This window comes from Onychomys torridus, unplaced genomic scaffold (genome assembly GCF_903995425.1).
Source record: "Onychomys torridus unplaced genomic scaffold, mOncTor1.1, whole genome shotgun sequence".
NCBI classification, from domain to species: Eukaryota; Metazoa; Chordata; class Mammalia; order Rodentia; family Cricetidae; genus Onychomys; species Onychomys torridus.
Genome location: NW_023411202.1, coordinates 212,687 through 284,775, shown reverse-complemented (window position 1 = coordinate 284,775; position 72,089 = coordinate 212,687). Strand labels below are relative to the sequence as shown.

The 72,089-nt window shown below is 37.9% G+C and overlaps 1 protein-coding gene across 2 annotated transcripts; it reads right to left on the bottom strand.

The window, feature by feature from the left end:
* Window positions 1-31,358: 31,358 nt before the first annotated feature.
* Window positions 31,359-46,115, bottom strand: LOC118575024 (UDP-N-acetylglucosamine--peptide N-acetylglucosaminyltransferase 110 kDa subunit-like). Of its 2 annotated transcripts, none has more exons than XM_036175747.1 (2): window positions 46,006-46,115; window positions 31,359-36,588 (listed from the first exon to the last, which is right to left on the bottom strand). In XM_036175747.1, exon 2 carries the CDS (start codon window positions 36,400-36,402, stop codon window positions 33,292-33,294), a length of 3,111 nt encoding a protein of 1,036 aa, XP_036031640.1. In that variant the 5' UTR covers window positions 36,403-36,588; window positions 46,006-46,115; the 3' UTR covers window positions 31,359-33,291. The 2 variants fall into 2 exon arrangements, with proteins under 2 accessions (XP_036031640.1, XP_036031641.1); XM_036175748.1 differs by having other exon boundaries at window positions 31,359-36,584.
* Between the last annotated feature and the right edge of the window lie 25,974 nt (window positions 46,116-72,089).

Sequence of the window (72,089 nt, the reverse complement as noted above, 5' to 3'; positions counted from 1 at the left end):
TTGCTGACTCCCCATGAGATGTCTTACCTTTTATGAAGATGGAATAGGCGTGAGTTGGGGGGAAGAGAGGAATGGAGAGGGAGGAGAGAAGAGAGGGGTATTTATGGTTGGCATGTAAAATGAATAAAAAATTTCTTAAAATAGAAAAAAGAATAAAAAGAAATGGAATATAGGTAGTGGTAGCCTCAGGGCAAGGTCCTACCCAGCTAAATTTTCCTCCTTGTGAAAAGGAACTAAAGAAAAGCTTAGAGACAGGTCAGGAACTTTGCACCTTTTTTCCTAGCACCAGGAAGGCAGAGGGATTTCTGAGTTTGAGGTCAGCCTGGTCTGTAGTTAGAGTTTTCCTGCCTGGCCCAGTCAGGACAAATCTCTCTTACCTGCCAGTCCCACAGTCGCTCAGACCCAACCAAGAAAGCAAACAAAAACTTATATTGCTTACAAACTGTATGGCTGTGGCAGGCTGCTTGTTATCTACCTTTTCTATCTTAAATTAACCCATTTCTGTTAGTCTATACTTTGCCACATGGCTTGTGGCTTACCAGTGTCTTTACATGTTGCTTTTCATGGCAGCGGTAGGCAGTGTCTCCCTCCAACCTTCTACTTCCCAGAATTCTGTTCTCTCTTGTCCCACCTATACTTCCTGCCTGGCCACTGGCCAATCAGAACTTTATTTATACAGAGCAATATCCACAGCACTTCCCCTTTTCTTTATTTTTAAAGGAAGGTTTTAACTTTTACATAGTACAATTACATATAACAAAACAATTATCTAGCAAGAATTACAGTCACAATATTAAAGAAGATATCCTATCTATCTTATATTTGTGAGTCTAAGGTTTTATATCTAACTTATCTTGTATCATAACTGAGGAAATTATAACTATCTAGTCTTCAACCACATCAAAGACCTAAGAAGGATATAATATTACCTGAGAACCGGGAGAAGGATGTAAGCATTTTTCAGGAGTCTTGCAAGAGTAGACAGAGACAGCTGGCAGCCTGGACAGTCACCTAATGTTCCTTTGTAAAGTTGGGGCATCTGTTTTCAGCCCACAGGGCTAGAGTCTCTTGGTCACTTCTCTCCGTGTCCTGTAGAATGTCTGGCAGTTTCCTCTGCAAAGCAGGAACCTGAAGGATGATTTTGTCAAACAAAGTTTAGTGGTCACCTTTCTATGGGTCCTGCATGTCCAGTTGATCCAGCATTCCAGGCAAGAACAGTTTCTTGCCCAAATGGCTATTTTTGCCAAGGTGAAGATAAGATATGAAGTGTCTTCAATGCCCATTCTCCTCTCTGAAGTAAATTGATGTTGCCAGGAGCAGACATGTCTCACTGTCCAGAAAGTCTAAATTTTAAAAATATTTTAAATGCCATATTCTGTAGACCTTTGAAGTGTTTGAAGAGTACCTGTCTATCTGAAATATCTCTGTGTATACCTAGAAGACTTAACTAACATGGCTATGAATATGATTATCATAGATGACCAGTTATTAATCTATTTTTAATTATCCATTACAATTTTAAATGAGCTATATAAACATAATACCTTAAACAAGAGTAGAAATATACACACAATATAACAAAATTAACTAAGTTTGTATCAATAGACTAAAATCTAAACCAATGTAAAACATTTTAAACAAGTTGTTGCTCTTTAGAAGTAAGTTCCCTAATCTACCCTTTCATCCTATTATATCTATATCATATCCCCCTTTCTTCTTTAGAAAGAGATCTCATTTATAATCAACCTGCTTTAAAGAAAAATATTGGTTTTTCTCTGTCCCACACCAGAGGGCTCTTCTGATTTGGGACACAAGAATCTCTTAACCATTACTTTTAGCAATATGTCTGGGTTTAGAGAAGGAGTGAGCCAATTCCATCTCCAAAGCCAGCTTGATAATTTTGGGAATGTGGGCGTAGTTTCTCTTACTACTTTCTGCTGGAGGGGGGTGCTGTATCTTATGGGGATACAAAGAAAATTGTAGGATTATAGAGTAGTCCATTAGGGTGAACCTCTGAGCCAGTTGCCTTGAAAGCATTCTGGATGTTGGATCATCTGGGCCATGGTGTCATCAGAGACCTTTCAGGTGGTCTTGGCTGATCAAACCTGATGTATCTTAATCTGGAACAAATCCACAGCCTCTGGCTTTCTGTGGAAACAAAAGCAGAGACTCTTTTCCAAAGCAACATATCCTTATATCCAAATTTTGAAGTCAAGGAACCTTTAAAATTTACATATTTGTTTAACTCAACAGCTTTTATGATCAAATCTTTTTCTGTGGTTAAAAATCCCAAAGACAAGACAAACCAGATTCTCTGTATAATATCTATCTTTGTAAGACTGAAACGCCACTGTGGCTGCTGGCTCTGCCCACCTCAGCTTCCCAACATGGTGGTGGTACAGTTTACTGCCAGCTCTGGGTCTAGAGCCATGTGTACCATCAACTATCAGAAGCAGTTCTATCAAAGCAGTGCATAGCCCAGAAACTTTTTTTCTTTTTTTAAACTAGCAAAGGCTAAATCTACCACGTAGCAGAGTAAAGTGCCCCTTGTAGACTCCTCATTCCCACCACACTGCAGGTCAGACGCACACGCCAGGAACCCGCCATAGTAGCTGAAACCGGCAGGCTGCCGCTAACTTGAGAGAGACAATTAGGAAGCTGTTTTTAGCTCCGTCTTAGAATCTTTTTTCTCAGGTTTCAGGTGGAAACTCCTGCCAACATGTTGGACTCCATTTGTAGTTAGAGTTTTCCTGCCTGGCCCAGTCAGGACAAATCTCTCTTACCCACCAGTCCCACAGTTGCTCAGACCCAACCAAGAAACCACACAAAAACTTATATTGCTTACAAACTGTGTGGCTGTGGCAGGGTGCTTGCTATCTACCTTTTCTATCTTAAATTAACCCATTTCTGTTAGTCTATACTTTGCCACATGGCTTGTGGCTTACCAGTGTCTTTACATGTTGCTTTTCATGGCAGCAGTAGGCGGTGTCTCCCTCCAACCTTCTACTTCCCAGAATTCTCTTCTCTCTTGTTCCACCTATACTTCCTGCCTGGCCACTGGCCAATCAGAACTTTATTTACACAGAGCGATAGCCACAGCACTGGTCTTCAGAGCAAGTTTCAGGACAGCCAAGCTTAGGCAGTGAAGAAAACTATGGAAAATGGAGAGTTGGTGAAGATGTAATTGAATGAGGGGTCATACCCCATCCTCAGCAAGCAGCATAATTTGGCATGTTTGGGCATGTGGCTCTGGCTTTCAAGTTAAGCATAGATGAAAGGGGTTATGCAGTTTTCCTCTACACATAAGAAAAATACTGAGGCTAGGCATATGTCAGTGGGTGTCCCTGAGTGGAGGCCAAGAGAGACAATTAGGTGAAGCTGTGAAGTTGAAACCAGGCTTGCCTTGGAGAACCCAAGATGTTAGAGTCATAGGATAACTGGTGAGGAACACTGATAACTGGGAATGGAACCAACCCAAGAGAAAGAAGTGTGTTGTAGTCAACAAAGCTGAATGGAGTTGCAGATCGGAAAAGGGTTTTCAAATCAGACATGGAGAAGCAGAGTTTGGAGTTTGTACAGATGGTTTTCAGTGAGCCACTGCAATTAAATCCTTTCCTCATAAGAGTTACCATGGTCATGGAGACTTTTCATAGCAATAGAAACCCTAACTAAGACACCAGAAGACTTATATAAAATCCACTCATTTTCTGTTTCACTAAGAAGAAATTTAAAATCAGGTAAGTGGAATGAAAGGAAATTGTTCCTTGAGTAAATTGACCCCAGCAGCTGGGAGAATCTTCTATCTTTCCTCTCCATTTAGAATTACTTGCAGTGGGCATTTTGTATTATAGAAAGGACAATAAATTACCCACTGTTGAAGAAATGAAGGAAGACAGAGTATTTTTACTTCACCAATTTTCTTATCTAAAATCTTATTCAGATTAATTTATTTTGTCCTATGAGTGTAGTATTCCCTATCTATGTTTGGTAAATCTGTTTATATTCATTACCAAGAATGTGGTCTCCAAAATTCCTGCTTCTTTTTTAAAAGTGGAACTCTACCCTTTACCTTTCCTTATTTACATATGTATAGAATGCTATTCAGCACATAGTAATAATTGTGGTCAGATGGAAATACTGACAAATATTCAAATAAATAAACTTATAATTTTAACATAGTGAAAAAAATAGCACTCATGGAACAACACACAGTGGTACACTGTAATACAAGCATGTTTATGAGAAGAAAGCAGCAGAAATCTTATGTGAGTAATGCACTGGTTACCCAATGTTAAGAACCATAGACACAGAGAGAGTTTCCATTACTGTCTTTCTCTCTGTCTCTCTTTTCTGTCATCATTGGCTCATTTTTCTCTTACAAAGGTAGGATAGATTACATGGATAAACATTTAAAAATTTATAGACAAATGAGAAATCAGATAATCAGGGTAGCATATCTTAGTGATTTGTTTATTAACTTTGTCTCTTTTATCTTTCCTTCTCCAACACTGTAACATTTCCTTCAGAGATTTGACATAAGATAAATAGAAATATTACTATGTTAATTTTCTGCCATCCATGGCCAGGCCCCAGGTGGAGCTCCAGGAGTCCAATTGGCAAGAAAGAGGAGAGATTGTATGAGCAAGAATTGTTGAGACCACAATTGGAAAAAGCACATGGACAAATAGCCAAAGTAGTGGAAACACATAAACTATGAACCAATAGCTGAGAAGCCCCCAACAGGATCAGGCTCTCTGGATAAGTGAGACAGTTGATTAGCTTGAAATGTTTGGGAGGCATCCAGGCAGTGGGACCCAGACCTGTCCTTACTGCATGAGCTGGCTGTTTGGAACCTGGAGCCTATGCAGAGACACTTTGCTCAGCTTGGGAGGAGGGGACTGGACCTGCCTGTACTGAATCTATGAGGTTGAGCTGAATCCCCATGGGAGTCCTTGCCCTGGGGGAGATGGGAATGGGGGTAGGCTGGGGTGAGACTGGGGGGACACGAGGAGGGAGGACAGGGGAATCCATGGCTGATATGTAAAATTACAACAATCATTAATTTGTGGTTACATATCCTACCATCTGTTTTCTATATGTAAGTTGCTATAAGATTAAGGAATAACTTCTGTCTTCAATGCATACTTTGGTGAATAACACTTTAAAGGTGAATCATTCAGCCTTTCTGTGACTGCTCCATTCAGTTGTTATCTATCATTGTTTTCCTAATCTAGCTCACAAAGACCAAAGTTTCACATTGATTTAACTACTTACTAAGTGACACTTTGTAACTAAAAACATGTAGAATTCCAAATAATAATCTTTAGTTCATACATTTCTAAGACAAAAGACAAAAACAAACAAACAAAAAAAAACAAAAAAAAACCATCCAAACGATTTATTGCAACTGAATTGGAAAACGAAAGAACTAATTGGGGGCCAAGATTGAGAAAAAAATTCAAAGGGATAGACTATATTAAGTCAGGATATGAACCTCTCCCCCCACCTTCCCCCCAGCCAACCCCCATTCCCATTTCCTCCAGGGCAAATACTCACCTGGGGATTCAGCTCAACCTCATAGATTCAGTACAGGCAGGTCCAGACCCCTCCCCCAGGCTGAGCAAACTATCCCTGTGTAAGTCCCAGGTTCCAAACAGCCAGCTCATGTACTAAGGACAGGTTCAGGTCCCACTGTCTGGGTGCCTCCCAAACAGTTCAAGCTATTCAATTGTCTCACTTACCCAGAGGGCCTGATCCAGTTGGGGGCTCCTCAGCTTTTGGTTCATAGTTCATGTGTTTCCATTAGTTTGGCTATTTGTCCCTGTGCTTTTTCTAATCTAATCTCAACAATTTTCACTCATACAGTCCCTCCTCTTTCTCACCAGTTGGACTCCTGGAGCTCCACCTGGGGCCTGGCCAAGAATCTCTGCATCTACTTCCATCAGTTATTGGATGAGAGTTCTAGCACAACAGTTAGGGTGTTTGGCCAGCCGATCACCAGACTAGGTCATTTGGGGCTTTCTCTCCATCATTGCCAGTAGTCTACAGTGGATGTATCATTGTGGATTTCTGGGGACCTCTCCAGCACTTTGCTTCTTCCTGTTCTCATATGGTCTTCATTTATCATGGTCTGTTATTCCTTGTTCTCCCTTTCTGTTCTTGATCTAGCTGGGATCTCCTGCTCCCCTAAGCTCTTTCCCTCAAACCTTGCCCTTCCTTACTCCCACTCTCGTCCAGGATGTTCATGTAGATCTCATCCATTTCTCTGTCATTGGGTGATCCCTGTGTGTTTCTTATGGTCCTGTTTTCTAGGTAGCCTCCCTGGAGTTGTGTAGCAGTCTAGTCATCTTTGTTTTACGTCTAGTATCCTCCTATGAGTGAGTAAATACCATGTTTGTCTTTCTGAGTCTGGGTTACCTCACTCAGGGTGATTTTTTCTAGATCCATCCATTTGCTTGCAAACCTCATGATGTCATTGTTTTTCTCTGCTGAGTAGTACTCCATTGTGTATATGTACCATATTTTCTTTATCCATTCTTCAGTTGAAGGGCATGTAGGTTGTTTCCAGGTTCTGGCTATTACAAACAATGCTGATATGAACATAGCTGAGCAAATTCCATTGTGGTATGATTGAGCATTCCTTGGGTATATGCCTAAGAGTGCTACCACTGGGTCTTGTGGGAGATGGATTACCAATTTTCTAAGGAAGTACCATATTGATTTCCAAAGTGGCTGTACAAGCTTGCATTCCCATCAGCTGTGGAGCAGAGTTCTCCTTGCTCCACATCCTCTCCAGCATAAGCTGTCTTCAGTGTTTTTGATATTAGCCATTCTGACAGGTGTATGGTGGTATCTCAGAGTCATTTGGATTTGCATTTCCCAGATAATTAGGGATGTTGAGCAATTCCTTAAATGTCTTTCAGCCATTTGAGCTTCCTCTGTTGAGAATTCTCCATTTAGTTCTTTAGCCTATTTCTTAATTAAAAAAAAAAAAAAACAACCTTTTGAGTATTAAGTTGATATAAAACGTAACACCAGAATTCATTTATTTATTTATTTATTTATTTATTCATTTATTTATTTATTTATTTATTTATTTATTTATTTATTTACGTGTTTATTTATTATTTCATTTAAATGAATTAGTTAATTAAACTATTTATTATGGGACCATAAATACTTTATTTTTTAAAAAATTTAAAATTCATTTTACATAACAACCATAGATCTCCCTCTCATCCCTACACTGCTCCCCACTCCACTTATCTTCCCTCCTTCATCCTCTCCTCCAACAGGGTAAGCTCTCCCATGGTGGGACAGCTAAGCCTGGTATATTCAGTTGAGGCAGGACCAAGCCCCTCCCCCCTGCTTCAAGAGTGAGCAATGTGTCCAGCCATAGGCAATGGGATCCAGAAAGCCAATTCATGCACCAGGGATAGATTCTGATCACACTGCCAGGGGCCCCTTAAACAGACACAGCTACGCAACTGTCTCCTATATGTAGAGGGTCTAGTCCAGTCCCATGTAGGTTGCACAGCTGTTGGTCTAAAGTTCTTGAGGAGTTCCTTTGAGTTTGGATCAGTTGTCTCTGTAGATTTCCCCATTGTGATCTTGATCCCAATAACTCATATAATCCTTCTTTAGTCTCTTTGTCTGGACTTCCAACAGCTTAGACTGTTGCTTGGCCTTGAATTCTGATTCTTAATTCTGTTTCCATCAGTTACTGGATGAAGGCTCTATGCTGACAGTTAAGATATTCACCAATGTGATTACCAGGGTAGGCCAGTTCAGGCACCCTCATCCCTATTGTTAGTAGTTTAATCTGGGTCGTCCTTGTGGGTTCCTGGGAATTTCCCTAGCACCAGATTTCATTCTTATAATGTCTTCCTCTATCTATCTAATACATTGGTCTTCCCAGTCCAGCTCTCCCAGTGTGGTCTTACAGATAAGAGTCCCTATGTTAACTTCTTCCTACTTTTCCTTGTTTGAAAAATTCAGGCTTTAAAAGAAAAGAAATCATGAATGACAAGAAATCACAGGTAAATGAAAGTAACTAGAAAAAAATCATACCGAATGTGGTAACTCAGATGCCAAAAGACAGATATGACATGTATTTTCTTATATGTGTATATTTGCAGTTAAGTCAATGATAACTCTCTTAGATAGGGTTTCTATGCCATGAAGAGATGACACCATCATCATAGCAACTCTTAGTAGGAAAATATTTAATAGGGGTGGATTACTTGCAGTTTAGAGGTTCAGTCCATTATCATCATGGTAGGACATGAAGGTATGAAAGCAGACATGGTACTGGAGGAGTAGCTGAGACTCCTGTATCTTACAGGCAGCAGGAAATGGTTTCCGACACTGGGCAATATCTGGAGCATATATGAGACCTCAAAACCCTCCTTCATAGTGACATTCTTATTCCAACAAGATCATAACTACTTCAACAATGCCACACCCCCTAATAGTGCTACACACTTTGGAGGCCATTTTCTTTCTAACTACCACATTCTACTCCCTAGTCCACAATCTCACCAATGTTTAAAATCCAAAGTTCAAAGTCTCTTCTGATATCCATGCAATCTCTTAACTGTAATTCCCTGTAAGCAAACAGATAACATACTTCCAACATATAATGGCAGAGGATAAACATTACCATTCCAAAATGTAGGAAGGGGAGCATAATGAGGAAATACTGGACAAAAGCAAGATGGAAAACCAGCTGAACAAACTTTAAACTCTGTATTTCAATGTCTCATATCAAAGTCTTCAGATCTCCAACTCCTTTTAGCTTTGTTGACTACAACACACTTCTTGTTCTAGGCTGGTTCCACTCCCTGTTAATAGCTCTCCAAGCCTGTATCCCATGTATCTGTTATCTCTAACATCTTGGGGTCTGTAAGGCAATCCAGGCTTCACCTTTACAGCTTCACAAAATGGTTGCTGTAGGCCTCCATTCAGAGACACTCCTGACACATGGCCGGCAATTTTTCCTTAGGCGTGGAGGCAAATTCCATAGCCCCTTTCTTCTATTCTTGAATATAAAGCCATAACCATAACACTGCAAGGTCAACAAATGAAAGGAATCAATCAATACCCACATTCAATAATAATTGGAAATACTGATGGTCTTACTAGCCAATAGTAAGATTCACAGTAGTGGAATAGTAGAAATGATCAACTAGTGGAGTGGATCAATCATTTTGTCTCCAAGAAATGAAGCTAATCTCTCTCTCTCTCTCTCTCTCTCTCTCTCTCTCTCTCTCTCTCTCTCTCTCACACACACACACACACACACACACACACACACACACACACACACTACCAGATACTGCTTTAAAATGCTGGAATACAAAAGAGTACTCAAAGGAAATAGACCAATGAAATAAGCATTTTTTTTTCTGTTCAAAACAGATATCAGACCAAAATTAATGAGAAACAACAAAGAATTTGATTGTATACAATTAAAGGAACAATACTTAGAGAAGATATTATTATCCTGCATATATCACAAAAGAAGAGAGAGGACAATAGAGGGTTCAAGAGAGCTGGTATAGGCACCAGGTGCAGAATAGAGTTTTGGAATGAGAGCATGCAAGATGTCCAGGAGAAAATTTCAGTGTCTTTCTCCAGGAGATTGTTTAATGTCAGGGAAGATGTTTAAGCTAACAGGGTCCTGAATCAGTCCTTCCTGTGTCTCTGAAAGGGAACATACATTAGATAGATATCCCTGTAGAAATCAGGAGATAGGTTTTGGCTTTGAGATAACTGTTTAAATCATTTTGAAATGAGCAACCATTGCATATTCCTGGGTCCCTCTGCAATCTTTTTAGAACTTTTTTTGTGGTTTCTATCAACCTTCCCATTTTGTCAAAAGCCAGATGGTACTGTGAGCACAGAGGTAATTATTCCTTCAAGCATAGCTTGGCATGTCATTTTAAGGGCAAGAATGAAATGTGTTTATGATGACTTGTCACATCCCAATATTATTTAAAGCCTATGAGTGCTAAAAGGAGTTAATTATAATTTTCCTTTGCTGTAGTTAATTTGCCTTTCCTGCCTCCATTTTTTGCTTTCCCTGTCTAAAATCTGATCCTAACCTCCATGGATTCCCATTCCCCACTTATCAATTATAGAGGTTCTTTAAATTTCTTAATGAAGATGAACTCTTAAGTTGTCTGACTTCATTTTTGATGATGAAATCACCAAATTGTATTATACTTATATACTGACAGGAAATAAATTGTTTAGTATCCCTTAGGGATGTATTTCTGAAATATTTTGGCTGCTCTGCTTGTTATAGTTTCTCTCTGAATACTAATCCATCCATTATCTTTCCTACCTGTAATTTCCATGGCTTCCACCTATTTATCTTTGTTTTTCAATTATATATTGCTTCATCTAATGACTAGTGACTATCCAAATGCTGGTTTTATTTAAAGAAAAGTTCACATCCCTAGTCATTAGGTATATGCATATAAAAAATACTTTGATATTTCATTTTCCACAATTAAGATGGCCAAGAACAATAAGAAAATTGCCAACACATGCTGGTGAGGATATGGAGTAAATGAAATACTTATCCATTGCTGGTAGAATGCAAACTTATACAACTAGTGTAAAAATCTGTTCTAGGGGTCCCTGAGTTGCTGGGAATATAGATCTACTTCATTATCTAGGTGCACCACTCTTATACAAATACCAAAAATAACCCTCTACATTCTATTACAGAGATACCTGTTTCATATTATTCAGAAATATGAAATAGCCTAGATGTCCATAAGATGGGTAATGAACATGTACTACATTTATACAATAATTCAGATTTAAAAAACCATGAAATTGTGGAACTCATATTTAAATAGATGGAACTAGAAAAGCTTGATCCTTAGTTGGGAAACCAACACCCCCATGGCAAATATAGTATATAATCTCTTAAATTTATCCAAATTTAACATTAAGTGTTATAAAGGCATATAAGAATGCTGTGGAATGATCCTTGTGGACACTATGTGAATATATATCTCTATGATTGGCTTAATAAATAAGTTGATTGGCCAACAGCTGAACAGAATAAAGTTAGGTGGGAAAGCCCATCTGAAAATGGTGGGATTAGAAAGGGTGGAGTCAGAGGGGTTGCTAGACAGATGCAGAGGAATCAGGAGATGAATGTGCCATGCTAATAAAGGTAATGCTGTGTGGCAGAGCATAAATAAGGACAATAGGTTAGCTTAAAATGTAAGAGCTAGTTAATAATAAGCTTCAGCTATTGATCAAGCATTTGTAATTAATATAAATATTGTATGATTATTTGGGAGCAGTGGTCAGGACAGGAAATGTCTGTTTATGTAAGGATCTTAAAATCCACAGAGATAAGGTGTGGAGTAAGAGACTAGGAGTTAGGGAATGTTTCCTTGAGAAGTCGAAATAGTATAAGTAATTCTGGAGACAAATAGTGGAGTGATACAAGAATGGAATATTAAATGTAGATGGGGACAGAAGAGTGTCGAAGGTATAACATTGTCAGAGAGATTGCTAAAACTATGGACCATATGCAAGGCATTACAGAAATCTATACCAGTAGACTTCTTAATGTATAATATATCAATAAAAGAAATATAAATGAAATCACCATATAACAGGAAGAGAAAGCCCCACCTAGATATCTCTTGCTACAAAATGAAACCTCCAGTGCCAAGTATGGATTACATTTAATAGATTTCATGATCAAAGTGTCACCATGGGATCCCCCAAACAACTAATACCAGTTTTCCTGGCTATTGCTTGTTTTACATAATTGGTAATATCCTATTTCTAAGGGCCAGTACCTATATTTCTCATAGAACAGGTTTGTTTCTTCACTGTTACTGAATAGTGTTTCTGATACTGCAAGGTATTATAAATGCTCCTGATGAGACATTTCAACAACAAACCAGCTCCCAACCCTTTGATGCACAATGTGGACTTGCCTACACAATACATTGTTGCAATATTGGCACAAATGTTGATGGCATAAGCAACCATTACTTGATTGGATTTTAAGGCCCATTACATAATATTGAACATGTCTTGACATTGCTTTTGTTCCCGAGTACATGGGATTAAGTAGGACATGGACATAGGGGAAAACCAAATACTATTGTTTTGCTAAAGAATGAAGCAATACAATGAATAATAGTGACACTCTGATATACTTGTTAATCAGTGAATCGATCCCTCATCATTAGAGAAGCTATTACCTGCAGTAAATTGGAACAAATGCAAAGACCCATATCTGGACAATGTGTATAGAATGAGACACCTTGCATCACCAGTCATAAATGTGATGTCTCCATCAAAACTCTCCATTAAGATCTCAGCTAACTTTGTAGAAAAGAGGTAGAGAGTTTCTACAGCTAGTGATACTAGAAGGAGTGTAACCAGGAATCAATGCCTTCTAGATATATTAGGACTGACAAACATATGAACTCACATAGATTGTGACAGCATGCACAGGCATAGCACACATCCACGTTAATTGGGATCCCAGCACTGTTAGAAGGATATGGAAATGGTCTCTCACTCCTAATCAAGGAAATACCTGAAATTTACAACTTTTTCCAAGGGAAAAACTAATTTACTCCAGTGGAGTCTCATTGAATATAGAGACCACACTGAAGGTGAGCCCATTTTCCAAGAAGTAGGCAGCCAATTATATGAACTCAATGGTATTTTGGAATTATTTTTTAACTCATAATGCTCTGTCAGTTTTTAAATCTTACTTGTAATTTACTAATGTATTATGATTTCTGATTTTGTGTTTTTATTAATTTTCTAAATGGCTGTGCTTCACTGTGTGTCTATGTGCTTCTAGTGGTTTTGTTGTTTTTTTTCTTTTTTCATTTATTTCTCCTTTTGCTGGATTTGATCTATTCTGGTTAGTTTTTTTAAAAAATATGCCTGTATGTTTTCTAAACATTGAAAGGAAGAATGTGAAGTGTTAGATGATTGTGGAAGTGGGGAGGATCAGGAAGAAACCCATGATCACAATATATTGTCTGATAAACATCTACTTTCAACAATAAATGATAAAAACAAAGGATGTTTTCATGTTAATTCATCTTAGTGCATTAAAATTAAATGATCGCATCGGTCAGAGGAAAATTTTGGAAGTCAGGTTTTCTTATGCCATGAGGCATTCTGGGATGGAATTCTGGGTGTCAGGCTTGGCTGTCTGAGATTTTTACCCAAGCAGCCATCTCACTTGTGTCCCAAATTAATTTTTCACAGAAATGTCAGGTTTGAACTCAAGAACTCCAATACATTGGACTCAAATACTACCATTATTCTACTCCCCTATTCTTTAAAGCTTTTGAAAAAAATACAAAATTCATTTGGGCTTGAACCATGGACCTCTTGCACACTCTGCATAAATGCTACTATTGAGCTACAACTGTATGCTTTAAGAGTTTTGAAAATAATAATAATCATTTGCTCTGATGTGTACTATCCTTTTGATCAGACCTATAGTCTGAACAGATTCCTGTAAGTTTTGTCTCACTGATGTCTCAAACAAATTAATATTTGTTTCTTTTGCCCATTTTCCACTTTATTTAAACTCATTTCTCTTGTTGTTTTTGATACCAAGTCTCAAACTGCAGTCCAGGCTGGCTTTTAACTTGTGTATTCCAAGGTGACCTTATACATTAGTCATCTCAGTTCAGCTCTCCCAATGTGGGCTTACAGATAAGAGCCCCCTTGTTAACTTCCATTCACTTTTTTTTTGCTTGAAAAATTCACTCTTTAAGAGAAAAGAAATCTTGAATATAACAGGTAAATGAAAGGACCTAGAAAAAGTATTCATACTGAATGAGGTAATCCAGATGCCAAAAGGCATATGTGATGTGTATGTACTTATATATGAATATCAACAGTTAAGTCAATGATAAGTGTCTTAGTTAGTGTTTCTTTTGCTGTGAAGAGACACCATAACCACAGCAACTCCTATAAGGACAACATTTACATGAGGTGGCTCACATTGAGTTCACAGATTTAATCCATTATCATCGTAGTGGGGCATGGCATAGTGCAGGTCAACATGATGTTAAAGAAGAATCTGAGAGTTCTATATCTTGTAGGCAACAGGAAACGGTTTGTGATATTTTTATCTTATTATTATATTCATTTTATTTTCATTGTAATGATAGAAACAGAATGTGGGGAGGAACTGAGACTAGAAGAGGGAGAGTATACTATAATTAGGATATATTATATAAGAAAAATCTATTTTCAATTTTAAAAATCCTCAATCATTGAGTCTATTATTACCAACACCTTTAATTATCATATTCTTTGTTTCTAAGGTGAATAAAAATGTAATAAAATTAAAAAGGTTACTTCATGCATTTAATTGCTACAATTGTGCTTTTATGGCTTTTATGGTGAAGGCCAACTTGGGTTACATAGTAGTAGGACACTATGAAAACAAAAACAAAACCAGGAAAAAGCAAACAAACAAACAATGCAACCTAATGCAGAAACAAATATTTTTACTTGATATGTTTGGGGTCTAAGGTTAAAAACACAGGAGAAAGAAAAACAATTTAACAAATTATGGAGATAGTTCACTGAGGGTAACAGAGAGAAAGGAAGTGGATGAAAGTCTCTAGACAGTGTGGAAATCCCTCACACATGACCACATTTTTTTTTTCATGTAATGGTTTCACTGTAGTTAGTGAAGGCATGCGCAATATAGAAAGGGACTGAAAATTTAAAACAAATTTAAATATATTTTGGTGATCTGATAGTAAAGTAAATTGTGTTAATTTTCTTCCTTGTAGAGTGAGAAGTTATATATAAGAAAATAGGAAATGAGAGATTCATTTATTCTTGCAGTATTATAATAAGAATTTAGGTTTAACTGATATAGATGAGTGTAGACATTCAGAAGTGATTGGGTGCATATGTGTTGATGTGACACATATTTTACTGAAACAGAAATAAGAGATAATTTACACTGAATTGAATATGAATGACCACAACAGGGAACAGAGTTTCAGTATGTCTTCCATACATTTTCCAACATGGAATTAGATATATGTACTTGTACAGCCACATTGCAAACAAAATTAAGAAGAAAATGGCACTTTATAAATATGTTTGTGAGGACAGTCAAGTGAGTGGGTATCAAAAATGAGAAAAACTCTGCCATTGATTTTAGACAATATTTGATGATAGTCTATTTTAGCTTTTAGGTATCTGTCCTTTAGCTAGTGGTCTGTTAATAAATTTCAACAGTTTCACCAGCAAGTTGGAAGGATGTTACATGAGACTAAGGTGAGTGCTAAAAGGCTACAAAGGGTACTAAAAGCCCAAGATTATTTGGTTCTCAATTTTTAGCATTCCAAATACCCACAATCACAATGTTCTTATGAGTTAGCCAACCTTTGTATTACTTTTAGTTGAGTTTTTTTTCTTTTATGTCTATGAGCTTCACTTTCTAGTTTCTCATGCTGAACAATTATAAAATATGTGTAGTTAGAAATCAAATGTTGTTATGTGCCCCATGGTTCTGGGAGTACATTCTGCTAAACATGAAGCTGTTTTGTCCACAGAGAAGTCTTTAGAGAATACAAACAGGTGGTAAATCCATTAAGTAAAAAATCCCAGGATCATATCAATGCTAATTAATCTCATGATTCAGGCATGATTATAAAACTCCCTTCTTCTGTATCTCACATTATATTTATATGCAATACATCAGGATTATTATCCCAAGGTTCTAATCTCAAGGACTATAGGAGTGAAAATAGCTGGTTGAAGAAGCAACCATCCTACGCAATCAAAAATATCTCTGCTTCTGTCACACTCTTAGCCGAACTTACTCCAGTCTTTCCATTGCGTGCAGTTATTTATATTTTATGAAATAGTGGATGCTTAGGGCATTAAAATTATTTATTTTTTGAGTTTTATTATTTTTCTTTTGTGTATTTATATTTTTAGAAAATTTTAGCAAAGATTGGTCTTTAGTAAGTAACTTATTGTAGCAGTTATTTGTGATTAATAATTTTATTAGTCCTATTAATTTGGTTTAATGGATGCTGATGTTGAGATGGAAGAGGACAGTTCAGTTACAGAAAAGAGCAGATAAGAAGGAAGTATAATTTTAAATTAATTTAAAAAATGTTTCTTTTATTCATTTTGCTGTTGACAAATGCAGAATCATTTGTTAGATTTAATAGAAATCAAGATTCCATTGACCATTGTGGACATGGCCAAATATTATATCTTAGTTTCCAATCAGAAAAGGACATGATAGTCTATAAATATTATCATGTGATATTATCCATTAAGTTTGCTTTGGCAGAATAACTGCATTTCCCCTTCCAGTTAACTGCACTGTGGGCCACTTTGAATTTTATTTAATGTGAGAACATGGGGTAATAAAGTACAGTCTCTTAGGTTTAAGGTTTTTTTGAAAGAATATTTGAAGTCCTATATTAAATATGAATCTTTAAAAAACATATTCTTTCATTATTTTCAGCAGATTTTTTTCTGTCCTAAAAATTGTGATCCAATAACCTTAGGCTTGTGCTGCTGATTATAGGAATTGACTAGTTTTCCTTACAAAGTTATGTATGTGTCTGTCATTTTTATATCATTTGATTAAAATGTATATCCTCCAATATTTCTGTATTTTTAATAAGAATCAAGAATGTAAAGGCTACATGGTATAGAGAGCTGTGTAGTTAGAGTTTTCCTGCCTGGCCCAGTCAGGACAAATCTCTCTTACTCACCAGTCCCACAGTTGCTCAGACCCAACCAAGTAAACACACAGAAACTTATATTGCTTACAAACTGTATGGTCATGGCAGGCTTCTTATGATCTACTTCTTCTATCTTAAATTAACCCATTTCTGTTAGTCTATATTTTGCCATATGGCTTGTGGCTTACCAGTGTCATTACGTGTTGCTTCTCATGGCAGCTGCTGACAGTGTCTCTCCCCTGAGTCTTCCATTTCCCAGAATTCTCTTCTCTCTTGTTCCACCTACACTTCCTGCCTGGCCACTGGCCAAACAGCATTTTATTTATACAGAGCAATATCCACAGCAGAGATGGATTTGTAGTTATGAGTATCTGTTACTCTTACATAGGTCCCAATTTGTGTTCTTAGCATGTAAGTGGTAGCTCACAACCATCTGTAACTCATGGTCCAGAGAATATGATGCCTCTTAAGAACTGAATGTGAACCAGGCACACACAGTACACACATGCACGCGTGCGCGCGCACACGCGCGCGCACACACACACACACACACACACACACACAGTATACACATGCACACATATGCAAGCAATACACTCATACACATAAAGTAATATGAATACTTCTGAAATATATTTATATTTTAAGTGTCTCAAAGTTACTCTAAATATGCAAAGTTATAAGTTATATTAGGAAGGTTCACAAATTTAATGAGTTATATCTTACCATATTACTACCAATCCAAAAAGTAATTAAATTTGTTCAATACAGTAAATTTTTTGTTTTGTTTTGTTTTGTTTTTCAAGACAGGGTTTCTCTGTGTAGCTTTGCGCCTATCCTGGAACTCACTTTGTAGCCCAGGCTGGCCTTGAACTCACAGAAATCCACCTGCCTCTGCCTCCCAAGTGCTGGGATTAAAGGTGAGTGCCACCACCACCTGGCTAGTAAATTATTTTTAGTTTTGTTTATGGATTACTTTCTTATTTCTTAAAAATTTTACTGTTTTGTCTCTTGAAGATTATGTGTAAAATGCATGTACATCCAAAATCGATTTCTTTTGGAAGATTCAAAATGAATCTCTGCTCATTTAAAATAATTCAATTTTCCAGTTATTCTTAGTAATGATTTTTTTTTGTGTGTGTGTGTGTATGTGTTTGTGACAGGGCTTCTCTGTGTAGCTTGATTGTCCTGGAACTCACTCTGTAGATCAGGTTTGCCATGAACTCACATTGATCTGTCTGACTCTGTGTCCCAAAGGCTGGAATTAAAGGCATGCGGCTCCAATGCCAGCCACTATTTTTTTTTAATGAAAGTAGTAAATTAATTTGTATCTTTCAAATACATAAGGAGTTTATGTGAGTAAATTTGGAGGCCAACTATGAAAGCTGTCCCAACAGAAAAATGTTTAATGAGAAGATATAATACCCCCACTTTAAATTCATTAAAGGTAAGATCAAATCACATGTATCTACCTGGGAAGGAGAAATAGAAGAAATCTCCTCGGTAGACACACACACACACACACACACACAAATACACACACACACATACTCTTGCTCACACAATCTACTGAGTCTACATTGCTTATATGTACTTACATTTATGGCTATTTGGGGGGGCTATATTTCTGGTGCAACTTGTTCAAACTCTCTTAGCAGCCATTGAGGGCCAAAATTTCTTCATCTATGAGTCAGGCCTTATGAAATGTCCCCATCCATCTTGCTATGTCTGGCTCTGGTGTTATAGTAGAGGGTTTAATTAGGCAACTAGATTGTAAAGATTTAATGGATACACTTTTCCTGTTTTGCTTAGAATTCATGAAATATTTCAACGGGCATCCTAATCCTCTGACTCTTCATTTTTTTTCTGACTTCCCTTCCATGAATTTACCTGAGCCTTCAGTGTGGTGCATCACATTAGATGCATTGGTTAACCATGGGCACTTGTTCTTTACATTCTGGTTAGCTGTGGATAACTGTAATAGTCTCTGTTAAATATAAAAAGAGGATTCTTTGATGAGGGCTGAAAGAAACAACTATTAATGGTCATAGTTTATGGAGGATTTAAAATGAATTACAAACACTTATTTTTCTGTTTCACCAAATAGAAAATTAAAAATGGTGAAGTGGAATGATAGGGGATTTTTTTCTGGAGTAGTTTGTCCCCACTGCTGGGATAATCTTCTGTCTTTCCTCTCCAACTAGACTTACTTGCTATGGGCATCTGGCACCTTACTAAACATCTGCTTATTCCTTAAAGATTCATGTGTTGTTTCTATACTTAGTGATTGGTTGTAGTCTGTGCTCCAACAACCCAGCCTCAGGATGGGGTCCTCAATCAGCTTCTAAAAATGCCCTAATTAATCATGAAAATCAGACAAAAGATTTATCAAATACAGTTAACATCACCATAGCTCTCATGTACACTCTAAAATCGATATAATGATACTGAGAAGGATTTTTTTTTTTAAGATCAACCAAAGTGTATTCAAGTTCTTGATCCTGATTCAGGACACATCTATATGTCACCCTATAAGACTAAGTTACTGGTAAACTAGGTAAGTAATTTTAGTAAAAACTTCAGATGTGACAATCTTCTAATCTTCTGTCTTCCAGGGTGTAGAGAAGGCATCCCTTTCTTTTCATTAGACTTTAAATCTAATGATTACCACCTGTTCTGTAGATTGCAATTAGCATCATCAAACAGTTCTGTTAAGTCAGTTTAGCTTCCTGGTGTAATGTTTTAGTCAGGTTCAGTCTAATGATACCCAGGGAATGCTTGCCTAAAATTCCCATGAGAACACCTTGTGAAAATATGATTTTCATTTCCCATATATCCGAACAGTTGAAGTTTTTGTATCAGGTAATGTCAATTTACAAAGAAAATGTATAAAGGATATAACAATAAAGGTAATCCATTACTAGCTAACTGATGAGAAAATTCTCAAACACACATGCACATACAAACACACACTCACATATACCACTTTGAAAGACAAGAAATGGTATAAAATATCTCAAATGCATCTATTAAGATGGTCAGGAAGGAAAAGGACTTGCTTTGAAGCTCATTTCTTCTAATGATCTCTCTTCAGTTACCAGGTCTTACATAGTGGAAAGAGCAAACTGAGTCCCTCAAGTTTCTTCTGATGTCCATACATGCTTTCTGACATATATGCCAAAACCAAGTTAAAAAATATATAAATATTAGAAAAATAATAAAAGTATATTTCAAATGATTATACATGATAATCATTGGGGATCAAAGAGTAAATGATTCCACCTTGTTATTTCTTAAGTATTTACATCCTTTGTACACACTAAATGGTATAGAAGATTTGCTGAGTAAATCATTGAGGACTAAAATAAAACAAACAGAATATATGATTATCAGGATCTTGATATCTTCAAATGTACCAGTTTTGTTTTTAAGTATCAATACATGTCTAAAATAAAATAAACTCTGTAACTCCAACTTAGGGAAGACTAGATGGTAAAAGACATGACTCCCTGAGATTTAAAACTTCTTCTTTTGTTATGAATATAAGGACAGTAAAGATCATCACTTTAAAGTGATATTGATGAAAATGAGTACCACTCATTCTCAAGAATGCTCTGTTTCAGATCCAGGAAGAAAGATGGAACATGTATGGTTGAGGCAGAGACAATGAATTATGAAGAAAGTTCAATCATAATAACACTTGAAAATATGAAAATGTTTACAATAAATTTTCTGTTGGATGCTTTGTCATTACACTCCCTGCTGTCCTCAGGGTGCAGTCTTGTTCAGGGCCTGTGAATTATTTTGTGCAACACCTAGTTGCTGTAGAATAAAATTCAGAATCATCATGATAAGGTAAAGAGGAAAAAATCACATAAGTATATTTGGAAAGTGATGAGTACTCAAAAGAGGATGAAACTTTCTACTGGAAAAAAATGTAAAACTGGCTTTAGATGATGATGATGAAACTAATGTTAAAAACAAACTACTGAAAAAGTGTGTAAGACATGCTCCAGCTTCAAACCAGAAAAGACTGATCAGTAGGTCAAGTATCCTTCAAAAGATATTTAAAAAAAGAACATCTCTCAAAAGATTAAAAGGACCTAGTTCTGTTGACAGTGAAGCAAAAATGGAAGTAACTATAGACAAAAGTAGTTTTCTTCACAAAATAGAAGCTATGCCCATAATTATATGAAGAATACTTCTGTGGGGACTATGGTGCTGCTGGACCCATCTGGTTCTCAAGGGCCTGTGCTGCTCCCACGGTCCATGGTAACAACAGGCCCCAGGGTGCTGCCCATGACTATATCTGGGTCCATGGTCCTGCAGCAGCTGGAGTCTGTGTGGATGTGTTTCTGCTTCTTCCTCCAGAAAGTTGGCTGCATTGGTCCATGAGGGTGGAGGGAACAGAGGCAGGGATCAGGCTTCAGTATGGCTGAGGGTACTAACAAGACAGCCCTCCAGGAGACAGACTTCAGTGAATCAGCTTAACTTTGTTCCAGAGTATAAGGAATATATTGGATTGGGGAGCCTGGAAACAAACTCTAATTTGTGTTAAGTGGCACACTCCTGATGGTAGCCATAAGCCTAAGCGACCCTTGACACACATGCTGCCATATTTGGGCTTCTCTCCTCTTTTCTTAGATCTAGGCCTTGCTTAAGTCTCCATAGCAACAGAACCTTTTCTCACAAATACCAGAACCTCTTCTCCAGATATCAGGTAAATGAGCTTCAGTTAAGCAATTAGGCAGTTAGGCAAGAGTAGATAGATAACCCTCAGAGCACCATTCCCTGCTGACCTAATAGCCCATAATTAAGTCCCTTCCTGCTTGCAACTCCCATAATTAAGTCCCTTCCTGCTTGCAACCCCCTTTGCCTACTTATATATGCCTTAAGAGAAAAAGAAAATGTTGTGTAGCTTGATCAGACATCCTGTCTTGCTTTCATTCTTTGTGTCTCTTGTCCCTCTCATTTGCCACCCCCTCCCTTTAGGTCCCCCTTGAGGACCCCCCTGGCCGGGGCACACTCCTATCACAAGGCTTGGTACGTGACAGTAAGTTCCTCTAGTAGACCTCCCAACCCAAGTCTTCTCAGCAGGGATCTGTGCAAAGGATCAAGCTAAAGATAAATCAGGCATCTGGTTTAGAGACAGGTTTCAGATAAGGTCAGGTCTCCAGGCCCAAGGACATCCTCCAAATAAGGGCAGATATAGGCAGGAAGTTCTGCTGGGGGGAGGGAGCCCCTTGTTGCTGAACTATTGAGATAAGCTGCCAGGCCAACCTCTACCAGTCAGCAATTATCTTCCAACATGTGGGTATCTGTTGCCTGTGTTACTACAGGGGCCCTGGTAAACCATGTGTTGAACCATGTGTTAATCCATATGTGTTGAAACACAACAGCTCTTCTGGGATGGTTCCACCCTACACTGTCCCAGAATGACCTGCTCTCCCACCCAAGGAGAGCTAACCCTGAACCTCTCTGCCCTGGAATAATGGATGCTGGGGATTCCTGCACCTGGCCCTAACCCCTAAAGGAGAGATGGCCCTCATACTTAGGAAAGCTCACCCCATCCCCCTTCCTGTGCCTGGGAGAGCTGTGTCTACCCCTCAGCTGACTGGAGTGATCCCAATGCATTGGACTCACCATCTCTCCTACCACCCAAGACAAGATACCTTGGAGTAGGCACACCCAAACCTATACCCCATCTATGACTGGCTGGAGTGTGTAAAGGGACTGATCCTGCAGAACCATAGGCACAGTATCTCCATGACCCAGGGCAACAGAAGGATATTGGAGGGAAATGTCAGTGGGTGTCCAGTATTGTTGATGTACCAAAGTCAATGGCCTTGAACTTCAGCAATAATTTATTACATAATGAACATTTGCAAGTAAACCTGTTTGTACAGAAGGATATACTGCACGATACAAAGCAGCTCCTAATGCCACTAAGATGAATGAAGAAGCAATAGAACGGTAGAGAAGAATGAGGAGTGTTTTTTTTTTATTTATTACTGTTTATTTTTATTAGATTTTTTGCTTTCCTATTTGGGGGACACTACAAGATGGAGAGGCAGATATGGAGAGACTGGGAGATGAGTGGAACCAGTGTGTGTGATGTGAAATTCCCAAAGAATCTATTAAAAAAAGCAAATTGAAATTTCATTAAAGAATAACACTTAACCTTAGATTTATTAAATATGAAACTGTGAATGTACATATTTTATATTATAATGTGCTCTTATAATTGTCTAAATAATTATACTTTTAATTTTAAAATTTTCTGTATGTTCTTTCAGTATTTCTCAGACATTATAGATGCATTTAGTACAGAGGACTGAATTATTCCCGACAAAACATTAAATTGAATCCTTTTTTCCCAGTGACATTGTAGCAGCAGATGGAGCATTTGGGAGTTTATTAGGGTCAAGAGGATTGTGACGCATGTCTTTGTGGTTCTCATAAAAGAATAATTGGCTTTATAAAAAGGGGAAGATGCAAAGATGATTCTTCTGTCATATAATTAACCAGTTAAAAGGCAGCAGTCTGCAAGCAAGGATTATGGCCTATATCAATTATTTATTTCCCTGGTACATGGTTTTTATTCTACTCTTTTTTTTTAATATAACACATGATGAAATTATCTGTTGTTTAAGCCTGTTAGTCTAAGGAATTTTATAGTGGATCCAATGTATAATAAATGTTAAATAGGATTAAAATTTTATAAATTCACTTGCTAGCAGTAATTCATGGAGCTGGATTTGTGCTAAGTAGAATTTAAGAGCTTTACTAAAATGAAAGTAGAATATTTTGTGGAAGAGTAGTTGATGGGGCATTTTTTGTAATAAAAATATCCAAGGTGATCACTTTAAATTAAGAAAAATTTACTTTGTCTCCTAGCATTAGACATTGCATTGATTTGCTGTTTGATGCCATTGATTCTGTGTCTCTGGTGAGGCAGCACACCAAGGTGAACTGTGTGTGGTTTGATAGATGTGTCACAGTATAGCAGTAATTACAAATAAAAATAGGAATGATGAAAAGGCAGAGTTCTATTTCCTTTGTTAATAGAAGCTTCTCAATTCCCTAAGAACTTCTGTATCTTAACACTTAACTTTTATACCACCTCTACTAGATGCCCACCACACTAAAGAAGAAGGCTTTACATACATTTCAGAGTATTTTAGATCTAAAACTGTAGCAGGCACTATGAAGACCAATACCCTTTAAAATAAGTAGTTGAAGTGGGTGCCAATGCTAATTCATTCACCCTATAAAGAAACGAGTAGAGGTGTGTATATTACATACTCTAATTTTTAAGTAACTGTATGTGTAAGGATATTAGACTGTTTTCACAATGCAGGGATAATTAAAACCTGTAACATTTTTTTTTACATGCATAATAGTAGAATAAAAGCTCACTGCAAAATACTTTACTTGTAATAAACAAATTACAGATACAAGTTCTAAGAAAGAATGCCCAGATCCCAAACAGTAAAAATTAAAAGGCTTTCTTATAGCAATGTAGGTCAATTACTTTTGTCACCATTTAATTTATAAGGCAAAATAAATCCCACTGCATCCTTTCATTAAATCATTTTAATGATTTATTATATGAAAATCTGAGATGACCATTCCATTTTCTTGAAAGCAAGTGTTAAGAATCTGTGACATGGTGTGGTATGGTGGTGCACACATTTAATTCTATCACTAGGGAGGCAGAGGAAGGTGAATCTCTTCGAGTTGCAGGCCAGCCTGGTCTACAAAGTGAGTTCCAGGACAGCCAGGGCAGTTACACAGAGAAACTATGTCTTGGAAAAAAAAGAATCTCTGAATTTGTAAAGTGATTGGTTACTTACTAATTAAAGTCATTCACTCTTATAAAGGCCAATGCCCACAATGCTTCAACTACTTAGCAAGTGAAACTGCAAAATGTTGAATGATGAATTGCAAAGTTTGGTTCATACTTTCCTGTGGAAACAAAAATAAAATCCATCTAAATCTTTCAGAGCAACAGAATTGGAGAAGTGATAGGACAAGGTTCGGAGATATTACCAAGTGATAGATAGTAGGGGGATCCCCACATGTGTCACACAGGGAAAATGCAAAGAGATAAGAATTAAATCCTCATGAAGATTGATTTGGTCAACCTGGATCAGACTTTCGGGAGTCTAATAACAGGTATGTTATTCCCAATACATTTTGAAAAAACAATTTCCTGGTATAATACAATCTGCAGTGCACAAATAAGTGCAATTACATTGAAACTCAACTCAGGGTACATGCCATTTCCTTCAAGAATATGGGTTTTAGCATTAGACTACCTATACTAGATTAAGGTCCTAAGGGTCTGGCCTGGTCTCATTCATACAGATAACATATAGGTCATTTGGGCTATTAGTCACCTCTGGTCATGTTTGTGGGAGCTTGGGGGAGCCTCTGGCTATAAAAGTCACTTAAATACTAAACTTCTCTGGTCTTGGTTTTAAGAGATTGGTATAGCCTGGCCTAACAGATATGCAGATTACCAGGCAGTTAATTGTTTCCACCTCTCAGCTTTCTGGATAGAAGAATTGTTTTTTTATTTTTCACACAAAAAAGACAATCCTGTGTGCTTACCATTCCTGGTTTCTCTGGAGATCTGTGGGCAAATACCTTCCAACATGATAGACCATATTATGTCAGGGCATGCAGAGCTGCCACTTCAATAATTGTGGAAAAGCAAAAGGGAAACATTTCTTTGAAACTTGGATAATTTTTAAATGGTATTGTAGAATGAATATTTTAGAGTATGGAGACTGTTTGACATTGAACCAGAAGTCTTATATTAAATTAGTTTGTTGGAAAATTACAAAATAAAAGAGAAACAGTATTAAGATAGCACCATAGAGCTTAAAAAAGAGCACTGAGTTAGTTTTCAGACTAAGACAATATAGATACATGAAAATCTTTAATACTGAAGAGGAAATTTAGAAAACTGTTCCAGTATATTAATAATTCTTTACGAATTAAATAGTGCTTTATAAACCAGACACTAAATTTCTTGGAGGGGAAAATATACCAATGTGAAATTAACAAAAAAAATAGAAACTGATGAAAACTGCTAGCAAGAATAAATACTAAACATTTCACTGTGGCTGTATGTTGAAAGACTTGACAGTGTATGAGACCTGTGAGAAATGTCCTGAGAATTCTTTAAGTAGATTCAACATAAGAGAAAGGAAACTAGAGGGAGAGGGTCACCACTATTCTTCTTATCTGCCCTCACACTGGAAAACCAAAGACTGAAACTTCTTTCAGATCTTAGCTCCTCCCTTCCAGGCCTCAAAACCCTCAAATTCCACCTGGATGGCAGAAACACTGAGGAATAGTTTCCTGCCTCTGTAGTTGTTCAGTGAAACTGAATTCAGAAGGGTATCAGGGTCTTGAACATCACCTGAAGTCTGTATTGAATACACAGACCACTTTATTGCATCTATCTCACTGGTGAAAACAAAACAAAACAAAACATGAAAGCTTTAATTTACTATATATTGTTAGTTTTGTAAACCATAGAGCAATTGAAGAGAAGGAATGATATTCATGGAAATGTACTACATATAGTTGGTCAAGAATAAATATCACAGCAACAGATCAGTTGAATAGTTTTCCCAGCCAAATATGATCTATATGTCCCCTCATGTCATGTCACTATACTCTTGTTACTCTGTGTTTGCAAATAAAATAAAAACAACCTAAGAGTATTCACTTTCATTATTAGCATTCATAGCATGTGCAAGAAATGGCACCAAAAGATGACATGGGCCAGTATTCTTCCTTTTATTTTTATAAGGAAGCACGAATTGGATCCCTCCACTCCAGAAATTACCCAGTACATTTCCATATTGAAATAGAAATTAAAAAAAAAACTTCTGCTACATCGAATAGAGCAGTTTGTTATTTAACCACTATTCTTTTCATGTTTTAGAACTTTTAAATGATGTTTCCATAGGCACCTATATTTTGTTGAATGGTAGGTGGATCTGTGAACACAGGAATAATTGATTGATTACTGAAAGCTTAATGAGATATGGTATTCTGCAATGTGACTCTTTTGATCATTATTTAATTAAAAATTTTAAGTTTATTTTACATACCAACCATGGTTTCCCCTCCCTCCTCTCCTTCCATTCCCTTTTCCCTCCTTCCTTCAACACCTCATCCACTCCTCCTCTGTCTCTATTCAGAAAGGGTAAGGCCTTCCATGACAGTCAACAAAGCATGGCATATCAAGTTGAGGCAGGACCAAGCTCCTACCCCTGAAGCAAGGCTGAGAGAGGTATATGGGAATATAGGAAATAGGTTCCAAATAGCCTGCTCATGCACCAGGGACAGGTCCTGGTCTCACTGCTGGGGACCCTATAAACACACCAAGCTATACAACTCACAAGTGGATATTAGATGTAAAGCAAAGGATAACCAGGCTACAATACACAGCTCCAGAGAACCTAGGTAACAAAGGTGGACCATAAGAGGAATACATGGATCACGCTGGGAAGGGGAAATATATGAGACCTCCTGGAAAAACTGGGGGCAGGGTAGGGTAGAATGGAGGGGATGGGAGATGGGAACATGAGGTGGGGGAGGGACAGAGAGGGAGAGAAATGAAAGAGTATCTTGATAGAGGGGGGCATTATGATGTTATCATGAAATCTGTTGCCAGGGAAACTCCAAGGAGTTCACAAGGATGGCCCCAACTAACTTCTAGCAATAGCAGAGAGGGTGCCTGAACTGGCCTCTCTTACAATGAAATTGGTAACTACCCTAATTGTCATAATAGAACCTTCATTCAGTAACTGACTGAGGCAGATGCAGAGATCCATAGCCAAGCACTGGGCTGAGCTCCTGGAGTCCAGTTAATGAGGAGAGAATATATGAGGTGTGTGTGTGGGGGGGGGGTCAAGATCATGCTGGAGAAACCCACAGAGACAGTCTGAGCTTGTGGGAGCTCATGGACTGGACTCTAGACCATACAGCTAAGAAGCTTGCATGGGACTGACCTAGACCCTCTGCATGTGGGTGACAGTTGCAATGGCCTTTAAGGCAAGGAAGAGACCTGAATTTCTACCAGAACAGTCTTGTTCATTTTCACTCACTATACTATCTTCAATTTCTAGCGAAAAAAAAAGGTTTAAAGTAAACTTGTATTTTCTCAAAAAGTAAAGGGTGAACATGGAAGGATGAGAAGGTTTCTGGAATTACACATGTCTAAATAAGTACTTACATATTCTCATCTAAAAAGTGAAGAGTGAGGTGAAAGTCAGTTGTGTGACTTACCAATAAGAAGATCCTCCCTTTAAAAAGTGAAAAGGACAGAACCAAGTCCATTATAGTTGACCTCTGAACTTGTTATGCCCAGATCACAGGGAACCCCAAAAGACTACCACAGACACCAAATTCCATATGTAAAAGCAAAGGGCCTTTATTTTCAAACTCAGAGCTTGGGCTTTCTGTACAACACAGTGGTGAGAGCAGAGAGCCCAGAGGACAGGCAGGGTAGGGTTCCCCCCCTTTTTTATTAAGACATTTTCTATTCATACCAACTACAGATTCCCCCCTCTCCCTACCCCTTAGTCTTCCTCCCCAATCTACCCTTATCCCCACATTTTCCAGATCAAGGTCTCCTATGGGAATCAGCAGAGCCTGGCACACTCAGCTGGAGGAAGTTGGGGTGAGGGTATTTCCAGGGTCCTGAAGGGGATTTTCAGGACCCTGATTGGCTGACTTTTGTCTAGGGGTATAGGGAATGTTTGGGATGTCAGGTATTTCCTCTTAGACACAGTCTCATTCGGTGGGGTCAGCTTATGACTTTTCCTGAGACCAGGTGTTGCCTGCCAGAAGCTGTATCCGGGCCTCAGGCATTTCCCCTTAGATGCAGACCTGATTGAGTGGGGTCAGCTTAAGGCTTTTTCAGGGTCCAGGTATTATCTGACAGAAGCTGTGTCTGGGCCTCTAAGCTAAGCCTGTCGTGGCAGCTGTGTGGTCAAGCTGTTTTGGGCTGCCCTCACATTCTCCTCTTTACAATTACCAATGACAGGACTCAACATGAGAAACTTCAACATAGTTCACATCTCTTCTGAACTTCTACAACCTTCTATGTACCTTCAGTCTGTTCCTTTGATTCCTAAGAGATTTAATTCAGACATTTTTTTCTTTTTTTCTTATTTAGTCTGCTTTCTCTCTTATTTTTTAAACACAGAAACTCTTACCAAAGTCTGTCTCGTAATTTCTTTCAGTAGTCTAGGATATATTATAAAGCTACAATATTTTAAACATCAACAGAAATACATGTGTATACCATAACAAGAATAACTAAATTTGAATCAACACTGTACTGGCATGAAGAATCTATTGGATCTGAATGATCAAGGCAACCCTGGCTACAGCATTATTACATCTTAGCAACCATAGGCAGTGACATTCCATTCTTTGTTGGAGCAGGCAGCCCCAGAGCAGGTCTTGGGAGCCCCACCCATTAGCATGGGAGAAGGAGTGTAGGGTGAGGACAAAAGATCACAGCCAAGAGCCAACTCTATATCCCCAAGTGCATGAAAGTGTCAGACTAGAGGGGACTCTATGCCCCATCCAGGTCCCTCTGGAGCTATGACTACAGAGGGCCAGTTCTCCATCAGCCCAGAGCCACATAGGACCCAGGTGTGCTCCAAGCTGCAGAAGGCCCTGCCTGCTCTGCACTGCTCTACCCTGTGGTTCACTACTCTGGGTCTTGCCATGAAGCCTGAGCCTCGAGGTACTCATGACCTGCCCTAGCTCTTAGTCCCCATGGCAGCTTATGGGCCTCCCTGGCCACCACTAGTGCCCTGCTACAAAGTCTCCACCCCATGGCTCCCTGTGTAGGCCCAGCCTCGAACTTGCCGTGTTCGGGCCCTGGTGTTCATGGCTCACCCTAGCTCTCAGCGGCTCACTGGCACCCCAGGTCCCTGCAACAGCCCCTGGGTGACCCTGGCCAGCACCCATGCTGCACCACAACAATGTGGTCCCCTGTCTTCTGCTGCCTTTGCTCTGGGTCAGAGGGTAAAGAAACGATGGGTGAGTACTCAGTCTGTCCCAGTTCAATCAAAAGGGACACTCTGTCCCTTCTGGTGGCCATCTGGCCCCACAGGAGTCAAAAGGCACACCCAAGCCTAGGCATAAATCATGCATACTAGTGGCCACATTTTTCACACATTTACACATTCGTATAGGCAGGAAATTCCAACAGAATGGCATACAATTTTCCCAGGAAACAGATGTGAGGATCTCTGCCTCATTACAGATTTGAGGCCCTCTGTCTTCAATCAAACAGATGTGTGTGTGTGTGTGTGTGTGTGTGTGTGTGTGTGTGTGTGTGTGTGTGTGTGTGTGCCACAGATGTGGAATTTTCTGACCCCACCACTGGATCTGAAACGTCTTCCAGGCCCTTGTAATCATGGTTCTCTAACAGGTCTGCCCTTACCCATTCCTGATCACAATCACTGATTTTGGCTAGTCATAGAAATAAAACTGAACACAGACAGACAGGACAGACAGACACTTACCAACCAGCTTCAGGCTCTATGGGCGGTGGTCCCGGTGGGCTTGGGAGATACTGTGTGAGTCCCCAGATGTTATACCTAGAGCACCAGGAACCCCAAAAGACTACTAAAAAGACCAAATCCCATATGTAAAAGCAAAGAGCCTTTATTTCCCAAGCTCTTTGGAATCTCTGTACAACTGCAGTGAGAGCAGAGAGCCCCGAGACCAGGAAGGGTAGAGTTTTTATCATAGAAGAAGTTGGGGTGAAGGGATTTCCAGTGCTCTGAAGGTGATTCTCAGCACATTGATTGGCTGACATTTGTCTAGGGGTGTAGGGAATGTTTGGGATGCAGGCCCCACTGGTTAGTGTCAGCTTATGGCTTTTCCTGGGTGCAGGTGTTGCATGCCAGAAGCTGTGTCTGGGTCTCTAAGCCTGTTATAGCAGCTGTGTGGTCAAGCTGTTTTGTCCCCCAACACATAAAACCTCCAAACATATGATTTGGCATGTAGCATCCATACCTATACATATAATGAATGATCTTTTTTACCTCCCCCCCAAAAAAAAAAACAAGGAAGAAGAAAGACCTAAGCATGGCAAGATCAACAAAATTATCTTATACTACTCAGGATGGCCAATATCATTAAAACTACTGACAGCACATGATGGTGAGGAAGTGGTGTAAGAATTCTTACCCATTGCTGGTGGAAATACAAACTTGTATAGTGACATTGGAAATCAGTGTGGTTTTGCCTGGGGAACTTGGGAATAGATCTACCTCAAGGTCCTGATGAGCCATTCTTGGGCATATACCCAAAGGAATCTATATACTATGACGGAGACACTTGCTCATTGTATTTGTTGCTGTTTTATTAACATTAGTTAGAAATAGGAAATAACTTGCTGTTCATAAAAAAATGAATGGATAACGAAAATTTGGTACATTTACACAATGAAATATTATATAGGTGTTAAAAAACAGTGTCATGTAATTCATAGTTAAATGGATGGAAAAATGCTACAAAAGAGTGCATTTTTTTAATGGGAAATCATCCTTTTATTGTTTAAAGACCACAAGACAACATCTGAATTTCTGGAGCACAATTTAAATGCTTTATTTTTTTTTTCAATAAAGCAGTAGAATAAAATAGAAAAAAAATTAGTTTCCAGTATATCTATAACTCTATCAGAATTAAGTCTTCCACAGACATGTTACCTGGAAATAAAAGCCTGTTACAATAAGCAAAGCTTCAACCAGAGCAAAATTCATACCTATAGGAGGAATGATGTGCCATGTAAAATGGCCACAGATCACAGCCTTAGTGGCACTGGAAGTTTATTATCCAATCCCACATTAGTAGTTCTGTGAATTTGAAAAGTCAGTTTACCTGTAACCATGCTGGCAACCTTTAACAGTTAAAAAATAAATTTAAAAAATCTCTTAACTGGTGTTCCTTGATTTCCATTGCTAAAGGTACACAGTTTATGACAATGTAATTCTACTTCAGAATTACACATGAGACCCCTCGCTTAGGTTTTAACTAGCAGTAAGGACCACAAATTCAAGTTCTTAATTGTCAATAACTTGTCAGCTAAGTTCAGGCAACAGCTGCAGCTACCGATTGGTGCACTGCCTAGGTGCTTTGGGAAGCCACAGCTAGAGCACTAACACAAAACTGGCCTGTGTCTGCACCGTAGAAACAGTGCAGGAGAGCAGTACAAACGTATTCATATGGCGGCTTCTTGTTCAAGCCTCAAGCCCTCTGCCTTTTTTTGAAACACCAAAACTCAAGCTCCAGGAGCGCAAATGTCTAACTTATAGTCTAAACCAAGTAGTGATGCAAACTCACTACTACTAAGGCTGAATCCATAAACATAGAGACTTATACACTAACACAGTCTGAAAAATAACTGCCTATATAGGGATGGTCCTGCAAAGCTTTACCTCAAAATCTATCAGTGAACAATATTTAATGTACTGGAGATAACTACAACTTACTAATCAAATATACTTACCTGGGATTTCATTTCTGCTAAAAGAAATAGGAATAATGGGACTCACTTAAAAAAATTAAAAAGGAAGGTAAAAATCTTATCACACATCACTTTTAGAAGCAGCAGAGCAGGGTCAGTCAGAGGCTTAAACACTGGTGAAATAGGTAAAAAAAAAAAAGGCAAAAACATATACATTGTTATCAATAACAGTACCACAACTGTGCCCTTCATGATTAATATCCACTCCTAAGAATTTTCCCTTGGCACCAGATGGCATGTTTAAGGATGTTTGAAACAAGACTTGGTATCTTTAGCACTCACAGGCAAATTTAAGGGAGGTGAAGGAAAAGAAATGGGAACGAGGCTGAAAAATCTGAGTCACCATCTAAATCAACAAAGCACTGTCAGCTTCAAGCATTAGGTCAGACACTAAAATGACTGATACAGGCTCCAGTGGTTGATAAAACCTATAAAAAGACTACATCAGCAAGGTTCCTGTCACCCTGTCAGAGTTCACACACTAAAACAGGAAACAATATTTTAGTTTAAACTTTATCTCAGAAGAATCAATATCACTTCACATGAATAAAAATACCTGAAAGCAAACATTTTTAAAAGCTCCAATACTCAAAATACGGAAAAAAAAAAGAAAGACCAGAAGACTCTATCAATTCATGGACTCACAAAATGGCTGGTCAATCTCTGTCTCTTTCCACATTAAGCATCCCATGGAAGATCAAGGGAGACCAGACCTTCCAGACCTCTGCACCACCTGCTTGGTGCAACACTCTACAGAAATTCCTTTTGGAATAGCAGTTTCTTATCTCGTCTCTCCTTACGCAAGAAGCAAGTGTGGCTGTGCTATTCTATTATCATTATATATCACCCACCTGCAACACAGTGCTGCACAGATAAACACAAAGCATGTTATCTAGTTCCCTTTCCCCCAGAAGGTTGAGGCTCAGGTATAGGGGTAATTGTCCTGTGCACAGTCTTTATTCAGGCTGACTCAGTGACTTCAATAGGCTTAATCATGTGGTCAGGTTTGTTTCCAGCTGCATAATGCTCCCACATCTTCAGATACAGTCGCTCTAATTCCACTGTGTATTGTTTGGTGTTGAACAGAGGGCTAGATATTCTCTGTTTCCAGACTTTGCTACGAATTTTCTGTAGATATTCTAGATCTGTTCCCAGTTTTACAGCTATGTCTTCATATTCTTGTCTGTTTTTAGCAATGAGCTCAAGACATCCTAGGCAAGTAAGCTGAGAAGCTGCAACTCGAGAGGCAAGAGTCTCTCCTGGCATTGTCACCATGGGTGTTCCTGCCCAGAGAACATCCATCCCTGTGGTGTGCCCATTACACAAGGGAGTGTCCAGGCAGACATCAGCCAGTTGACCTCTCCTGACATGCTCCTCCTTAGGAGCCACTGGTGAAAAAATGATACGGTTCTGGGGAAGGCCCATATTTTGTGCATATTGTTGAATATTGGATTCTCCTACTGCTGGAAAACGCAACAGCCAGAGCATGCTATTAGGTACACGTTTCAGAATATTTGCCCACATCTTCAGGGTAGAGGGGTCAATTTTATATAGTTGATTAAAGTTACAGTACACAATGGCATCTTCTGGTAGCCCGTACTGGGAACGGGTGGTTACAATAATGGTACGAGGAACTTCCTCTCCGGTTGCAGCCTTATTATTGATCTGTGTAGTTGCCAGTCCATTGCTAACACTGAATCCATTAATTGTTATCTGAATCTGTCCTCTGTGAATCATTTCAATAACTGCTTCTGTAATTGTATTCATGGGAATGACAGGCAGATTAAGAGCTGTGTTACTGGTGTCCGAATTGTCACCTCCATCAGGACATTTCATCTTGACAATCTTCACATCTGGTAGACCATCAAGAAATGCTTTGAGATCGATGCCATTCAGAACTATCCGGTTGTCATAAATGTGCCCATTGGATTTAAAATTGATGACTGCTTTGTTCTTCAGGTGAGGAAACATATTAGCATGATCACCAATAAAAAAAGTATGGGGCATGTAAGCCAGTTTCTCAGAATACTGCTCTGCAACTTCAGCTGGGGAAGTTTCCTGATCAGTGATGATATAATCCATGAACAGTGCACCACTAGTCCCAGGGTATCCCAGCCACATTGCCTGAATAGGAGCTGGCCTGAGAGCAAAGAGCTCATTTCGAGCACCCTTGGTATACCCATTCATATTTACAAGGATGTGAATTCCATCCTGGTGAATGCGGTCAGCTGCTTTTCCATTGCATGGAATCTGAGAGAGATCAATGAAGTGGTTGGCTTCTGCCATCACCTTCACTCGGAAGTTTGTACCATCATCTGGGCTCAGAGCATAGCAGAATACCTCAAATTTGTCAGAATTGTGCATGCCTGGAATAGACTGCATAAGGTGAGAAGTAGGATGATTCCCAAAGTCGGAACTCACATATCCTATACGCAATCTTCCATTACTGAGCTTCAAGTCTTTTGGATGTTCATATGGTGGTTTATGAAGGACATTAATCTTATCCAAGCAGAGATTCCCATGCTTCTCTGCAATAGCCTTCCTGAAGCCATGAGAAAGAGGGTATAGCATACTGTGATGAGGATGCACAGAAGGCAGTCTATTCTTCTCCAGCTGCTCAGCTACAATACTAACCAGTTTCTTCATTCGCTCATCATAATCTGTCCAATCACAGATAATTTGTAGGCAATGAGCCAAGTTACAATAGGCATCAGGAAAGTCAGGCTTAAATTTCAGAGCTGTGTTGTAAGAAGCTATTGCTTCTGAGATATTCCCCGAATCCTTGTGAATGAAAGCCAGATTGCTGTGTGCATCTGCAAAGGCAGGATTAATCTGGATGGCCCGAGTATAACACTGCAAGGCTCCCTGAACATCCTGCATCTCCTTTAGAGTGTTTCCCATATTAGAATAAGCATCAGCAAATGTTGGACTGATTCTTATGGCTTCCTTATAATGCATCAATGCTTCCTGCAGCTTGCCCTGTTGTTGCAATACACTTGCTAAATTGGAATGTGCAGCAGCAAACTCTGGGAAGACTTCTAATGCTTGGCGATATAGGCGGACAGCCTCTTCAATATTGCCCTGTTCCCGTTTGACATTGGCGAGGTTATTCAAAGAGTCTGCATGGGTAGGACACAGACGAAGAGCTGTGTTATAACATTCTTCTGCTTCAGCAACACTGCCTTTCTCTTTGAGAGCATTTGCTAGGTTGCAATAAGCATCCGGGAAATGTGGCTGCAGTTCTATAGCTCGCCTGCCGGTATCGATGGCCAGGGCTATTAGGCCTTGCTCATAGTACACACAAGCCAGGTTGCCGTGCACTACCACGTGATTTGGGCTCAAACTTAAGGCACGAAGATAAGCTGCCATGGCTCTGTCAAAAATGCGTGCTTCTTTCAAAACATTTCCTAAATTGATATAAGCATCCAGGAAATTTGGATCAAGGGTAACAGCCTTTTCAAAGTGATGAATTGCCAGCCAAATCTCCCCCTGTGCATTGAAAACACAGCCGAGATTACTCCAGGCTACTGCAAAGTTTGGTTGTGTCTCAATTGCTTTCAAATAACATGCCTTGGCTTCTTCCAAGCGACCCAGAGCTTTGAGCAGGTTCCCCAGGTCACTGCGAATACAGTACAAATCAGGATTGTACTGAAGAGCTGAGGCATAAGCTGGTACTGCTCCTTCCATGTCACCTGCTGCTACCAAGGCTGATGCCAGATTAATATAGCCATCAATGAAATCAGGCTTGAGCCGCAAGGCATGTCGATAATGTTCAACTGCTTCCTGCAACTGCCCTCTTTCCTTGTACACATTCCCCATATTCGAATAGGCTTCTGCTAGAAGAGGATTCTGTTTAATTGCCAAGGTGTTAAAGTGAGCAGATCTGTCTAGCCTTCGACACTGGAAGTGTATAGATGATAGTAATAAAAGGACATCAATATTTTCAGGCTCTTGTCTCCAGAGCTCCATGCAGTGTCTCTCAGCTGCCTCAAAATCTCCTGCCTGATATTCTCGATGTGCCAACTCAGCTAAGCCTGTGCTGTCGGCCACGTTGCCCACGGAAGACGCCATCTGGAGCTTCTTGAGACAGCAAGTAGTGGGTAATTGACTTCTGCTTCCGCCACTACTGGCAAGAATGTTTCAAGAGGTAGCAGGAAAAGGGCAGCACCGTGTCAGTGTTTTAGAAGACTGAAGGGGCGGCAGCGGATACTGGACTCGAATCTTAGGCGCTCTTGTTAGAGATTTACCTCTCACTGTCTTGAGACAAAAGAATGAAATTTATTAGAAACATTTTCAGAGTAGTAATTCATTGTTACTTGTGCAACCTAATTGTATTTGTAGTGGAAGATGATTATCATCCAGCTTTGCTGAAATGATAATGGATGTTATCTCAGAAGGTGAGAAAAGGTTGCAATGTGAAAAATGAAATACAAAGATTTTTCTCTTGATCTTTTGAAACAGACTTAGCAGATGGATAGAAGTACTTGATATATCCCAGATGAGAAGGAAGTAATATATATATATATATATATATATATATATATATGCCATAAAAACATATATATAATTAAAATTAATTTTGATGTAATATATTCTGACCAGAATTACTACTCTCCAAATTCTTCCAACATTTTCCTCAAATCCCCACCTACTCAACTCCAGATACTTTCATTCTATCTTACTTTTTGAAACAAAAATCAGATGAATATAACAAACCAGAATAAAGAAAACAAAAGAAACATACACACACATGCAGACACAACCCGTTTAAAAAATACAAAATCAGAAAGCAGAATATATAAGCAAAAGCAGTAAGACCAAAAATGCTAAAGCAAAGCAACACCAGAATAAAAGTACAAAAGTACCCTTGAATATATTTTGTGTTTTCTATCCACTGCTGGGCACGGATCCTACTCTCATATGCAGTTAGTGTGCCCTGTGAGGTTCCACTGCAAAGTTTGTCGAGTTCCTAATTAACATGAGCCAAACCTTGGATTTTATCTATAAAAATTGATAATCAGGACTTAGTGAAGAGCACTAAATTTATTTAAAAACTTATATTTTCCCACTAGGCATTAGTGAAACATGCCTTTAATCCCATCACTTGGAAGGCAGAGGCAATCAGATCTCTGTGAGTTTGAGGTCAGCTTGGTCTACAGAGATTGTTCCAGGACAGTCAGGATAGTTACATTGTTCCATTCCTTCCCTTCAAAACCTTCCAAATACCCTTCCACACTCTTCTAAAATTAATGACCTCTTTTCCCCCAATAGTTGTTGTATGCATATATATATGAATATATATATTCCTAAATACAACCTGTCCTGTCTGTATAATGTTACTTGCATGTATATTTTCAGGGCTGGCCATTAGCTACTGGACAACCAATTGTTGTGCTCTTCCCTGGGGAAAACCACCTGTCATGCTCCCAGCTTTCCACTGTTGCCTAGAATCTTTAGGCTCATGGGGTTCTCGCCATCTAGTTTAGCAGTTCCACTGGTATACTTCTTCAGCATTGTTTTGGTCACACTATACATTTTGATCATATTCTTTCCCTCCCCCTATTATTTCAGATCCTGCCCACCTCCTTACAAACTAATTTAATTTGATTCCCGCACACCCTCCACATGGGAAAAGAACAAAATTCTGATATTTGAAATAACATGAATAAATCTTAATTGTATAAAATGATACTTATTGAGTATATAGTGAGGAAAATTTAAACATAAATTACTGCACACAGAATGTCATGCAACAAAATCTGTGCATGAACAGTGACTGATACTATCAAAGATCAGTTGGTAAGGAGTTGCCTCTATATGGGAGATAATTATGCAATCAGGTCTGATGTGTCTGAAAAATAGCATGACTATGGGCCAAATTTTGATGGCTATATTCCACCAAATACTAAGCGATGATATGGACCATTGCCATAACGGCAGTAGCATGTTATATGGCTGAGATGACATTTTATTATATTGAAACTATCTGAGAACGTAATCTTCTAAGGGAAATATCAGTATCTGCCCTTCATGGAATAGACAGAAATGCCTCCTAAATTAATAGATCCAAAGTTGTAAATATAGAACTCTCCCTAAAAAGATTGGTGAACTAAAGTTTATATTGTGATTCATGAAAGTAGCATATACGGCCAGGTGGTGGTGGCACACGCTTTAATCCCATCACTTGGGAGGCAGAGCCAGACAGATCTCTGTGAGTTTGAGGCCAGCCCAGGCTACAGAGTGAGTTCCAGGAAAGGCCCAAAGCTACACAGAGAAACCCTGTCTCGAAAAACCAAAAGAAAAAAACAGGAAAGAAAAAAAAAAGTAGCATATACAGGTTAATGTCCTTTGCAAGTTATGGCAGCTATTCAGTACCAAAAGTGGAAAATGGGCTATAATGACTTGTGTCTTTTTGAGACAGAGCATTGCCATGTATTCCCATATGACCTGAAGCTATATGTAGTTGTGTAGCCTGGGCTGCCCTCAAATGCAGAGAAACCCAACTGCCTCTGCCTTTGAGTCTGCCTCTGGGATTAAATGTGGGTATTACCATACCTGGGTTTTTGCTTTTTTATATAGCTGTCAAGATACAAGGATAAGGATATAAAAGTTCTAGTTGTGCTAAAATCACTTTCTCAGTGCGGAAGACATACAACCCATGTAAAGAATCAGAGACTGAAAAGGGAGAAGTGAGTTAGAAATCGTAAAAATTCTTTTCAGCTTCAAGTGTTAATATACTAAAAGAGAAAATCTATAATTTATTATTAAGACAGGGGTCTAGTAATAGCCCACTACAGGAAACGGTGACAATTAATGAATATTTAGCATCAGAACTGCTGAAGTTGATAAAGACATTTTGTTGATGTTTTTGATGCTTTGAGACAGGGGTTACTTTGTAGCTGTGGCTGGTCTGTAGCTAGCTATATAGACCAAGCAAACCTTTGACTTCAAGAGATCCCTGACTCTGACTTCCAAGTGAGATGATTAAAAACATGCACTACTATGCCCCCACTGGGAGGACTTCTAGCCATGAAATGAAAAGTCCCTTAAATTCTGAGTCATTATGCTATGTGTCACAGGAATGGATATGGTCTGAGTGTTATGGAAATGAAGAAACTAAGTCATATACCACTCATCTCTCTTTAAGAAACAACCTTCATTGCCTGTGGCAAACTACTCTCACCTTCATAGGAGCCTTTAGAGACACTTAGTTATTGGTGTATGAGGTCTCCATGAGTATCAGGTATGGAACACAACAGAAGGACAAGTATTACTGCAGTAACTGAGCATATGGAAGGTGGTATTTGACGTCCTTATGAATATCAGGGAGTACAAAACAATGGAGGGAGAATAAGCATTATTAAGTGAGCTGCAGATATGTGAGATCACGTTGAAAGAGTTTCGACTACCATGGGAATTAGGCTCATAAAGTTCCAAAACAACTGATAAGGAAGCAGGGGCTATGCCAAGGAGACCAAATGTCTGCCTGCATTCATTCATCAGTGAATGTGCTAAGGCTTGTTCTAAGCATCGAATGCCCAAAGAAAACATGACCAGAAAGTCACATGCTGTCCTAGTAAGCTTCTGGTCTATTTTAGAGCTTGTGTAGCAGTTTATAAGAGACATAAAGGATAAACAATGCTGGTGATAAAGATTAAGTTTGAGACTTGGTCTGGCGACACATGTCTTTAGTCCCATTGTGAGAAAGACAGAGGAGGCTATCTGTGAGTTAAAGCATACACCCGGGTCTACATAGTGAGTTCAGATTACCCAGGGTTGCCTAATAAAAATATTATCTTTTGAAAAATTGTCTTACATATTAAATTTGTACTATGGATAGGCAAATATCTTCCTCAGAGATCTCAGTGTACATTTTTCTCTCCTACAGCAAGACATGCTGCAGGAAGATATTATTTGCCTAGCCCCAGGCTTTTTCTGTGGTCAGATTGGTCAATGGAAAGGCATGTTCCTTGTTACTTTCCTGGAACCTGTGAGAGTGGTTGAACTTATTGGTAGGCATGGCAGGCTAGAGAGTAGCTGTGATAGCTTGTATAAGAAATGTTCCCCACAGATTCTGGTTTTTGAATACTTGGTTCCTAGGTGGCTATGTTTGATGGGCTTTAGGTGTTGTAGCATTTCTGGAGGAAGTACATCACAGGGCATGAGTTTGGGACCTGTGTTGCTTTCAGTTCCCTCTCCCTGCTGACTGCTCATCATCTAAGCTTTCTGCTTTCTGATTGCATTTGAAGATGCAACCTTTCTGCTTTCTATACCAACAACCACAATTGGTGAGTAAATTAAAGTGTATCAACCCAAAGAGTTTACAAATCTTTCAGAAGATGTGACTGCTAACAACCCTGCTTAGATATCAATCCATTATACATATATAATGATTACACTATGATTCCAACACATATAAATAGTCTGTATATGACAATAAGATCTCTGGGAACTTCCCTAGCACCAGGTTTTTCCCTATCTCCAGGATGTCTCCCTCTATCATGATGTCTTTCATTGCTCTCCCACTCTGTCCCTGCCCATCTTGACCATGCTGTTCCCTTTGTTCTCATCCCCCATCCCTGACCCTCTATTGCTCACCTTCTTGCCCCCAGTTTAGACTAGCAATAGTGGAGAGGGTGCCTGTACTGGCCTACCCTGGTAATCAGATTGGTGAATACCCTAAATGTTATCATAGAGCCTTCATCCAGTAACTGATGGAAGCAGATACAGAGGTCCACAGCCAAGCACCAGGCTGAACTCCAGGAGTCCAGTCGAAGAGAGGGAAGAAGGATTCTATGAGTAAGGAGCATCAAGATCATGATGGATAAATATACAGAGACAACCAAACCATGCTAGTAAGAACTCAAAAACCTTAGACCAACATCTGTGGAGCCTACATAGAATTGGACTATAAGCCCTCTCACATAAGTAAGACAGTTGTGTACGTTGGTCTGTTTGGAGTCTATTACTTATGGTGAGACACCTTGCACAGCCTTGATACAGAGGGAAGGAGATTGGACCTGCCTCAACTAAATGTACCAGGCTTTGCTGACTCTCCATGGGAGGCCTTACTTTCTTGGAGGAGGGGATGGAGAGTGGTTTGGGGAGGGAGGTGGAAGGAGAGCTGAAGGACAGATGAGAGGGAGATCTGTGGTTGGTATGTAAAATGAATAAAAATTTCTCAATAAAAATAAAGATAAAAAAATAAAATAAGATTCCCCCCTTCTCTCCAAAAAGATGGCTGAGTAGGGTAAATGTGCAATACTCAGATCACAAACAGTAGAATGAGAAAATATCCTCCTTAAGATGGTCCTCTGACTTCACATGGGTGCTAATAATGCACATGCACACAACACATACCCACACATATACAGACACATTCTAATAATTCATACAACAATGTTTTTAAAATGTATATGATAGATATACACAATAGAACAATGTTTAGCTGCAAAGAAAATTAATTTATGAAATTTTTTGGTTAATAGATGGAAACAGAAAAAACAAAACAAAACAAAAAACAACCCCACTGAATGATACCACCCAAAATCCAGAGGTTAAACATTTCATGTTCTCACTCACACGAGGGTCCTACTTAAATTCTCTTGTTTTATGTGGGTATATGAAGCCCATGCAGAAAATAGAAAATTAGAAACCTGTCATTGGCAGAGAGAGATGCATTAAGAACAGAGTGATAGTATACTTGAGAAATCAAAGTAGAGAGGGAAGTTTTGGAAGCAGATGGATTAAAGTGAGTGGTGTAGTGGATAGTATGGTAAATGAGGTTTATCCAAAATGAAATGTGTATGAACAAGATACATGTGAACATATACAATTGTTTATATACTAGTTCAAACAATAATATGTAAGAATATTAGAGTAGATGTGATGTAAAATATCATAGAACCAGCACTGGAAGCTAAATATGTGAGTAGAAATGGGCATCAGGTGGGCAGGAGGCAAATGGGTTGTGCAAACCAAAACTAAAGATGTATGAATAATCCTTATGTAACACACACACACACACACACACACACACGTCGTTCAAACAGAAATAGCTAACATTTTTTAAATCATTACTCCTAAATGGCATGAGTTATTAAATAAAAATCTTAGTGACAGACAAGTATTACTCTTTTAGAAGTTATTGATTAGATAATTGCAGAAAGTATCTAAAACTACATAGGCTATTGTAATTGTTTTTGGTTGCCTCTCAACACTTTATGGTAATGTAATGTGTTTGAAAACATCACATATTTCTTTGCTGGACATGGAGAAATTAACCTTGAGCTAACCATGATATTCACCCTGTGGCTAGCTTGCAGAGTGCCAGAAAGTGCTTTGTAGACTCTGGACAAGAAGAAAGATAATTATTTATTGATCCTTGGCTTAACCTTGTATGCTACAATAATAACCTGCCAGGCAAAATATAACCACAGTACAATAATGTCAAGACCATGCTGAGAGTAACCAACTACACTCTTGATTGGAATTGAGACCTCCTCCACAGGAGGGAATGCAGGCATGTCACTGAAAAGTATGATCAAAAATCATGACTAGGGATGCTGTAGGTCCTAGCAGAGAACCCATTGATGTTATTTTTCTATATGGCCATTTTTGTCTAATTCCCTCTTAAATATATATGTGTTTATATTCATGAATTTGTGCTGGTCAATCTTGGTTAGACAATATTTGTTTTTGTTTTTGAGACAGAGTTTCTTTGTTGAACTTTGGCTGTACCAAAACTAGCTCTGTCAACCAGGCTGTTCTTGAACTCACAGTGATCTGCCTGCCTCTGCATCCTAAATTCTAGGATTAAAGGTGTGTACTGCCACTGCCCGGCTTAGACAAGAATCTTATGGCAGATGGTGATCACTAATGCTTAGATGATAACTACTTAAAGCACTCAGAATAAGCAACTGTGAGTCCTCAGTCAAAGATGAGATAGTTAAATCACTTCCCTCCAGGTTTCAAGGGTATAAAGGAAAAAGGAGTGGAAAGAAAAAAGAGCTGGGGTGTGAGGGGGAATGCTGGGAAACTTTGTCCCATACACACAGCATGGCTGTTGCCAACACAACCTCCATGGTTTCGATTACATGTATAATCCTCATGAGAACCAGTACAAACTCAAGCAAGGGGGATGGAGGGGCTCTCAAAGCTTTAACCCTAGGACTTACTGGCACTGATGGCTGCCAGGGAACAAGTATCATTTTTCTTTAGAAATGTGGTCATGAATACAGACACCATGCTGCCTCACAAGAAGCCCAGAGCCAGTGTCATACTATATGAAGAGAAACTCAAAGGGTTTTCCTTAAAATTAGGACCAGAATAAGGATATTCACTCTTTTCCCTCCTTTTCAGTACAGCATTAGAAGTCTTAGGGCAGTAAGAAGACTGAAGGATAAAAAGCTGCTACAAGAGTGACCCCCAAAATTCAACCAAGGAACTGATACAGCTAATAAAAACCTTCAGCAACATTGCAGGATACAAGATCAACTCAAAAAAATCAGTAGCCCTCCTATATACAGTAGACAAACAGGCTGAGAAGGAAATCAGAGATACATCACCCTTTACAATAGCCACACATGATATAAAATACCCTGGGGTTACACTAACTAAGCATGTGAAGGACCTATATGACAAGAACTTTAAGTCCCTGAAAAAAGAAAAACTGCTACAAATGCGAAAGGCAGAAGTCAAAGTACCCACATTTGAATAAGATATAATTCTCTATGTAAAAATTCCTAAATATGGCATCAGAAACATTTTAATGCTGATAAGTACATTCAAAAAATCATATTGTAAAAAATTAACATCCAAAATTCAGTAGGTTTTCTAAATTACAGGCATGTTGAGAAATTGAGAAAGAAATCATAGAAACAACAATATTTACTATACATAAATTATGTATAACACATTATGTTACATGAAACATATAACAATTTTGTTATAATACACACACATAGAGATAGATAGATAGATAGATAGATAGATAGATAGATAGATAGATACATGTAGAAAAATGTTAGTCTGCAGTGAAAATTGAAGAAATTGGAAAACTAAATTTAAGAAGAAACCAGAGTCTGAAATGCCTCCCAAGGTCAAGGATTCCAATGGCTATTATTATGAAAATGGCCACTCTACCAAAAGCAATTCTCTTATTCAATGTAATCTCCAACAAAATCCTTCACACACATTTAAAAATGTAATTGTAACTTTATATAGAAACACACACACACACACACACACACACACACACACACACACCTCACTATAGCAAAAAAGGATAATTAAAAGCAGCAGGAAGTAACACCATCCTAAATTTCAAGTTAAGCTACACAAAAACAGTCTGGTATATTACTACTGTGCTGTATCTGTGTTAATTAGCAGCTCTGGAGAAGTAACAATGTGTGGAAAACCTGAGAGAGGTGCTGGCATGGGTTACTACTCCATTGCATTTTGGAAAATCCTTTTAAAATCTTAAATCTACACACCATTTTGAAATGAACAAAATATAATTCCAAAAAGGAAAAGACATGCTCCTGTGGACTTATATGTTCCTTATGTCATATGCATATCTTTTAAACTTCATTCAACATAGGTGATCAGAAAAGGTAAAACAGATAGCATATCCAAATCAAATATCTCCCAAATCAACAGTTCATTTTTTTTGATAGAATTAGTTAAAAAAAAAAAAGAAAGAAAAAAGAAAGACACTGAAGCAAGTCCACAATGTTCAAATAAAATCAATTTACAATATCATAGAAAAATGTGTTTATAATGCATTACTACTATATAGACTGTACCGCTGTATGCAACAGACATTCACACACTGGCCTTTTTGCTGACATACTCACTCACTTCTGACCCTAATCTGGACACATTCCCTCTCTCTCCGTCTCTCCGTGTCTCCCCCCTCCCCTCTCTCTCTCTGTCTCTCTGTCTCTCTGTCTCTCTGTCTCTCTCCTCTCTCTCTCTCTCTCTCTCTCTCTCTCTCTCTCTCTCTCTCTCTCTCTCTCCTCTCTCTCTCTTTACGCTGTCGTCCTTTCTTACAGCCACTTTGGAAACCCCTTTCTTTATTATAACTATCTTAGTGTCAGAACTCATACTACCTATTTTTTCCAACCATTCAGAACCCGCAGGTCTAAATGACTGTGGTCTATTGGACCTCCCACTCCACTGTTAATCTATATGTTAATTTTTCACCCGCTTTCATCTTTTCATACCCTCCCGATGCAAAGAAGACACCCAATTTAACTTCCATTAGGACACACCTACATCACAATTGTTCCTTTTGGTTTGATCAGTGCCCATATTCCCGCACAACGATATTCCACAATACTGCCTAAGCTTTGAAATGGAAATGCTCATCCAGGAAGCGAATTGAGCCGAAGTGACAGGACAGATTGAGGGATCATTGGGAGGAGCACTTTACAGCTAATACAACAGAGGATAGGACAAAGGAAGCCAGGTCCTAACAGGATAGATTTCTGACGTGATTCCTCAGAGCCAAAGATTTTTAGATCTATACAATAATTTTCCAATCCATACAAATTCCCAACCTTTAACATGAAAAGAGAGAGAGAGAGAGAGAGAGAGAGAGAGAGAGAGAGAGAGAGAGAGAGAGAGAAAGTCCACCTTTGAAAGACACAACAGGGCCCAAAGGGAGCTGACCTTGGCTGCTGCATTGTCTCGCTGACCATTCCTCAGGTGGAAGCGGCAGGCGTCTGTGGCTTCCTCTCCTCTGAGCAGGACTGCTCCTGCGCTGATTTCACTATCACACTCCCAACCCCCAGCCTGCGCTAGTGAGCCAGTACAACCCTGTAATCACGCATGCGTACATGTTTGCCAGGCTGCAGGGACTCAATCTTTTCTGAACCTAATGACATCAGATAGGCAGCCATGAGCTTTAAGCTTTCGTATTGTCCGTATGGTAAAGGAGGGGCGTCACAATCCCCTGATTAAATTGGCCAGGAACAAATTCTAAGCATTTCTGCGGTCAACGTGTATTATTTAATCTTAACTCACCGTTTGCTTTCTATATACAGTAGTGAAAAGCTGCTTAGGAAAAATGTAACCCAAAGTAGAGAAGGTGTAAAAACACTAGACATTTGAAACACTGGCAGGAAAAATCAATAATGATTCAAAGATACTGCATTTAAAACATTCTACATTAACGAGATATTACTTGATTATTTTTATTTTTAAAATTTCAAATGTGTTCAGGTAAACTGAAAACCTTAGTATGAACGTAATAATTGTTTTTTTTTTTGTTTTTTTGTTTTTGTTTTTTTTTTGTTTTTGTTTTTGTTTTTTTGTTTTTTTGTTTTTTTATAAAACTGTTGGGAGATCTTTCAGTGTTGAAATTTCTTTAATTATGCTCTTAAAAAAGACGTGCTCCAATCCAGAAAATGGGGGGCGAGTTTGGTGGTGGGAGACAGGAAGAACAGGAGGAGGGAGGAGAGGGGTATCTGTGACTGGTATGTAAAATGAATAAAAAATTCCTTATTCTAAACTTTTTTTAAAAAAGGTTTATTTATTCATTCTGTATACAGAAGAGGGCGCCAGATCTCATTACAGATGGTTGTGAGCCATCATGTGGTTACTGAGAATTGAACTCAGGACCTCTGGAAGAGCAGTCAGTGCTCTTAACCCCTGAGCTATCTTTCCAGCCCATCCCTTAACTTAAAAAAAAAAAAAGAAAATACAGAAGAAAATAAAGACGTGCTAGGATGTAGATTTTCTGCTTATTTACTTATTATTATATCTGTATATAGAAGGGCAATTATGTGGACCTATGCAAGGTGAGTGAGTTAATATCCATATTTGGAACAGTACCAGAACTATAGAATTATTGGATCTTAAAATGAAATTAAAGGATTCAGGGATGCACTATTTGGGAATATGAAGGATGATTTACTTACTGTTTTCTCATTCTTCTTGCTTCTACTGTCTGAATGCACTGGTCACTATTGTGCACCATCTCACTTGTGTTTATGTGAGATTCAAATTCAAATCTTTGTGCATCCTATATAAGTGCTTTATCAAGGGGACAATATCACAATTCACTATCACATAATTTATTATAAATCACAATTTAGTAAGAACATTTATAGTGATATTTTATTTGTATTGAAATGTGATTTTATTTGTATGTTAATAAAGTTGCCTTGAGGTTGGAGGAAGCCAGAGCAGAAGCTGGGCGGTACTGGTGCACACGTTTAATCCCAGCAATTGGGAGGCAGAGCTAGGTAGATCCCTGTGTGTTCAAGGACACAGCCAGCATGGCAGACACACGCCTTTAATCTCAATACCAACCATAGAAGACCTGGAGGTCTGTACAAACAGGCAGTGACAAGGAGGTCATGTGGCTGGGTTTATAACCAATGAGAAAACAGAACAGAAAGTCTATAAAAAAAGACAGGACACACAGAAATAGGTCTCTTGCAAAGAGGAAGGACAGCAGAAGCAGTGAAGGGTAAGGTTTTCCACTCTTTCTCTGACCTCGTGGTTTTTAACTCTGCAATTGGTTCTGTGTTTCTTATTTAATAAGATGATTACATCTACAAACATTGGCAACCTGATTTAATAAAACTCCCGGACATATTTTTCAATGTAGGATTAGCTTTCTTATACTCTTTCATTTCACTTGTGATATCTGACCATTTTTTTCCTTCAAAAATCACATCTATTTTATTACTCCATAATTTATAATATAGGATTTTTAATAGATTTCTATTGTTTTTGAAAAATCTAAAGTTTAGCATTGCTCAAAAAACAGCATAAAACAAACAAAAATCCAGCCTCTGTCATACAAGAGAATGCAAATAAGTCCCAAAGACAAATTGCAGCTAAGAGAATGCACTGTGACTACCAAATTGTTACTGTGGAATACTTGTAAATCTCTACATATCAGTGTAGACAGCTCTGCTAAAATTCAATTATATATCCAAAAGGAAAAAAAAAGAAAAACAAGTAAGCATATAAGGAAAAAATAAAAATAAAATTTACAAAGCAAGAAAGTAAAAAATGGGAAGCTGGACAAGGTAAATGTGGCATGTTTATACAATGGAGTATGTAAAAACAGCGACATCAGCCGTAAAAACAGTGACAGTGTGAAATTTCCAGGCAAATGGATGGAACTAGAAAAAAATCATCCTGAGTGAGGTAATCCAGACCCCAAAAGACAAACATGGTATGTACTCATTTATATGTGGATATTAGATGTAAAACAAAGGATAACCATATTACAATCCACAGCACCAGAGAAGCTAGGTAACAAGGAGAACCCTAAGAGAGATGCATGGATATCTGACCATCTTAAACCTTTTCTAGCTTGTCTTCCTCATTGGTTAATAATTTTCCATTCATTGAAACCTCTAACCTAGTCCTTGTTATAAGTTACTTCTTGCCTAGCAAATCCTAATCTCTTTAACTCTGTTGTGATCTCTGTCTGTCATTGCCACCAGCTTTGAATGTTCTTGGAAGGAAGAATTTGATTCTAGGCAACTAAGTCCTGAAAGGAGCTTTGACATGAAGCACATGTAGCATCTTCTGAATCTACATATTCTTTACACAGTGTGAACAAATTATCCCTAAATCTATCTGCCTACAATAAATACTCTGCATATTCTGACACCCACATCCCCCAGGCTTGAAAATTGTCATTGAGTTCCTAAGTAATAACACACATTCAATTCAGAAACTAAAATTAATTGCTATCTGATGGTACATTATAAAAAGTCCATGTGATCCCTTAAGGTCAATTATGTGCAAGTCTATCCATAGACTGTAGAAATCTATTTTTCTACTGCCTCTGTCAACATAGAGATTTTAAAATTTAATAACAGAATTAGAAGCTATGTACCAAATGTTCATAATTGTTAAAAAGTGTCCAGTGTTTAAAATTAACCCTAACAGAACCTGGAAACCAATGAATATCAAAAATGTTGAAACATCTTTCAAATAAAAACAACCAAGCTAATAATTCAAAGTCAAGACATATAAACATGTTGCATCATAAATGATTGCTACAACCAAGGATATAATAAAAAATTAATTTTATTGTACATTAGAACAATTTCCTGAAGAAAGCATTATAATACTACATCTAATGTAATGAGGGAAAAGATCAATAAAGATTAGTACTCAAATGCTGGAATGTATAAATATGGATCTTTAGTAAAGGGCCATAGAGGACTTTCATACATGGTACACAAATACAAGCAGAACAATCATACACTACAACATAAAATAAATATATCTAAAAATGAACACATATAGAATATAATGAAACTCAGATTTTGGTGACCCTTGATATCTTAAATGTCTATCATGCTCAAGATATCTCTGCAAATCCCATTAGAAACCTTGACATTAATTGTTACTTCATTACATTATAAAAGTTTTGTATATAAAAGAGTATATTTTCAAATAATAATGAAAAAGTTAAATAATTAAAACTTCATGGAAATTTTAAATATGTCATGAATTCATAGCAAAACTGTCTGCCTATTATAACAAGTAGATTTGTTACATGAATAATTATGGAAGCACTAGAAAAGAAAATATTTATTAAAATATATACTGTATTTCATACTAAAAAGGGCATTCTTGTTCAAGTAAAAAAAATGTCATATCAAATGCCATTCTCTTAGTTAGGGCTTCTATTACTATGAAATGGTACGATGACCATGACAACTTTTATAAATGAAAACATTTAACTGTTGTTGGTTTAGTTTTAGTCCATTATCATCATGACATGGCAGCATGGCAGCATGCAGGCACACATGTTGCTAGAGAAGAAGCCTAGATTTCTACATTTGGCTTAGTAGGCAACAGAAAGAGTAAGAGTGAAGTACTAGACTGACTTGTGTTTATGAAACATCAAAGCATATCTATCCATAATGACAGACTTCCTCCACCAAGGCTATACCTACCTACACCAACAAGGCCACAACTCCTAACACTGCCACTACCTCTGAACCTACTGGGGGTCATTTTCATTCAAACCACCAGTCATTATAACAAGTAAATTTTCTAAATTTACTGAAAATTAAAGCATAAAATGACTGAAAGTGATAAATATTAAGTGGCCATCTTGGATTGAAACAATTTTAAAAGTTAAAGCATGAATTTATAATAGATTTTTGGACTCAACAAAATTAAAGAAAAAGTGCATGTTGCTTCTTGGGTTTCCTTTTTAAGAAGATAGACTGGTCAGATATTACTGTCAATTAGACACAACCAAGACAAGAATACATATGATCTGGGGGAACATCTGCTAAGAATCCCCTCCATTGTATTGTCTTTTGGGTATGTCTGTAGAATTGTCTTCAATGATGATTTATGTGCAAGTGTCCAGTACTCTGTGGGTGGAACCATTCTTGGGCAGGTAAGCCTGGAATGCATAACAAAGAAACCTGTGAAAACTAGAGAGGACAAATGCATAAACGTTTTCCTTCTATGGTTCCTGTTTCTTCCCCTGAGGTATGGACTCTTACCTGAAAGTGGATGAAGAAATTAACCCTTAACTCTCATGCTTATTTTGGTGAGTATATTATTACCATATTAAGAAGCCAAGTAGTGCCAATTCTTGTTGTGGGATAATCTTTTTGTACACTGTGAAGATGTATCTCTGACAAGGGAATTGGATTAGTTTAATAAAGAGCTGAATGGCCAATAACTAGCCAGGAGCGTATAGGTGAAACTTCCAGGCAGGGATAAGAACTCAGGAAAGAATCAGAGAGGCAGTGAATTTGACACCAAGACATGGAGCAAGTCATACATTTGGTACTGAGGAGAGGTAATGAGTCACATGGAAGAATGTAGATCAATATCAACAGGTTAATTTAAGTTATAAAAATTTGTTGGGAGCAAGCCTAAGATAAGGCCAAGCTTTCAAAATTAACAAGAATCCTCCATGTCATTATTTGGGAGCTGGAGGTCCAAAGAAAGTCTGCCTACAAATTCTTGTCAATGATTGTAGTTAAAAGGTTTGTAAAAATATGGGACAGCTGTGTGAGTAATTTTAAAGTAACATAAGGCTTATCCATAGTGAAAATTCACTCACTTTCTCTTAGCAGTGATTGATCACCCATAGATTTTTTTACTTATGTGTTAGGCCTTGTGGATTTTTTTCCTTCAATATTACCTTACTGGGAGGATTGATAGAGATCCAGTTTCGCCCCAAGTTTGTCTTCCATAGAATAACACTTAACACAATCCCTAATGAATAGATATCATTAACATCACACTCATTAATAACCCCAGACTTGACAATCAACCAATCTTCTGCCTTCACCATTGAAGATGAAGTTTCTCCTCCTTTTCTCTCATTTTTGAAAATAATGGAGACCACCTTCATTGTAGCTAAAGTAGCATGAGCAAATTCTGTTAAGCTTCCTAGTGCAAACTTTTGGTAAGTTTCAATGCCCTGATACCCAAGGCATTCTTGGCTAAAATTTCCACTGGTCCATGTTGTATTCTACCCTCTAAAAATTACTGTTTTCATTATCCAATAATTATGAATACTTGATATATTTGTATAAGTTGAATTAAAATTTAAAAATACTAATAAAGTAAATAATAACAAGTGCCTATTAGATGCCTAACAAGTGCCCTTAATATGCCTGACTAGAAAATACACACACACACACACACACACACACACACACACACACACACGGATTATAACTGACATTTAACCATCTCAAACTGCAGTAATAAGATGGTTCAGGAAGTCAAGGGGCTTGCTTCTGTTCACTGAAGCACTTCTCTTCAAATGACCTCAGTTCAATTCCCAGAACCCATGTGGAGGAAGGAAAACACTGAGTCCATCAATTTTTTTCTAATCTCCATACATGCATTATGAAATGCATACCACTCACCAATAATAACCAAAGAATAGATAAATGGAAGAAAAATTTAGAATTATATCTTAAGGGAGTAAACATAAAGATCATTAGTATAATTCAACTTTTTTATTACTTTAGTTAAGTATTTAATCTTTGCACAACCAAAATGATAAGTAAAGCAGTGAGTAAACATTTTTGAAGTATAATAATACATCGAGAATATATGATTATCGGGTTTCTGATATCTTGGTGATCTCATGATTTTTTCTGTATCAATACATGATTTTTAAAATAACATAAAACCCCTTCTGTGAATCTTTCCTGCATATCTGTTCTGAAGAGCAAGCAGCTGGCAGTTACATCCTTCAAGTTTCTCTCATAGTGACATGTGTGCCTCCACCTCTCAGAAGACTAGGTGGGCATGGGCAGGATCCCATAAAACTTAAAGTTATTTTTTTTATCATAAATTATAGGATAGCAAAGATTATGACTTTTAAGTGATAGTAATGATAACCTTAATTTTAAGAACTGTCAATCAATTCTAGGCCTGGGAGAAAGATGACTTACACATTGATCTTTGAGGCAAAGTCAATGAATTATGAAGGTTATCCAATTATAGTAACACTTGCAAGTATGAATGTGTCTATACATTTAAGTTTCCATTGGCTGTATGCACATTATACTACTTGCATGTTATCATGGTTAGGACCTATGCATATTATTAGATGGCACCTAGCAGCTGTGGAAGAAAATGCTTATTTTTTTTTAATTTATTTTTATTTTATGTGAATTGGTGTTTTGTCATGGGTGTCAGGTTCCCTGGAACTGGAATTACAGATAGTTGTGTGCTGTCATGTGGGTGCTAGGAATTGAACCCAGGTCCTCTGGAAGAACAGTCAATGCTCTTAACCACTGAGCCAATCTCTAGCCCCAGAAAATGCATATTTAACAGACTAAGATGAGGAGAGTGTAGAACTCTTAAATATGTCTGGAAATTGATGTGGCCCAAGAAAATACAAAATGGTTCAACTGAAAAGTGTAAAGCAAGCTGAATATTATGGGTGATGGTGGAGATGATCATTATGCAGAGAAAAATGATTATGGGTAAATATGATGAGGATGGAGATGATAATTTTGACGATAAGAAAACTGAAGTAAAAACACCACTGAAGAAGTAAATATGATATACTCCAATATTAAATCAGAAAAGCCTTAAAGCCATCAACATTAGGATGAACATTTTAAGAATTCTTCAATGAACATGGAAAATCCATGTTCAAAACCCATGGCTCACTAGTTAATAGAAATTGTTGTTCCTACAGAGAACTGGTGTTTGATTCCCATCAACCAAATCATGGTTTACAACAGTCTATAGCTCCCATTACAGGGATCAAAAACCCTCTTCTGACTTCCTTAGGCACCAGACTTATATGTGATGAACAAACATACATTTAAGCCAAAGAAACAAAAAACACAAAATAAATTACGCTAAGAAAGTTTATAGAAAAGAAATTTGTTTGGATATGTTAAGATATTCTGCTTCCTTCATTTCCTCAGCAATGGGTATGTGGTTGTCCTTCCTGTAATGCAAAATAAGAGTATTCACCAACTGTCTGTGAAAAATGCTGTCCAGGATCTATTTACTAGAATGTTATCTCTAATATTTTCATTTTAAGGGTGGAATTCCAAACTTGGCTTGTTTTGCAAATATATGGAATTTTATATAACACATGGTAATAATTGTGGTCAGATATGAAAATAATCATACATGTATGCACTGACTTTTCAATGACAAGAATTACAGGTACAAGGGAGAGTTTCTATTACAATTTCTTTTTCCTTTTCTTTCTTTTGTAATCACCATACTATATGATTATCTTGAAGAGATAAGATAGTTATAGTAGCAAAAGTGTAAAAATTTATAGAGAAATGATAGATCAAAAAATCAGAGTCACAACTCTTAGTGACTTAACTTAAAGGGATTCTTCTAGGCTTATGAACCATAGAACCAAATATAGAAAAAATATTTATGGAAATGTAATGCATACAGTCAGTCAGGATCAAATATCACAACACAAGGACAACTGAGTAAATTTAAGAGCCAAATATGACCAATGTGTGTGCACATGCCAATATATTCTTCTTCCTCTATGTTTGTGAATAAAATAACAAACAGCCTTATAGTATCCACTTTGACTGTCAGCAGTACTATTATGCAGAGGAAGCAGCTGGAAAACATGACATGGGCCACAATTCCTTATTTCTTTACAAGGAAGCATGAATTGGATCCCTCTACTCTGGAGAGGGCTTAAAACTAGATAAATCAAAAGAAATGGAGCCTTATACTCTAGCTGCTAGAAAAAAAATATCAACTGAGAAACCAGAACTAACAGTGGTCAAAAAAGAAGAAATTGGGATCATGTACCTATGTTCCTCTATCTTGTCATCCTACTTCTACAAAAAGAAGATTACTCTGAGGAAGAGGGGAATCACCACAGATTTTTCACTCATCAAATTAGTGATCAAAGATGTCGTTGGTCAAAACAAACAAACAAAACCCATGAGGCTGCTGAGGCCATGGAACCTTTCAGTTTCAAAGCAGATGGTTAGGATGGCTTTAGGAAACTACTCTGGAAACAACATCAACAGCCACAAAAATTTTCAATCAAGAAATCTAGAGGGTGAATTCAGTCCAGCATAAATGACTGAAAGCAAGAAGTCTTCATTGCGTGATTCTGTGAAGGCGACATGAAGGCCTAGAGTTGACTTACAAACTCCATCTTAGGAAAGGGCCACAATCTTAGACCACTTTGTGACTGAGGGCTGTACTCAGTTCCAGGAAAAACTTCAGGAATGTGCCATGACCACTCAAAGAGATAACCTAGAAACAGCTAATTAAGAAACAGGGCAGTAAAGTTTAACAAGATCCAGATGCTCCTGCAGACATCCTGTCTACAGTTTATGGCCCTTGCAGATATCCAGATATCCTGTCAGCAGGTTGTGGTTCTGTGCCTAAAGTTTAACTCAATAGTCTCAAATGTGGTTTCATGCCAAAAGTCTAGACCAGTAGTTTTAAAAAAAATCACCACAATCCATATCCCTTTTACCTAGTCCCAAAAAATTCCAAGGCATGTAATTCCTGCCTTGTGTTTTTTTCTTTAAAATCCCTCCAACTCCAGAACCCATGGACACTGCCACATTTCCCACCATGTTATGCATTGGACCATAGGGTAGTGGTCCAGATTTGAAGCTGAAAATAAAAAAGACTCTTGTATGCTTGCAGTGGAAACAGGCTCCTTGGTGGTCTCTTGGGATTTTCCAACACTGGTACTACAATTGCAGGGAAAGCCAAGTAAATAAAAGTGACTGAGCCAGTGCCATGAATGAGGAACCTTCCCCTGGCATTAAATTCCAGTTAATATTCAGGATATCAAGTACTAGACTCTAATGTGTCCATGACAAGTTCAGTAGGAAGGAAGGAAGGATTTAAGACAATGATATTGGAATACAGCAGAGAGATGAGAAAAACAATGTTCAGCCCAAAGGAAAGTAGGAGGTTGCTTTGACAGAGCCCTTGGACAGTGGCTAAGAGAAATAGAATACCTAGACTCCAGGTCATAGAGTGTAGGGAAAGAAAGGATCCTAAATCAGATGTTATTCTTTTCATCTGATGTCACCAAGGTACTCACACAAATTCACACACACACACACACACACACACACACACACACACACACACACACATATATGTTTTAAATGGGATACTTGATAATTAATTATATAGCACTTAATCAAATATCTCCTATAACACTTTGTATCTAACTTATCTGTTTAGATATATTTTGGTAAAAAGATATAGTACAGTAAAACTAACAGCAAAATGAATATTAGACATCTATGTTTTATTTAGAAAATCATGCTCTTTATTTTACTTTTTCTAAATGCATTCATGCCTGCTGAAAAATGCAATGAAATTATTGTTTTGAATACAGAAGGCAGATTGATGGAGGTGATGACTTCACTAGCCACAAAATTAACGCTGTGCTTTTCATTTTTTTATAAAAGCAAAACTCTTCAGGAGGCATTTGCACAGTCATGTCTAAAGATAATAACCTTAAAAGAAAAGATGGATGTTGTAAAATCCATATGATTGCAAAGTTCTGACACAAACAATGAAATAATAAACCAGAAAACAGAGAAAATGCACCCATGGTCATGATCTGAGATCACAGAAACTTCAACCACAGTTGTTGAATCTTTATTTGGCATTGGGGGAAGTTGCAAAATGGTAGGAACTTCTGTATCTGTGTTGTCTGCCATCTTCCAGTAAATCCCAGGAAGTTCTGCAGCAAGGGATTATGATGTACATCCTGTGGACTCTGTATCAGACAGGAGCACAACACTGCAATTGGCTTTTAGGGAAGTTGTAGTGTATTGAAAGGAGAGAAATGTACTCAGCTGTCATGTTGGTTTTCAACACTAGGCACTGAATAGGAAACATTTTCTTGAATTACTGTGCTTCTAATTCCATGCCTAGTGATAGAGGAGTCTAGGATTAAGATTCTAAAGTTATTGTAACAATGAAAATTATCATCTACCATAAAGAACTCTTTCAAAAAGTAGTTGTCACTGATGGAGGAAAAATATGGTATATAGTATATAACATGATAATTTTCAATGAAGTTAACTTATTTTTCAATTTTAATTAAGTTTAAGAACTTTATAATTCTTAACATATATCGCAAAACTAACACATGCTTCAACTTTTAAGAAATAGTGCTTCAGATGGGCAGTAGTGGAGCATGCCTTTGAATCCAGCACTCAGAAGACACAGTCAGGCATATCTGTGAGTTTGAGGCCAGCCTGATCTACAGAGCAAGATCAAAGAACAGGCATCATAACTACACAGAGTAACCTTGTCACAAGAACTGCTTTACAACTTAATTCCATCACAATTAAACATTCTACTTAGTACATGCAGAAAATAAAATGAATTCTGTAGAGAAAAATACTCACCATGCATCCTTTTCTCACATCTTAGGGATACATTCATAATTTCACTTAAGCAAGACAATTTGTCTACTACTGAACTATATTTCCACTCACATGTAAATTTTGATGTATACATGTGTATTCAAGGAACAAAATTAAATTATATATTGTTAAATAGTAACTTCATGAACTGTATAAGTTAGGTAGTCTTTGTTAAGAATTATTATTTTTTAAAGAAACTAGCCTGTGATCATCTACCCTTTCCATTCTCCTCCTAAGCTCTTCTGAGTGAGAGTTCACAGTGACAAGATGTAACTCTCAAGCTAGATTCCACAGCAGAAACCTGAAGTAACTGCCTAATTAAAATTTTATATCACACTTTATCTTATCCTGTTCTAGGAGATAAGTGAAGAATCTCTCTGGCAAATAGCAATTTACCATCAAAATTGCCTGACATTTCCAGGGTAAGATAACAATCCCAAGTCCCTGTCTTGAGTCCTGCATCCTTTAGTGCCAGGTAAACACTGCATAAACCATCAGTGTGTTTGTGTGTGTGTGTGTGTGTGTGTGTGTGTGTGTGTGTGTGTGTGTGTGAAAATCAGATGTCAGCATTAAACATGTCCCTCAATACCTTTCCACCTTAATTTTGAGACAGTTTTTCTGAGCCTGGATATCACTGATCAACTAGTTGTTCAGTGTGCTCCAGGAATCCCCATAACTCTGTATCCAAAGTTTTGGGATGATAGACATGTATTCTTAGAAATACAAGCATACACCATTGTGCACAGCTGAGTGCTGCGGATCAAGCTCAGAATTAATGCATTTATGGCAGGCATTTTACCCATTAAGCCATTCCTTCCCTTCCTAAAATACTTTTACATAAGAGAGCTAGTAAGTAATGCAGTCACTCACAGTGCTATAAAGATACAAAAAGTTTACAATTAATCCTTGAAAATATTTATTTCCTTAAATACCTTCTCCGATATTACAATGAAAATATTTGAAAAATATGCTGATATATGTATGAATTTGTTCTGTTACATTATGAACTGCACAAAACTGATTATACACCAGAATTTGAGATATTTCTAGGATAGGGTAACCATAGGAGGTTACAGAATAAACTGTCTCTTATATTACTGAGGTGAAAGCTGTATTTTCCTGTCAACTAATAAAAGTTGGAGTAGTACAAATGAGTAGAGACTCGTTTTTCAAATGTAAGGAGAGTAAATGTTTAAAACAGTAGCAATTTTTAAAAACCAAATGGAAAAGATAAAAAAAAATCTTCAATGAATATAAAAGAAGTGAAAACCACTAATGCTGAAGAAGAGGAATTAAAAATTCTGTTTTAGTCTACACTGTATGTAAGTATATATGAGAGGAAAAAGGATAGAGAACTATTTCTATTCTAGGAAAAGTATAGTGTGCATTTGGTTAATAGAAACTTAGAGAGCAAAATTTCAACATCCGTAGACAAGCTTAACAGACCACTTTTAAAGGTGGCTTACAATGCAATCAACTTCTGAGGAGTCTTCAGGGGTTGCTTTAAGGAGGAACATATTTGTCCAAAATACAGAATGAAAGAAATATAGTGAGGGAAGTCCTGTTTGCATGTTGACTTCTCAGCCCTATCTATATTCATAGGCAAGCAGGTTCTATCTGCTGGACCAACTGTTCTCCTTCCTTTCACAGTATCTCCCTGTAGTAGAGAGCTAAATTGGCCTCCCTGGAGAAAAGTAGCACATTTCCTGGGGCAATCTGTAAGTGCTAATGGCCATCATCCTGGGAGGCATCTGCATCTAAGACTGACAGGAGCACTAGGAGACTTGGAGTCTGTGGCAAATAAATACTGTCACACTGAAGGAATATTTTAAAGATTATCCAGCTTCAAAGCTTCAGCTAATTAACTGTTGTTTATTACATGAATCCTACTTTAACTGAAGTGTAAGTGCAGAAAATGAATGCATACAGCATCAAGGATAACTATTAAATAGTCAGTGGTCAACTGAATTAGTTTTACGTTCAAATCTGTACTCTGTGTGCCATGGCAAAGTGTTTCTCTAGATCTACTTTTCAGTCAATCAGCCTGGAAGGACTTTAATTCATCTTTAAGCTTTGTACTATTTGTGAATGACATGACAAGAAACAGGGTCCTACATCAGTACACTGTGTGTTTCTGAAGGGTAACATACATTAGATATCCCCTTTAGAAATCAGGCATTAGTTTTTTGATTTGACATGACTATTTAAATCCTGTTGAAATGAGCACAGTCATTTCATACTCTATGTCTCCTGTTCTTTTTTCTCAGAACTTTTTATAGCAGTTTCCATCCACCTCCCTGTTTTGTTGAACACTAGATGGCACAGTGGTCATTAGTCAATCAAGTCTAGTTTGGCATGTACTTTTAAGGGCAGTAATGCAATGTTGTGGATATTGCTCTGTATAAATAAAATGCTGTTTGCCCAGTGGCCAGGCAGGAAGTATTGGCGGGACAAGAGAGAAGAGAATTCTGGGAGGTGGAAGGCTGGGGTGGAGAGACATCGCCAGCTGCCACCATGACAAGAAAGGGATAAGCCAGAGACTATGGATTTGTTCCAGATTAAGATACATCAGGTTTGATCAGCCAGGACCACCTGAAAGGTCTCTGATGACACCATGGCCCAGATGCTCCAACATCCAGAATGGTTTCAAGGCAACTGGCTCAGAGGTTTACCCTCATGAACTACTCCATAATCCTAAAATTTTCTTTATGTCCCCATAAAATACAGCACCCCCCCTCCAGCAGGAAGTAGTAAGAGAAACTACACCCAATTTCCCAAAATTATCAAGCTGGCTTTGGAGATGAAATTGGCTCACTCCTTCTCTAAACCCTGACATATTGCTAAAAAAAAAAAAAAGTTAAAAGCTTCTTATGTCCCAAATCAGAAGAGCCCTCTGGTGTGGGACAAAAAACAAAACAAAACAAAACAAAACAAAAATTTTATTTAAAACAGGTTCATTATAAATGTGATCTCTTTCTAAAGAAGAAAAGGGGATATGATATAGATATAATTATATGAAAGGGTAGATTAAGGAACTTACTTCTAAAGAGCAACAACTTGATATAGATTTTAGTCTATTGATACAAACTTAAAGTTAATTTTGTTATACTATGTATATTTCTACTCTTGTTTAAGGTATTATGTTTGTATAGGTCTTTTAAAATTGTAATGAATAATTAAAAATAGATTAATAATTAGTTATCTCTGATAATCATACTCGTAGCCATGTTAGTTAAGTCTTCTAGGTATATATAGAGATATTTGAGATAGATAGGTAATCTTCAAATACTTCAAAGACCTACAGAATATGGCATTTATACATATTGCTATTTTGTCATTAGAGTTAGGGATAATTGCCTAACAGTATAATTTAATTGGAAATGTGAACTCTGGAATTTCAAAACAATCTTAAGAAACTGTATTTCAAAAATGTATTGAAAATAATAGCTTCAGAAGGATGTGGTACTTTTATGATGACAGATAAGAATCAGTGAAATATAAAATTTTTCTAAAATAAATATTTTAATGCCTGGTCAATTGATTTTGCCATATTGCCTAAGCAATGGTTTGCAAAATATTTTTCCCCTTCACAGCAATAGCTTGTGGAAGTAGATGTCCACACACAGATTTTACTCAGGTATCACAGTAAAAATAGAATCGACTTCAAATAGTTCAAATGCTAAATATAAGATAAATATAAGACAGCAATAAAAGAAAATTGTCTAGAAGATCATTACACAGAGCTGTCGTAGAAGCCACAAGAGAATTTTTTGTTTTTGTTTTTGTTTTTATTAAAGCTAAAGTAGGACAGAACTATCTGTTGGTTTTAATGTGGCGGCACTAAGTGGTGCTGTGACTGTGTGAGAAAGGCTACTCAGCACAAGAAAAGCCACTATCAGAGTTTTAGTAGGACATGGAAGGAATAGAAGAGTGACCAGGCCTGTGGACGGCATCTTTCCAGGGGGTGGGGGAGTAGAAGGAGGGAGAGGAGTTTATGATCTGCTTCTTATTGACTCACCTGCACATGTGCATATGGGCTTACAGACTGCACCATGTAGAATAAAAGGTTTGAATGCCCCTATCACAGGCAGAGGATCCTGGAATCTGTGTCAGGAACCATAAGCCTAAGCCACCCTTGACACACATGCTGCCACATTTAGGCTTCTCTCCTCTTAGATCTAGGACTTGCTTGAGTCTCCCTAGCACACCAGAACCTCTTCTCACAAATACCAGAACCTCCTCTCAGATATCAGGTGAATGAACTTTAGTTAAGCAATTAGGCAGTTAGACAAGAGTAGATAGATAACCCTCAGAACCACATTTCCTGCTGGCCGAACAGCTCATAATTAAGTCCCTTCCTGCTTGCAACCCCCATATTTAAGTCACTTCTTGCTTGCAACACCCCTTGGCCTACCTATGTATGCCTTGAGAGAAAAATAAAATATTGGAGCTTGATTAGATGTCCTGTCTTGCTTTTATTCTTTGTGGCTATTGTCCCTCTCATTCACCAGCCTTCACTTTAGGTCCCTGTTGAAGACCCCGCTGGCTGGGGCCCCTGGCACCCAACGTGGGGCTGAAGCTGGAAAGGGCTCAGTGAATGCCGCACATAGGCAAGCTGACTGACATTGGACCACCGCAGTGCATTGGTCGTGAGTGAAGGTCCAGAGAAGAGAAGAGACTGCCGTGAGACCACCTGCCCCACGAGACAAATTCGAGGAGAGACATTTGGTGTCAATGCAAGGTGAGTTAGTCACCATGGGACAAGCATTTAGTAAACAGGACCTGTTTATTTCAGGATTGAAAGACTCTCACAAGACACAGGAACTAGGGTAAGGAAAAGAGAGCTTTTTTTTTTCCTACTATATTGAGGACATTTGTCCTTGGTTTCCTCAAGAGAGGACTATAGATGAAAAAAGATGAAAATGAATATGAGATTGTTTAAGAGATTATTATCAAACTTTTGGCTCTGAGAAGGTGCCTGTTCAGGCCTTTTCTTATTGGAACTTTATAAATGATATCCTAGAGGTTTATAATATTTCCCCAGATATACAGAAATTAATAGAAATGGGAGAACAGGCTCTCAAATGTGCCTCCCGTCCACCATCAGTCATTCCATTACCACTGATATACCTGAGACAGCTGAACCTGACCCTCTACCTTTAGGAAATAAGGAACTTAAAACTTCCAAAAGCCCCCAACATATTTACCCCTCCCTAAAAAATATTGATGATAGCCTTACCCCTAAAAAAGAGGCCTCATTGGAGGAAGAGGTGGCGAGATATAATAATCCCGATTGGCAACACTCACTTAACCCCCTCACCCCTAAAAATAGGCACAATGAGTCTGAAGAGAAACAGCTTCTGATCAAGTTGCGGGACACAGGATTAGGACAGGGGACATTTCAGTCAGCTCCTGTTTGTTTGCAGGCTTAGATAAGGAAGCATCAGTCTATCTTAATCCCATTAGGCCTCTAAAAAATAAGGGAAGATTAGGAGACCCCTAAAAGCAACCAACCTTCAGACTATGATAAGCAGCAGAGATTCTAACCCCTCCCTTTAGGGAGAAACCTTCCCTGCAGTTACTTCATTCAGGTCTTATAAGGAGGTAACACAATACTATCACACTACAAGACCTCCTGAGAGCGTAAACCAAAACTATTGAGGTTCACTATGTTCTCCATAGTAGCAGCATTGTCCTGCTACAAACAGTCTTTTTGCTAAAACTATAGGAATCTAAGAGCTAACTTGAGCCCTAAACTTGCCTTGCAGCTAACTAGGAGCTCTGTTCCAGCAGCCTTCATTTAAATGAATACAAGCCTCATAGCCAGGGCCAATTTAAAAACTAATGGCAACTCCCAGATCTCCTAAAAAAAAAAAAAGTGTCCTTTTCTCTCTCCTCTTTATGTGTTGACTTTTAAGTTCTTGGTAATTTACAAAAATCTTGGCCAAGTACAAGGACTTCAGTTAACTCATCACAAAAACAGGTCCTGGTTAGGGTATGCCCAACTATGACCTGCATTCACCAGACCCCCGAAGACGTTTGGGGTTTGGAATCCTAAACATCTGCCTTCTTCTCTCTGAACCTAACTATCTGCTATCTGCATCTCAGCTCACTTCCACCCTTCTCCTCACCTGGCCATTCCAGGTGGCTTTCTGGCTTCATACAGACTGGACAAACCGGCTACAGCTGCGGGGGGTGGGGGGGAAGAAAAAGAAAAAGAAAAAAAAAGAAAGAAAGAAACAAAAATCCTCCTCTGTCTTAGTTTTTTACTATGCTTATCTCATTTCATGATACACCTTAAAGGATTTATTGAATTGCTACTCTCCTTATATACTATATTTTTGAATGAGCATTCCTGTTTCTATATAAAAATAACTTCAGTACAAACAATATTTTTAGGCTAAACCTGACAGGTATTAAACCTAAGTTCTAAGTTTATGAAGACAACTAACTTATAAATTGTTAAATAAGTTTACTTTAGTTAAAGATAATTAAGAAATAAAACTTATTGATTGATTGGCCAACCTAAACTGTAAACTGTTAAGGATAAGTTGTACTTAAGCTATAAGCTATTAGAGATAATTATTAAGATACAAATTAAAGCTTGATCGTTTTATGATCAATTTCTCTAATGTATACAAAATCATATTTACATACATGCTAAGTATGCTAAATTTCATATACTCAATTCATTACTTAGCCCCCTAGCATTTAAAATGTTTAAGCTTTGGACAAAACTGCCATACTCTTTATTGCCAGGGTTTTGTCCAAACTATGCTGTGAGATCATTTAGATTATATCCCCATTTACCAGGCCTAAAAGATAATATGCCTTGCTATCCAAATTCATAGAAAAGATAGCTTGTCAAACAGATTTCAAAATAATCTTTGACTGTTCCTTTGTTTAAAGGAATTCACCACATTGGCTGCTTTCAGTAATCAATCGCTTATATCTCCTAATGAATTAAATACAAAAATGCTTTTAGGTGTAAAGTTTTTATAGGATATGAAAGATTAGATATAAAGACTGTTTAAGAATGTTAAAAAATAATGTATTACATATATAATGCAATTCATTGGGATAGAGAAATATAAGCGTCTAGATATGTTATAAATGATACATAAATCTCAATGAATAACCTAAAGATATTAAGGGTGTATGCCTAAGTTAGATCAATGGATAAAGTTTTTATTGAGGTCTGAGATAGATATATAGGCTTTAAAAATAAACTTATGTGTACCTTAATACAAGAGTCTATGGACTTCCCCAGAAGGGACACTGAGGCTAATTATAGGCCATAGCTCCTCAGCTGTACAAGGTTGCCCCAGGGATGTGCAATTCCGACTTTACTGGAGAGATTAAGATCATTGTACAATTCAGATTCATACAGGGCAGTGTCTAAGGGAGCTGCTGGTAGGGATTCTAGTAATATGACTTTCTGGGTTCAAGAAATTAAATATTTCAAACCAACTAAACACTTAAATACAGGGAAGGAAGATAATTGGCTTGCTAGACATAAGCATGGATGTTTCTTATATTTCAGGAAAAGATTGGCCAAGTACCTAAGACAACTATTACTCCTTCATCTCTTACAAGCCTAGATCAAACTAATAATGTAACCAGAAGGTCAGGAAAATCTAATGCTCCTATCTGGATCAAACAATGGCTTTTGAATACTGAGAGAACTGTAACTGTAACCTGTCCAGTGGAGGGGAAACTTAAAAACAGGGCATATAAAGCCTCCCACCAGCCCTTGACTCACCCCAATATTTGTTGTTTAAAGAAATTCAGGCTTATAATTTGTTACAGGCCATTAGTAAATTAAATAAAATTTATTAAAGCCAAGGGAAATCTCACAGCCTGGCTTGCCATCTCCCACTGACATCCCTAGAAATCAAAATAACAATTGTTATACAAGATTGCTTCTTTGCCATATCTCCTCAACCTAAAGATTGTCAGCATTTCACTTTTAGCTTGGCTACTCACCCTGCCATGATGGAGGCCGAAGTTGACATATAGAGCAGGAAATGAGAGTTCTGTTTATCCAGGTCTCATTTATTGAGCAAAGTTCCTCTATATATACAGATTAACTTCAGAACTAACTGTCAATTATAGCTTCCTCACAGTCCCCCAACCTATATGCATGTATGTATGTATATGTATATACATATATATTACAATACATTTATTGTACAGATGATATTATATTTATATCAAACTATGAAATTTATAAGTCTATAAAATGACAAATAGCTCTACAGGATATACTGGCAGCTTTTTATATGTCTGTCCAATAATTATAAATTCTCTCCTTATGGAAGCTCACCCACGAGGCTTATGTTTTTATGATTTATGGTTATGAAATAAAAAGTAATACACCATTCTTTCATTGCTTTTTAATTTTAGGAATGCCTTGAGCTCATATATAGACAATAGCCTTACATATACTTCACAAGCTCTTAAGAATTGGTGCTTAATTTTTCATATCTCCACTACAGGTATTCCTCATCACCACCAGGCAAAGCCACAAAGTTACACCTAAGCCTCTATGATCTCCTCACTGGTATTTTAAAAGGTTCTGATGTCTTCATAATGTCAGGAGGAGGATAAATGTCTTTATAGGACACTTACCTGCCTTTACAAATCCTGGATCGCCTGGTTACACCATATGCTAGCAGCTGCAGGACAAAGGAGCTCTAAAGCTGCCAGTCTAAATACAGGCTGTTATTTACCTCTAGATTCTTAAATATTGAGCCTTGAATATAAATAAATTGATATACTTCCAGACCCTTTTAAAGAACTGTTCATCAATGATATCAAAACTTATAGAAATATGATTAGAACTAATAATTATGTTCAAAATGTATTTTATTAATTTTTGTCAAAAGATATATTAGACTTAAGAGATATATAAATAACACATTTCAGATTTCATTCTCTGGCTATCCTGATGTTTTGTTGAGGCTCCAAAGATTCATAATTTTGCTCTGATACAGTTCACCACTGTTATATTGCTAACATGTCTAAGATCTTGTCTATTAAGAAGGTTCTTATAAGCCTTAGGAGATCAAAATTTTCCTATGCTCACAAGCCAAGAAAGGCTGGAAGAAATACAACCTGACTACAGTTTGTATCTCCCACTTACAAATTTTCTTTTTTCTTCTCTGGGGGTGGGGTGAGACTGCCCACAATTACAAAATTTATTAGAGGGAGGAAAGCATAGGATACCCCTATTTTTACTGCAAAATTCACAATGCCGTCCCTCCTGCTAAGGGACAGGTAATTGGGAGAGAATGGAACAGCTGAAGCAAAAAAGAACTGTCTTCTTGCCCCTTGTGGCCAGAATTTCCCTTGCCACCTCCCTGGTCTCTGCAGCCCTGTTGGGAGGAGCCCTGGGTTACTCCCTCATAACAATGACTCACCTATTGGAACAACTTCAGGAAGCAATTGAGGCTTCTGCAGCATCCTTGTTGTCCCTTCAGAGGCAGCTAACCTCTCTTGCACTGGTTGCCTTATGAAACTGACAGGCCTTGGACCTGCTGACAGCAGAAAAGGGTGCAACATGCCTTTTTCTGAGGGAAGAATATTGTTATTATATTAATGAGTCTGGAATGGTAGAAACCGAGATAAATAAGCTACATAAACTTAGCCTAGAGCTACACAAGCAGTGATTCCCTGCTGCGGCAGATGACTGGCGGAGATCATCCATGTTCTCCCTTTTGGTTCCTCTTGTAGGACCATTAGTAAGCATTTTGTTATTCATAACTTTGGGTCCCTTTGTAATTGGCAGGCTAACCTGATTCATCAAAAAACAAATAGACTCCCTGGCATCCAAACCTATACAGGTCCATTATTATCAGCATGATATGCCGATCAAGGCCTCACAGAGACTTTGGGCGATGACTGTCCTTCAGGAACTGCATGAAAACCCAGAAACATGCAAGCTTGCTCCTCTTTGGAAGAGCTTGGGTACCAAGGGAGGTGCCAGGCCAATGGCACTGCAGGGGGAGGAACAAGCTTTCTGCCTCTGGGTCCCCCGAGGAATATCCCTGATTGCATAGGGATGGGTGTCTAAGGACAAAATTACAACCAGGGCCCCTCCTCCAACAAAAGACACCTAACCAGGAAGATCAGGGCAATGTTCCCCCTCCTTGGTTAACGACCCACATCACCAGGTGAATTTGTACCGCCACCTTGTACCTACATAAATAATTAAATGGGAGATGTCAGGAGCCATAAGCCTAAGCAACCATTAACAAACATGCTGCCATATTTAGGATTCTCTCTTCTTTTCTTAGATCTAGGCCTTGCTTAAGTCTCCAAAGCACCAGAAACTCTTCTCACAAATATCAGAACATCTTCTCAGATATCAGGTGAATAAGCTGCAGTTAAGCAATTAGGCAGTTAGACAAGTGTAGATAGATAACCCTCAGAGCAACATTTCCTGTTGGCCTAACAGCCCTTAGTTAAGTCCCTTCCTGCTTGAACCCCCTTTTGCCTACCTATATATGCGTTGAGAGAAAAATGAAATTTTGGAGCTTGATTAGACATCCTGTCTTGCTCTCATTCTTTGTGTCTCTTGTCCCTCTCATTCCCGGCCCTTCCTTAGGTCCCTGTTGAAGACCCCATTGGCTGGGGCAAATCTGAACAGTGGTCTCCAAATGTGGAGGCAAGAATAGAAGAGGACAGAGATATGTAATATGACTACTTAGATAAGGGAAGTATTTTCATCATCCAGTGATAGTAACACAAAACTATGGAAACATATTATTTGAATCAGGTCATACACTTCTCGGCTCTAGGCCCAAATTCTTATTTTATTTTATAATTTAATTTAATTTTACATATCAGCCTTGGATTCCCCTGTCCTTCCCCTCGCCAGTGCCCTCCCACCCAAATTCTTAATGGCATGAAGAAAGAACAACAGGTATGTCAAAATCAATTTAACAAAACATTTCACAGACATGGTTAGAAATTCTAAATCTTATGTATAAACATGTTATAATTATTAGAAAACATGAAGATAAGTTATGGAATATAAATAGAGTTACTTAGCTATCATCCCAAGTTATGAGCATTTGGACATGGTTCTTTTCCCTGCCTCCTGAATTCCTGACTCTTAAGTCTGACCAATAATTTAACCTGGGCATGAATCTTTCTCATCGCTAAAACTTCTGTTTCAGAAATTACAATGAAAGAGGTCGCTGAATAAATTTTGATCTCTAAGATCCATTTTTCTACGGAGAGATTGAGAATCTGAGAAATATAACAAATTCATTTATCATGTTTGATTGTTATCTCTTAGAAGCCTGTTCCTTTCTGATGAGAGACAGGAAGGGAGGGGATGTGGAGTAGAGGAGGGATGGGGAGAAAATGGGAGGAGTAGAGGGAGCAGAATCTATAGTCAGATGATAGTGTATGAGAAAAGAATTTACTTTGAATAAAAGGAAAACATTAAAATTAACATTCTGTCTTTCCTTAATCAAGTTTCATTTAGGATTTAGAACCATTTTAAGGATATCTGTACTCTCCCATATAAAATTTTATTTTAACAAGAACCGTTTTTAAGTGACAGGAATATTTCCTACCCTGGACATCAGAGTATGTTTCACATCCCTGACTATTTTCTAGATCATGTCTTATCACTCTGACCTTCTTGAGGCAAAGTCTCCCTCAGTGTTTAATAATTTTGCATACATTGGTCCAAGGTTCCTTGGCTATGAACTACTAAGAACATGTGTTCTACTCTGATGTAACCATCATCTCCCTAGCAAGAAAGTATGTTTGAAATTCTTATCATAATTGTCAGCTTTATTTCCAGCTTTAACAATAGTACTGAATAATTGAAATACACACACACACACACACACACACACACACACACACACACAAACTCTCGAAATAAATGAGAACACACACATAATGGTAGAGTTAAAAGCAAAATATGTGCTAGACATCCATATTATATTTAAGAATTGAAATCCAAAGTATTTTTAAGCCTCAAACTTGCTGAAAATTCAATGCAAAAATTCCATTTTTAAAATAAAAGGCAGATTGATTAATGAGATGACACACACCCCCAAGCCCCCCACTCCTCACCCCTGCCATCAAGATTAACACGGAAGTGAAAAAGCAAAACTCTGTTTAGGACCCATTTAAAAGGCTACATCTATAGATAAAAGGCTCAACAGAAAAATTCGTGTCCTGTAAAATCTGTATGATCGCAAATTCACGATTTAAACGATTTAGAACTTAATTTAAGCAATGGAATCCTCAAACTGGAAATGGAAGAAGAAACGCGTGTGATGCCACTCTATTGCGACCTGGAAGTGCGTCTGTTTTTGTTGCTCAGGGAAAATCGAAAGTATAGATACTTTCATTTAAACAAAGAAATCCCATGTTCAATCCTTCAACCTGGATGTGCGACTATGCTTGCTGCTCAGGGAATGGGAAAAGGGAAATCGAAAATATAGGGAAATATAGAAAAACTTAAATTTAAACAATGGAATTATGATCCCAAGAACAGTCCATTACAGCCCGGAAGTACGACTGTATTTACTGCTCGGGGAGGAAATTTCCAAGAAAGAGAAACTTTGGTTCCTATTGTTTCCTCAACTTTCCTTTACAGCCTGGCCCAGTGTACTGCACCATATTTTGACGCACTTCCTGTAGCGGTTCTTTCAGAGAAGTAGCTGGACCGCAATAAGCTTTCAGTATATTTGTAGGGTATTGAAAAGAAAAGGAAATAGGCAGCCTAATGTGGGTTTTCAACAGTCGATACTGACTAGGAAGCATTTTTCGCGAATTCAGTGTTTCTAAATCCACGCCTCAGAATAGTCTAGGAATATATTTTAAAAGTAATTGTAATAACGAAGGAGCATATGGCCATAAAGAACATCACAGTCCTGCGCAGTGGACAGTACGAGGCTGAAGAGGAAAGATGATGAAAGACACAGGGACCAAAGTTTCTCTGTCTCTCTGTGTGTGTGTGTGTGTGTGTGTGTGTGTGTGTGTCTCTGTCTGTCTGTCTGTCTGTCTGTCTATGTGTGTCTCTCTGTCTCTGTCTCTGTCTCTCTCTCTCTCTCTCTGATTTTGCAATGCAACATACCCTTTTGAGATATGGTTTATCCAAGGGCAATTAAGTTACCAATGAATGAAAATTACTATACATAAAATACAATGCTATAGTTTCCAATGAAGTTTCCTTCTATTTTAATATAAATTTAAGACCTCATATATTCTTAACAAATACAAAAATGTTAGCACATACCTCACTCTTAAGAAATACTTCTATGTGATATAATCCTCTAATAATTGTAGATTCTGCACAGTAATGCAGAAAACAAATTGAAGCTTAGAAAGAAAAAGAAACATGGTTCCCCCTTTCCTGTTACAGATATAATCATGTCTTCACTCAAACTAAGGAACTGGTCTATTATGGAACTTTATTTCCACACTCATGCAGGTTTTAAATTTTAGATTTGAATGCAAATACCAGATTTTGTATGTTGCTAAGTGGCAACTGCATGGAATGTTAAGCTTTGGGTAGTCTTGGTTATTAATTAATTATTATTATTTTTATGGGAAAACTTGCCTATGTATTCCAAGATCACCAATACATTGTAAATGTTTGTGTATGAGAGCGTGTGAAACACAATGCTATTAGATGATCCCTAAAATTTTCAGGAGTTTTCAGTTTAGTTTAGTTTAGGGACTTAACTGAGGACATGACACTTACTTGTCCCATTTACTTACCTCTGGGTTACATGCCCAATGAATCAGAAGGAGCTTTATGACATTTCTGTTATTTCTTACCATTACCATTTCTTAAAATCCCACTATTTTCCACTCCATGATGATTGCATACATTTCTGAAAGCTAAATTCTCAGTGGCATCTGATAATGAAAGATTGCAATCTTAGGTGCATTGGAGGGTGAGGAAATCAAAATGCATTTTCTAGGCTTGTCTGTACCACAGAGTATCTTCAAGGCTCAAAGTTTGTGAAACCTCATGCTACAAAAGATAATGATTTAGAGGTAAAACTGACAACTGATTTTCAGATATGTGTGTTCTACTTGGGATAACGATTAGATCAGCAAACTAGTAAGGGTGCATGGGAATATATTTAAAGGGAACAATGAATTTTGTATATAATGGTAAAAAAGACCAAGGGAAAGTCATGTTACATGACAGGGTAAATGTTGAGAGAAATGGGAGAGCCAGGCAAAGAAGGGGATATGGTGAAGGATAAATAACATTGAGTCATTTTGAATAAGACATATGGATACCTACTGCTATAAAAATGTAATATGTTGGCCATGTGGTGGTGGCCCACACCTTTAATCCCAGCACTTGGGAGGCAGAGCCAGATGCATCTCTGTCAGTTCGAGGCCAGCCTGGTCTACAGAGTGAGATCCAGGAAAGGCACAAAGATACACAGAGAAACCTTGTCTTGAAAAACCAAAAAAAAAAAAAAAATAATAATGTGTTGATACACATATAAGCATAATAAAAATAGGGTCAGCATGTATCAGGGCAACAATTTCTCTCCTGGACACTCTAGACTAACAAAACAAAGTCCAATGCCAGAAATGTGTTACCTCTTTGGCAGTGTTTTCCAGTGAGATCTCACTCATTAAGGGTATCATTACCATTACTGGTTACATTCTAGAATTGAAAAATAAGACCCTATTGCTAAAGACATCAAACACTTATATAATAGAACCGTGAGAAATCAATACAGTATTGACCTGTACACTTGATCCCTACTGCATAGCTTTCAAAGTGATGGGAAACTTCATGCATGCTAACAGAGGGGGAAAAAGAAATAACAAGTCCTACCTGAAAGTCCCCCACCAAAGGCCCAG

What these genes read in the sequence shown, in the direction of transcription:
- LOC118575024 (XM_036175747.1), bottom strand. Translation starts at nt 36,402, where the DNA reads ATGGCGTCTTCCGTGGGCAACGTGGCCGACAGCACAGGCTTAGCTGAG.